Source organism: Notamacropus eugenii, chromosome 4, assembly GCF_028372415.1.
Source record: "Notamacropus eugenii isolate mMacEug1 chromosome 4, mMacEug1.pri_v2, whole genome shotgun sequence".
NCBI lineage: Eukaryota > Metazoa > Chordata > Mammalia > Diprotodontia > Macropodidae > Notamacropus > Notamacropus eugenii.
In genome coordinates, this window is record NC_092875.1 from 90,530,262 (window position 1) to 90,602,350 (window position 72,089).

Consider the following 72,089-nt stretch of genomic DNA (forward strand, 5'->3'; position numbering starts at 1 on the left):
ATAAGAAAACACAAGGAATAGTACAGGACAGTGAGTCACCAAGGATTGGACTTTGTGGGACATATTGTGAGGGTTGTGTAAGTATGTGGAGCCTCTCTTACTCTCATTTCAGTTATTTGTGGGGAATAGGGCAAAGGGCTCCAGCACTACAAGTCCCACCTGAACCTTGTTCAGTCCAGCTTACACACTGATCTGTGTGGAAATCAGGGGTATTATGGGAACTAAAAAGAATTTCACCTGAGTTTTACCCAGATCATTTGTAGCTTTGAGAAGTGTTCCTGGTATGATTCGAAGGGTACCCAAGTTCCTAATACTCAGATATTACAGGAATTAAAAGGAATTTTGAATAGAAAGTCAGTAAAGATTTAAGCTAAGGAATCTTGCCCCTCCCCTCCAAAAATGGAATGGACTTCTTTAAGAGTAGATGATTGGTTTGCCCTCTTTGAAAGTCAAGCTTTGTACTTGTTTTACTTTATTATTCTTGGGGTTTTTTGGTCTGTATTTTCTTCTGCAACATGGCCAATAGAGAAATACTTTGCATGACTACACATGTATAATCTATACCAAATTGCTTTCCTTCTCAAGGAGGGGGGAGGAAAAGGAGGAAGAGAGGGAGAAAATATGGAACTCAAAGTTTTTAAAAGGAATGTTAAATTTTTTTGTTTACACATAATTGAGAAAAAATAAAATGGAAATTAAATGTAAAACAAGTCAAGCAGCAGTTGGATGACTGACCGCTTATCAGGTAGGTAAGAATTCTTTCCTAATTGGAATTGGACTAGATAGCTCTTGAGGTCTCTTCTAAATGTCAAAGTCCATGATTCTGTGACCTTGATTCCTGGTAGGCTAAAAGGAGTGCAAGAAAAGATTTTAAAATAACCAGGGACACCTATAGTTAGCTGGCTGGACACAGCAGACCATAGTCAATAGCACACCAAAAAGCTGTCAGACTTCTAAAAGGAAGAAGCCAAATAGCACCTGTAATCCAGCACTTGTCAACAGAGAGTGAAGACCCCAAAACGGTAGCTAAGACATTCAGCTGAGAGCAGCTCAGCAGAGAAGACAGCAGTGGAGGATCCTAGAGAAATGGAAAAGGCAACTCATGGGGCACACCGGGTTCCCTATGTCTGTACCTCTCCATGGGTAATCTTTAGTCACATATCTTCTGTGCATGGACCCCTCCCTCAATGATGGCTTGGTAGCCTTTAAGAACATGCATTCCCTGGGTATTTGAGAGAGACATTTTTGGTCACTTTGCTATTTTTTGAATTTTTTTATTTGAATATTTTCATTATTGCTAGTAATAGTAATAGTAGTAGTAGTAGTAGTAGTAGTAGTAGTAATAGTAGTAGTAGTAGTAGTAGTAGCAGTAGTAGCAGTAGTAGCAGTAGTATCTTTTAACTAATATATCCTCAGTTTGGCCTTGTAAAAATAAATTCAATATGTCAGTAGAAGTTTATAATCTATAATGCACTGCTACCGAGGCCATCTCCAGTCGTCCTGATCTATGTCTCGCCATTGGACAAAGATTGCTCCAGAGGAGAGAATGAGGCTGGTGGCTTGGCACAGCTCTCCCTCATTTAAATCCAACGCACTTGCAAGTCATGGCATCACCTCCTTCATGTCATGGTCCTCTTTGAGAATGAAGAGCAAACAGCAGCATCAGTAACTATCATCTATAGTATTAAGATGAGGCTAACCCATAAATTTTCCCAAACCAAAAGTAACTGTGGGGATTCAAACATGAAAGAAGTTCTGGAGAATGGGGTACATTAATGCCTAAGGGGATTCAAAGTTTATAAAAGATAGGTGAACATGTTTTTTCAAGCCTTCTTAATTCTAGTACCTTCTCTCTCTTAATTATTTCCTACGTATCCTGTATATATTCATTTGCTTGTCTCCTTTGTTAGATTGTAAGATCTTTGAAGGCAGGTATTATCTTTTCCCTCTTTTTGTATCCTCAGATCTTAGCACAGTGCCCAGCACAAAGTAGGCACTCTATGGTTTTTCCAGTCGTAATGTATGGCTGTGAGAGTTGGGCTATAAGGAAAGCTGAGCGCTGCAGAATCAACACTTTTGAATTGTTCTGCTGGAGAAGACTTTTAAGAGTCCTTTGGGTAGTCAAGGACAAAGTGAGTGCAGCCACACACCAGTGTAGCTGACACCTACTATGTGATGAGCAGCAACCTTCCCTTGATGCATGGCCACCTTCCAAGTTACATGAGTGTCTGGCGCTCTCTCCAAGGTCAGACACTCAATTCAGTACTTCTTTGTAGGTGAGCAGTTGCTGTGGAGATTTTGTGGTTCTAACATTAAAGTTTTGGGGGTGACTTCGTACAAGTTGGTGATAAAAATAAATGGGAGATAAAATCAGAACATAGAGTGTTTAATCCGGAGTGAACAAATAGATACTTGTTTACTTTCGTGAGAGACAAACTGTAGTGCTTCATTTGCCAAGAAGTAATACCTGTTCTGAAGCAATACAACCTTTATTGTTATTTCAAATCAAAACATCCTGACTTAAACAAATTGGGCTCAAATGAAAAATAAATTAAAGTGTCCAAATTATTGAAAAATCTGAGTGGGGAACAATGGTTTTTCAAGAAAGTAAACGCAGAAAGTGAGGTGGTTACTAAGGTTAGTTTTCGGATTTCCCAAGAAATTGATTTCAAACATGATTCCCAAGTATAATAAACTGATGACTGATGAGAAGTGTAATACGTCCCATTAATTAAATAGTAAGAAAGCCTGAAAAATGTATTAAGACTTGTACTACTTAGTAAAGTCATTTCTTAACATTAATGTGATTTCATGATAAACAAAAATCTTAAGCAATAAGTGTCACTAGTTGATATTAATTGAAATTTCCTTTTTAAAAATATTTCTTTGCAAAATAGTTTATTTATAGTTTAATTATACCCTTACTTAGAAAGTGAGCTGCTAAAAACCTGTCTGTGGCCCAAAAAAGTTTAGCTTATTTTAACATTGACCCCTATCTTCTGCCAGGTTGTGCAGGTCTGCTCCAAGACCATAACTAAGAGAGAAGGGGCTGACCTGCACTGGTAGAAAGCATTTCTTCAACTAGTGTTCCCAAATTCCCTATTCACTTCCTCTCCCTTAATAAATTTTGCTGATCATATTTTTTGTCTGAAATTTTGGTCTACAAAATTTTGAATCCAAAAACAAATGAACTAAGTATAATAGAGTTTCTGATAAACTCAAAGTCCCAGCATCCACAGTGAGGAATCATAATTCAATCAATCATTAAAGAGTTGTTGTTCAGTTGTGTACAACTCTGTAACCCCATGGACCACAGCACTCAGGCCCTTTTGTTGTCCATTATCTCCCAAAGTCCAAGTTCATGAAGCTCATTGTTTTCATGATACTATTCATCTCATCCTCTGCCATCCTTCTTTCTTTTTGCCTTCCATCTTTTCCAACATCGAGATCTTTTCCAATAAGTCCCATTTTCTCATTATGTGGCCAAATTATTTAAACTTCATCTTCAATATGTGAGCTTCCAGTGAGTAGCTTGAATTAATTCCTTTAAGTCCTGTTCAACTCCAGTAATGACCAAAAATACAGAGAAAAGATATGGCATTCGCTTTTCTCAGAATAGAAATAGACTGATGATGGTTGGTTACTACAGGTCATGTGACAAACAGGAGAGAGTGGGCAGTGTCAACCCACCTGCCAAGTTACACGATGGGCACAAGAGTGACTAGTGGAATGCGGGTTAAGGAGAGCATGGACAAAGCACTTGTTACATCTATACTTTCTTTTACATCCTCTTCATGTTTCCCAGGCTGCCCAAAATCTTTTGATGGACTGCAAGTGGCCCGCGGGCTGTATGTTGTACAAGCCTGTCTTAGCGAGTGGCCCAAAGCTCTGAGAGATTAAGTGATTTAGCCACAGAGCCAACATGTGTCAGAGGCAAGACTTGAACTCATGTCTTCTTGGGTCTAAGGCCAGCTTTCTCTCCACTATTCTTTGCTTCTTATGACAAAATTTAACAGGGATGGATATAAAGCTCTGCATTTGAGTCAGATGTTAATGACTAATAATGGCTTACTGTAGCCTCCTTTCCAAAGAATAGGCCCTTTGAAAGACAAAATCTTGTGACAAAATAAATGTGACCAAAATAAATAAATTAAATTTCAACAAAAGTTTCTGAAATTTCTATTCACTGCTCCTCATTCTTCATTCAGGGCCAGAACAAATCTATATTCTCACTTCCACATAGATTTTCAAATACTTGGCAGAAACATGACTAATATGGAAATATTTGGCATGACTGCACATGCATAATTGATATCAAATTGTTTTCATTCTCAAGGACAGAGAAGGAAGAGAAGGGGAAAATTTGGAAGTCAAAATTAAAAAATCAAATGTTAAAAAATTTTCCTGATATGTAATTGAGAAAAAAAAAAATTAAATGTAAAAAAAACCCAGCAAAAGCTGTCATCTCCTCCCAGTTCATAGAATCATTAAAGTCATAGAAGAACCTTATCAGACATCTAGTTCACCCCTTCCCTCCTTCATCATGCACATGATAGAAACCTGAAACCTAGTAGCAATGTCACACAATCTCACAGGACATCAGTAGCAGAGCTGAGATTTGAAGCCAGAATCTTTGACCCCAGATTTGGTACTTTTTACAGTTTCCTGTGGTTGTTTCTCCTCACTAAGCTAAACATCCCCATTTCCTTCAACTGAGGAAATCATCCACCTTACCCTCCTGGGGACATTTTGTCCAGTCAGAACTGGAAACAATACTCCAGATGCAGATTTTGCACAGAACCTGAAGCAGGTAACCCCTGAACTGGAGTGCACTGATTAAACGTTAAAGACTGGCTCTATAAAAGGACCTGTCTACCCTGGACACACTTTTGAGTTTAATTTGCATTATTAACACTTCTCTTAAATTCAGATCATCAACAAAGCAGTAAATCGAGCCCTGATCTATAGGGTTTGGTCGTTTCCTAGGTGTCAATGCTCACCTTGAAAATTTACCAATTTGTTCAGATTTGAGCTGGTTGGCTCTAGCCTGCCCTGAGCATCTAGAACCATATACGGGTCCTTGCTGATTACTGATTGTCTTCCGCTCTGTCTATGGTCAGGGAGTCAATGCCTAATAGTTGCTACCCTTTGAACCTTGTCCCCATAGCTCACTCAGGAGCACTGAATGTCTCTTGAAGGGCTCAGACCCAGCTGGCTTCTGCCCTGTCCCCATCCCTTTCTTCTTATATAACTTTTAGAAATTACCTGGAATGCTCTCTCTGTACAAAGCTGTAATCCCTTTAAGCTGACTTAAACCCATTAATTCTCTGGCAGAGTCCAGCATCTCTGATTTCTGCCCCCACCTTCCCCTGGAGTAGGACCCACACCCAGAGCAGGGAGGGTATTTGGGAGTAGGAGAGGTGTGGAAGGTATGATGAAACACTTGGCTCCCTAATTCATTTTTAGGCTCATATAATAACCAAAGAATTGGAGCCAGAAAGGACCCTGAAGATCACCTAGAGCAGCTCCTTCATTTTACATTTCGGGAAAACTAAGGTTTAGTGAGGTCCTGATTTAGTGTGCCCTGACTTTGTCCAGGTCACACAGGTAATACCAGAGTTGAGATCTAAGAGTTAAGATGTCTGGCTCACTTTAGTGGAAAGAGCCCTGGGTTGGGAATTAGTGGACTGGATTTCAAATCTAGGCTCTGCCATTTAGTCCCTGTGAAATTCTAAGTCTTTTCATCTCTCTATGCCCTTCCATGCTGAACATTCCTCTAAGGAATCAAAGAACTTTCCTAAGCTTCTGGGATATTCCCCTTCCACCCCCATGCTCTACAGTCCTGGGGTGAGGAGAAGTTAGTAGTAATAGTCATATACCCTTAGGATGGCCTCTGGGAGTCCTAGGAACCTTTTTCTTTTGACCTTAGATGAAATCAAACTAGTTCCTCCTCTCCAAGGGCTGTCCCATAACCAAGAAAGACAGCCTAGTTAGGGCCAGTTTTGAATCCCTCTCTTGCCCAAGAACTTCTGACCACCTCTCTAGCCCATCCTTTGCCTACTTCAGGTCATTGTCCCTCACAGTCCCTGAGAATCTTCCTTCTTTCTCCTTCCATCTCTCTCTCTCCCAACCTTCCTCCCCTGTCCCCTTTTCTCTCTCTTCCAAGCCATGTTCAAGCTGTCATCCTCCTATGGCCCATCTCTGACCAGGAACTTGAGCTCCCTCCTTGGAATCCTGGTCTTCTGATCTGTGAGAATTCATCCTATCTTGCTAGGACCCCAGGACTGCCATGCTGCTTCCTAGCCACATTCAGATCATGTTGGGGATAACATGACAAATTCTCTTCTCCACCTTCTTCAACTTGCTTTCCAACTCTAGCTCTGAGAACACTACCATTCCCATAGATGATGAATTTGCCCTAAGACTTCAGTGACCATCTCTGACTTCCCTGGTCAAAACATTCCTCCCTGGCCATCATTGCCCCATATTTATGTTTTCTTTCTGTATTAGAACATAAGTTTCTGAAGGTAAGGACTCTTCTGCTTTCTTATATCCCCAACAATTAGCACAGTGCCTGGCACATAATAAACGCAAAATACTTTTTTATTTATTCATTCATTCTATTCCATTCTTTCTCCAGGGAGTTAGACTAACACAATTTAATTTCTCCTTCTCTTTCTCTGTTTTGTCTCTGTCTCTTTCTGTCTCTCTGTCTTTATCTCTATGTGTCTGTCTTTATCTCTGTCTCTATACCTCTCTGTCTCTCTCTCTGTCTCTGTCTCTGTCTCTCTCTCTCTGTGTCTCTCTGTCTCTCTCTGTCTCTCTCTGTCTCTCTCTCTCTCTCTCTCTCCCCAGTCCCATTCTTCCTTCTCCTATCTTCCTCCATGGACTGTCAGTTTCCTTCTTTGGGGTTTTACCATATATTATTCTGTAGATTTTGCCTTTGGAGTGATACTGCTGACCTCTGACCTTATAAGATCTCTTCCAGAATATTTTATTGAATTCTGCAGAAAGACATATTTTAAAAAGAACATTAGCAGACTTGACACGTTCCCAAAGAAGGACAGATAGGATAGTAACTCACATTTCTATTGAACATTAAGGTTTATAAAGTGGTTTCTTTACAATAATCCTATGAGGTCGGTAGTATGATTATTTTTATCCCCATTTTAGAGATTTAGAAATAATACCAAATTCAGCAAATACATTTTTTTGCACAATTGAAAACAACACAAACATATGTAAGACTGGGGCAGGATAGGGCTCACTTGCTGATCCTTTTAGCAGACTTGGCTTGTTTCTTTCTGGGCTTCTGGGAGAGAGAGCACCAGAGATAAAACATTTACAATCACATGTTCTCCCTATCTTCTTCATCCAAATGGCAGTTATCTCATAGTTTCACGGAAGGGAACCTGTGGCTGTAGCAGTCACCAGATACTGCTCTGGTCTCTTGCAGACCAAAATAGCAGCAGTTATGGGACAAATAACACTTCTCACTTTTTTTTTTATGGCTGGCCAGCCTTTGGCCAGGGGTTGTTACAGAGGAACACACACATACACACACACACGTGCTTACACATGCAAACACATAAGTTGCGGGTAATGTGGTGCAATAGGAAGATCCCAGATAGGTGCATATCCTGATTCTGCCAGTAAATCTGGGTAATTTCAATATCACTTCCTTTCTCTGGGTTTTCATTTCCTCCTCTATGAAATTTGAGGAGACTAGAATTAAATCAAGGAGTCAATCTTTTTTTGTGTCCTGGATCCTTCAGGTGAAGCCTATAGAATCCCTTTTCTAAATAATGCTTTTAAGTGCATAAAAGAAGATACATAGTATTACCAATAAAACCCCCATGAGCCTAATACATTGAAATACAGTTATCAAAATATATTTTTAAAAGTCAGGTTCATGGATTCCAGGTTAAGAATCTTGTGGGTGATTTTGAAGATCTTAAGCAATTCTCAAGAGTCTCTGAATCTGGAATGGAGAGATTTCTATTCCCTGGGGATAATCTGATAAAACCCCCAGGAAGAGGTAAGACTTGAAATGGTCTTTGAGGATGTGCTCACCCTTCGTTGCCGAAGAAGACCACACCATCAGAGAAATAATGACATGACTTGCACTTGACTTTATTTTGAGTGAGAGAGAGCTGCGCAGGTCACTAGCCTCACTTCTCCTCCAGAGCCATCTGAATCCAGTGACCAGATATTCATCAGAATGACTGGAGATGACCTAGGATGAGGCAATTGGGGTTAAGTGACTTTCCCAAGGTCACACAGCTAGTGAGTGTCAAGTGTCTGAGGTGAGATTTGAACTGAGGTCCTCCTGACTCCTGCAGCGGTGCTCTATCCACTGCACCACCTAGCTTATGAATAGTTGAAAGCATGGGAACGGAGAGTGGGGGTAGAAATTCTTTCAGATAGGACAATTGGATGACAATAATGAACCTAGAAGTATCCAAGAAATATAGAGAAGACTATTATCAAGGGAGTAAGGAAATGTGGGAGAAAAAAATGGAGAGATGATAGACCTCTCATTGGTCAGAAAATCATTAAATTCTCTCACTAGCTCAAAAAGATGACCTAAGTCTCTCCAATGTTGAAGAATCACTAAAAAGTTAATTCATTTGTTCAAGAAATATTTATTAAGCACCAACTGTGTCTAATGCACTGTACTGGGTAGGACCCAGGAGAGACCCACAGTTTACATAATGAAATCTTTGTCTTCCTGAATCTGAATCTTGTAAATGGTAAGGAACTCAGATAACTCCAATCCACAAAAGTAAATAATTTGGTACGTACCTTTAACAAATAAGCATTTATTCAGGGCTTATTACGAGCCAGGCATTAAGCTAAGCTCTGGGAACACAAATTGAAGTAGAAAGAAAGATGGCCTCTGCCCTCAAGGAACTCATTCTAATGAGAGAAAAGAGGAACTGAAAAAAGAGGATGAGGAAAAAAGACAAAAGTAACTTGGCATGAGGGCATGGTAGGGAAAGTCCAGAGAGTCAGGAGCACGGCTTGCAGGGGAATGAGACATGGCCGGCCAAACCTTCCGGGAGGAACCCTAGGGAGAGGCTGCAGGGACATCAGAGGGTATGCCAGTGTGGGAGTAGGGAGTTTCTGGGATGAAGAGTTTCTGTGGCATCATGGAGAAAGTCCAGGAAGTCTGGTGAGCAGCCAGGAGAAGAATGAAGATAATAAATTAAGTATATTAGAAAGAGGGCACAGTGTTGTGTGAGTTTCTTTCAATGACTCCCCTAGAACTATAATATCAGAGTTGGAAAGTACGCTAGAGTCCATCTCAGTGTATCCCCTCATTTAACAGCTAGGAAAACTGAAGTCCAAGAGGAGAAGTGATATGCTCAATGTCACACAGCCAGCACATTAGCGGCCAAGTCAGATCCTGGTGTGGTCTAAGAAGTATGTTCAAACTCAGAGCTCAGCCCCAGCAAAGGTATCTGGTCAAACCATCAGAACTATTCTGTCTTGTCTTCAGACCAAAGGCACCAGGCAAGGTCATATAAACTCAAACACCTGACTTGGCTAGTCACTGGGGGATGGGAAAGGGCTTCTTAGAACAACCATAATTCCGGCAGATCTCACTCTCAAACTATGCCTCAGGCCTCCATTTATATGGTACTCTCCTTCTAAAGCCTCTTCATATTTATTTCATTCAACAGCCATTTATGAAGCACCTACTATGTGCTCAGCATTAGATGGAAAAAATGACACAGATAAACTCCTCAGGGAGTTCACTGTCTTCTCCAGGGATATAATAAGCATACACATGGTCAGGATAGGTTGTTCATGTTGTTCAGTCATCGGATGCTTTATGACCTCTTTTGTTTGTTTAGTTTTTTGGCAATGATATGAAGTAGTTTGCCATTTTCTTTTCCAGCTCATTTTACAGATGAAATTGGGTTAAATGACTTGCCCAGGTTTACCCAGCTAATTAGTGTCTGAAGTTGGATTTGAACTCAGGTCTTCCTGACTCAGGCCCAGCACTCTGTCCACTGAGCCATCCAGCTGATAGGTTGAAACACTTATTAAGTGCTCACTAAATGGCAGGACTGTGATAAGTACTGGTCATAGAAATACAAGCAAACAAGTTCTCTTTCCTCAAGAACTTACATTCTAATGGACAGATAAGACATGTAAGGGAACTGGAAAGGGGGGAAGGGAAGTACTTGCCTAGGGAGTGGTCTGGGACAGGGAAGAGGATGATTGGGCAAAAGAGAGATACAGACAGGATTTTCTAAGAATGTATGAGAAGGAAGGGAGAGCTACTGTTCAGTCTGACTCATAAAGGAAGAGATGACAGCCAGACAGGGCCTTGAAGGATGGGAAAGATTTCTAAAGAGAGAGACAAGTGTGGAGTTCATTTCAAGGCACATGAAATGTCTTGCAGGAGGAGCAGGAGGAGAAGGACAACAATTCCAATTGATTTGGAAGGGGAGTAAAGGGAAATAAGACTGGAAAGAAGTAGGTTGGAGCCAGATTGTGCTGGGTTTTACACACAGTACCTAGGGGTTTATATTTTATCTTTAAGGCAAATTTTCTTTGATGATCCCCAAAGAACCAAGGAAATAGCACATATATATCAGCTTTATCTTACAAAAGGGCAGCTAGGTCAAGGATTCAGGAAAATCTGAATTTAAATTCAGCCTCAGATACTAGCTGTGTGACCCTGAACAATTCACTTAACCCTGCTTGACTTAGTTTCCTCATCTGTCAAATGGGCTAAAATGAAGGAAATGGAAAACCACTCCAGTATTTTTGTCAAGAAAACACCAAATGGGGTCACAAAGAGTCAGACATGACTGAAAAAAATGACTGAACGATTATCTTACAAAAGTAGAAAGTGAAAAGATTAAACAGAGTGAGATAGGGAAGTAGTTGGCTGTGTATATAGTCACCAAGCTAGATACATATGTAGAAATGTAGAAATAGCAGTTGATACATGTAGAAAGACACAGTAAGGCAATAGTTAATCTCATATTCTTGCATCAGTCCAAAATGTAGACAGCACGCAAGGAGGACTAGGGTTCTTAATCCAAGGAAGCATATTTGACCTGTTAGTTATTCCGGAGATTTGGTGAGATAAGAACAGTAATTGAAATATGGCTCTGAATGAGAATGCCATATTCAAAAGAAATAAGTGTGAAGGGGGTTAGGGTCTTAGAGTAACATTATATGTTTGTGAAGAAATTCATGAACCAAAGCATGGGGTAGAAATCAATGAAGAAAAGGAGAATTTTGTTTTCAAAGTAAATTACAAACCACCTGGACAGAAGAGGAAATAGATGAGGAGTTTGCAAGATAGATAGAAACCCAGACACAGAGACAATATAATAGTGATGGAGAGGTGTTTGTAGGGGCCCCTATGTGATCCCTGGTTTCTAGGAGGAAGCGAGGGCTTGGAGAGTCTGCTTGTGTTGTGGAGGTGGTAGTCTTAATACGCTAAGGCTAAAGTTTTGGGCAGTGGAGTCAAGAAGAACTGAGTTCAAATTTGGCCTCAGATACTTACTAGCTGTGTGACCCTGGGCCAATCATTTAATTCTGTTTGCCTAGACAAAAGCTCAGCATTCTTCCCCAATTGATAAATTGGTCAAAGGATATGAACAGGCAATTTTCAGAGGGAGAAACTAAAGATATCTATAGTCATATGAAAAAATGCTCTAAATCACTTTTGATTAGAGAGATGCAAATCAAAACAACTTTGAAGTACCACATCATACCTATCAGGTCAGCAAACATGACAGAACACGAAGATGATAAATGTTGAGGAGGATGTGGGAGAGTTGGAACACTAATACGCTGTGGGTGGAGCTGTGAGCTGATCCAACCATTCTGGAAAGCAATTTGGAACTGTGACCAAAGGGCTACAAAAATATGCATACCCTTTGATCCAGCAATACCGCTTCTAGGACTGTATCCCTAAGAGATCATAAAAATGGGAAAACAACTCATGTACAAAAACATTTATAGCAGCTCTCTTTGTGGTGGCCAAAAACTGGAAATCCAGGGGATGCCCATCAACTGGGGAATGGCTGAATAAATTATGGTATATGAATGTAATGGAATACTATTGTGCTTTAAGAAATGATGAACAGGAAGACTTCATAGAGGCCTGGAAAGTCTTATATGATCTGATGCTGAGAGAAAGGAGCAGAACCAGGAGAACTTTGTGCACAACAAAGACCACAATGTGCAAGAGTTTTTTCTGGTAGGCTTTAAACTTCACTGCAATGCAAGGACTTAAAAAAAAAAATTCCCAATGGTCTTCTAAAGCAAAATACCTTCCACATCCAGAGAAAGAACTATGGAAATCAGTCACAGAATGTAGCAGATCACGTGTGTGTGTGTGTGTGTGTGTGTGTATTGTGTTTTGTTTTGTTAGATGATTTCTCCCACTCATTTTAATTCTTCTACATAGCATGACTATAGTGAAAATGTATTTCATAGGAATGTATGTGTAGAACCTATGCAAGATTGTGTATTGTCTTGGGGACGGAGGGAAGAGGGAGGGAAAAATAATAATCTAAGTTATGTGGTAGTGATTGTAGAACACTGAAAATAAATAAAATTAACTAAAAAGAAAAAAGAAAAGCTCAGCATTTGGAGGCAGTGAGGTTTGTGGTGAATCACACAGTACTCATCCATGATGCTTCCTTTGACTTGCATGAGTGATCCATAGTGACTTACTCCAGTGACCATTGTCACAATCTGGGACAAAAGTGAAAGTGGAGCTTGTCTTTGAACTACTAGCTGGAAGACACATAGTAGGTCTATGTGATATGTGACATGAACAGATTCTGAATTTGGACAGGTTTTGCCTTCTGGTAGTTCTGATAGAACTGATATTATGGGGGAAGAAATGGTGTGAGGGTCCAGTAATAACTAAGCTTCCAGGGCAGAGTCATGGACTTACAAGCGCCACTTTGGTGACTATCAGAACATCAGGTACTGATGTGAAGTTTGCACCTAAGCCTATGGATCTCATGTTAGTAGCCTGTTCAGCAGATGGTGTAGCAAAAAGGGGAGGTTAGAGATGCAATGAAATTCAGTCAGATTTTGGGAGGAAAGATCTCAAAAGACTCAGGGGAAGAATAGCTAGGATACCATGGACCTAAAAGGCAGCTCAGAAGTTGCTCAGGAATGAAATTTTAAGGGCACAGAGGGAAACTATTCCTATGAGGAGGAAAGAGAAATACTGACTGTATGAATATAATGTGAATATAAAAAGGACTCTCAGCATCTAATCTTAGATTTTTAAAGGATATGTATAGATGATCAATAACTGATGGTTGGATCTCATTGTTTATCCTTCTTGACCTCTCTGATGCATTTGACACTTTTGACTAACCTCTGCTGAGTACCATCTCTCCCTGAGTTTTTCATGATATGACTCTCTGCTGAATCTCCCCCTACTTTCCTATTTGTTCCTTCTTAGTCTCCTTTGATGGTTCATCATCCATATCATTCTTCCTGACTGTGAGGGTTCCCCAGAATTCTCTCCTGGGCCCTCCTTTCTCCCTACCTTCTTTCTTTGTGATCTCATTAGCTCCTGCAGTTTTAATTATCTCAAGGCAATTACTCACAGATCTCTCTCTCTCTCTCTCTCTCTCTCTCTCTCTCTCTCTCTCTCTCTCTCTCTCTCTCTCTCTCTCTCTCTCTCTCTCTCTCTCTCCCCCCCCCCCCCTCTCTCTCTCTCTCGTTTTTCACCTGAGCCTTAGTCCTGCATCACCAACTGACTACTGGATATTTCACACTGGATGTTCCAGAGACATCTCAAACTCAGTATGATCAAAACAGAGTTCATTATCTTCCTCTCCAATTACATGCCTTTTCTAAGTTTCCCAATTTCTGTTGAAGATAGTATCATTCTCTGACGTTCATGATTAAACATGGCACAGTGGATAGAGTGCAAAGCTTGAAGTCATGAAGATGTATCTTCCCAAGTCCAAACCTGGTCTCAGACACTTACAGCTTAGCTGGGTGACCCTGGGCAAGTCACCTAATCCTCTTTACTTCAGTTTCCTCCCCTACAAAATGAGTTGGAGAAGGAAATGGCAAACCATTCCAGTATCTTTACCAAGAAAACCCCAAAGGGGGTCATGAATAATTGGGCACAGCTGAAACAAAACAATGAATTGATGACTCTTCATTGTCTCACATTTCCAAATCAGATGCCAAATCATGTTGGTTCTACCTCTACAATATCTCCAACATTCCAATTTTTTCTCTTTACTCACACAACCTCTTCCTTAGTTCCAAGTTCTCAATGTCTCTCACAAAGACTGTTGTAATGAACTACTAATTAGTCTCTCTTCTCAAATCTCTCCCTACTCCAATCTATCCTTCTTAAACTGTCAAAACAGTTTTGCTCAAGTGCAGATCTGACTATGTTATTCTCCATATTTAATTCCATTTGGCTCCCTATGACCTCTAAGGTAAAATATAAATTCCTTTGTTTGACTTTTTAAGCCTTTTACAACCTGGCTCCAATCTATCTATCCAGCCTCATTATGGAACACCTCCCTTCCTGAACTGTGCAGTTGGGTCAAACTGATCTTTCTGACCCTCATATGGGTCTCCATCTCTTACCTTCATGCCTTTGCATTGACTGTCCCCTATGCCTGAAATACATTCCTTCTTCATCTCTGCTTCATAGTGTCCCTTTCTTCTTTCAAGATTCAGATCAAGTACCTTCTACTAAAAGTTTTTCATAATCCCTAACTGTTGGTGTCCTTCCATAGCAACACTGAATTTAACTACCTTGTATTTATTTTATATGTGTGTATATATATATATATATATATATTTTTCTGTATATATGAATGGAGTTGTTTCATTATCTGTATTTATATCCCCAGCATCTAGCCCATTGGCACATAATAGGTACTTAAATGCTTCTAGTTGGTGGTAGGGTGGGTAGAGTACTAGGCATGGAATCAGGAAGACCTGTGTTCAAATCTGGCCTCAGAATCTTACTAGATTTGTGATTCTAAACAAATCCCTCTCTCTGCCTCAGTTTCCTCATTTGTAAAATGGGGATGATAATAGTCCCTAGTTCACAGGATTGTTGTGAGGATCAAATGAGGTATTCATAAAGCACTTAGCAAAATATCTGGCACCTAGTAGGCACTATATAGAAGAGGATGATATTTATCATCATCATCACCACCCCCACCATCATCATCACCACCATCATCATCATCATCACTATTGTCATCATCATCTTCATCATTATTAACACAGACTTGATGGTAGGACATGATGGGGACCTGGGGTGGAGAACACCAATAAGGTACGGGTTGAAGGGTCCTTAGCACAGCATGGTGGTTCTATTTAGGGCAGAGAAGGCCAATCTTAAAATGTGAGTGAGACCAGCTAGGAAACTAAATTCTCTGGGAAACAGAAATGGAAGAAAACAACCTTGAACTGTGGTTTAGTGAGTCAGAATGACAATCACTGAGCAAACTGAGGGTAGGAGAAAGGAAGATGAGATTGTGCAAGAGATATAGGAGCTGAAGGAAGGGAAAAGAGAGGCATTCAGAGACAGTCATTCTTTTACTATGTAATCTTGTGTCAGAGGATCTTTTCTGACACAAAGGTCCCATGTACATTTTAGGGACCTCATTTCTCTAGCTTATTTGTTCCTATCCATATGATCTGGAAACTTTAATATCTCACAATGAGGAATGTACTGGAGTCAGTTGGAACTGATTATTCTATTTTCAGTATGAGCATTTACACCTTGGAAATCAACAAATGCTACAAATCAGGGTTTCCTTGATTGTCTAGACTTTTAAAAGTGATAGAGAAAATTTTAATAATGAATTTTAAACATAAGTGTGTCCTCTGTACATTTTTTTCTAGAAAGCCAGTTGTTAAAACTTTACCAGCATTCTCCTGTTGACAACCTTCTTTGCACCTTCTCCCTCCAAAGAGTAATCATCAATTCCTCTTTCAAGTACATAGACTCACAAGGTTCAAATCTTATGAACAGTTTTATTTTAAAAACTAATGAAATCCAGTAAGCTTCACTGCTAATCCTATAAAAGCAATAGCTACAGGTAAGCAGTGTTCTCTGCACCCTCAGTGACCTGTACAGAGCTGCAACAGAACTCAGTAAGGCTTTGCTCCCCCACATCAGTATTCTCTTCTGTAACCTCTATATACAGAGAGCATACCTCTTATCCACCTACTCTCAGAGCCTGCCACCGATCATTGTCCCCTATTGCTGTCTCTTGCTGTTGATCTCCACTGATTTGCCGCAGCTCTTCTCATTTCAAAGGTCATGCTACCAAAGGCCTCATTTATTGTTCTCCAAAGTTCCATACTTTCTTTAGCCACCATTAAATAATGCTTGTTCCCATTCCCAGGAAACCAACTTTCTAACAACTGATTTGTACAGGAGAAATACCTTGGGTGTGATTGGCAGCTGAAAAAAGATATTTCCATTTTTCTCAAGTTTTTTTTTTCTATTAGCCTTCACAGTTACAGTTTAATATGACAGAGACATCGAAGTGGTACAGTAGTTAGATTGTTAGAGTCAGGATGCCCTGAATTTAAGCACTGCCTCACACATGAACAAGCTGAACGATCTTGAGTGAGTCACTTAACTTCTCTGGGCCTGTTTCCCCCCATAAAATGGGAATAATAATAGCATCTATCTCTCCAGGTGGGTGTGTGGCTCTAATCAAAGAGATAATGCTTCTCAAACTTTAAGTGACACATAATCAATGAATAAAGTATTTATTAAATACCTACTATGTGCAAAGCATTGTATTAAGGCATGGGGACAGATACAAATAGAAAAGACAATCACATCTTTTAAGAAGCTTTCATTCTAATGAGGGAGAGGACACAAGGGAAGGTTTTAGCTGCAGGTCAAATGGAACAGTCCCAAGGTCTTTAAATTGTCCTTAGGATTCAGGCAACCAAGTAGACTTCATACCTTTTCTTTAATATCACTTCCACTGATAAAATCACATCTGCTCCTAATGTTGAATCATTACAAATTGGATTAGAAACAGTGCTATTCTTAAGACTCTTGAGTTCGGGGTCCTCGTGCAGTCTCCATTAGGGTCTTGAGGGAAATGGCCGTTGAGGTGGTGGTTTAACTCACCTGTTACATGCTACCTCCTGTCTCTTCTTCAGGGTGCCTTGCTGCTTCAACTAGTTTGGCTTGCTTTCCTGGTCTGACTCAGTTTTCTCAACTATAAAATGGGGAACATAATAGCTCCACTTCTAGATATCATAGTTCTTACCTCCCAGGGTTGTTGTGAGGATCAAATGAGATCATATTTGTAAAGAGCTTAGCAGAGTGCCTGGCACATAGTAGGTACTTTAATAAATGCTTCTCCCCTCCCCACCATGGCAATTAACTGGCAGTTGATGGCATCCGTCCCCTGACAATGGCTGTTGGGGATAGGCTGGAAGCAGAACTGTTCCAATGCTGCCACTCTTGTACGTAACCACTTGTTGGTGGAAGTTGGCCAACAGTTGTTGCTGTTGGTGATGATTTCTCAACATTTCTCAATTCACCATGCTTTCTCAATATAAAGGCTAACTTACACATTAATTTGTAATGGCTTCTTTTCACTTCACAACAGGCCTTTCTCTCTAAGGCCACATGCCTTATTTGCAGGATACTATTTGCTCCCTCTCTCAGCACTCCTGCCCATGGTAGCCTTTCTCATTGACTCAAGGAAGAGAAGAATCACTCTTCTCTCTCTCTCTCACCTCTCTCTCTCTCTCTTTTCTCCTCCCTTTCTTTCTCTGTCCTTCCCTCTCTCTCTTCCTCTTTGTCTCTCTCCTATCTCTCCATCTCTGTCTCTCTCCTTTCCTCTCTCTTCCTCTTTGTCTCCTTCCTTTCTGTGTCTCTCTTTCCCTCCCTCTCTCACTTTCTCTCCCTTTTGCTCTCTGTCTCTCCTTCCCTCTCTCTCTCTCTTTCTCTTTCTCCTTCCCTCTCTCTTCCTCTCCTTTCTCTCTCTCCCTCTCTGACTGATCTTCCATTTTCTACCTTCCCACATGGTAGTTGAGTGGGTTATGATAATTGCTCAAAGATAGGTCCTGAAATAAATAGAAAAGTAAAAGGAACTGAAACCAGGTCTTCAAAGAGCCACCAGCATACCAGGGAGAGAGATGTGCTCTTCCTGCTTCCATTCAACAAATATTTGTTCAGTGCCATTAGGTTGGGAGGTCCTTGAGGGCAGGGCCTATCTTTTGCCTCTTTTTGCATCCTCCAATGCTTACTTAGCACAGTGCCTGGCACACTGTAGGTACTTCATAAATGTTTATTGATTAACTGCCATTTGCAAAGAGTATTGGATGTAGATTCTGGTGCCTGGATGAAAATCTTAGCTCTTCCACTTGATCTGTTTGATCCAGAACAAACCACTTAGCAGAAGCGAACTGGAGGCCTCTCAAAGTGACCTGGCAAGAGCCCAGTTGTCAAATTTCTAATGTGAGCATTTAAATCTTAGAAGCTGGCAACACTGCAACTCAGGGCTTGATTTATTGTTTAATTAAATGTCTAGGCTTAAGTGTTAATAATGCAGATTAAGCTTAAAAGTGCATCCTGAGTATATTTAACCCCCCCACAACCATTCTACCCCCAAGAAATGATTGTTAAACATTTACCACCACACTCTTGCACCTAATCTCTGTGGGCCTGACCTCCCTCATCTATGTTATAAGGAGGTCGGACTGGATTAAAGACCCTTCCAGCTTGATATCTATGAACAAGCAGTGTACAGAACCCATTGCTTCTTGCTGAGGGAGATTCAAAGTTTAGATAAGTCAAAGGGGAAGATCCATGTGTGGCACAGGAGGGAGCAGGGAAGTTTCATTGGACCTTACAGCCAATCTGACTTCATGTGAATACATAGCCTTCTCATTGAAGCAGAGACTGTCAAGAGCCAGGAGGAATTTTATGACATCTAGTCCGAGAATGAGGGAATTAAAGCCTAAAGAGGACAGGTGTCTTACCTAGGGTAATGAGATTGTTAGGTGACAAAGCTAGGACTCCACCTGAGGTTTCTTGATCTGAAGGCTAACACCATGTCCATTAGCACTGAGGCATATGCTGCAGTGGAAGGAAGTCTTTTGAAGAAAATCCAGGTTTTCATAGCCTATTATTCCCCCAAAGGAGCATAGATTTAGAGCTACATAGATTTAGATGCTAGAAGCCATTGAATCCAAACCCCTCTTTTGAAGAGACGAGACTATTGGGAAACAGACCTTAATTGACATGCCCAGGATCATACTTGTGCTAGAAAGCATCTGAAGGAACCCAAGGCTTCCCACCCTCATTCCCTTTACATACTCCTTCAATTTTCCCTCTGCGTTAGAACTTTGAAAAAGCTATAGAAAGAGAGATGTTACTTCCTTTCCGTGCGAAGGAGGGCCAGAAGGAGAAGGGTGTGGAAAGGGTTGGGGGAAATTAGAAACCAGGAAGTCTGGCCTTTCACTGGACTCCCATCCCCCAAGGGCTACGGATCGCTTATCTTTTGTCTGAACTTGTTCTTAGAGCTCTTTGTGAACTGGTCAGGTGGGGTCAGGTAGAGAAAAGGGCTCAGAGACATTATGATATGGTATGACATGATATGATACAACATATAATATAATGTAATGTAATGTAACATACATAATATAATGTAATAAATATGGTATTGTATTGTATTGCATTATACTATGTTGTGTTGTATTTTTTGTGCTATATTGTATTAATTGTATTATGTCATATCATGCTATATTATACATAACATAACATGATATGACAGGCTATATGATATGATGTGATGTGATAGGATACGATATGATACAATATGATACAATACGATACAATATAATAATAATAACGTACTTCTTGGAGACAAGGATGGGAGACAACTCCTTCCTATTCATGCATAGAATTTTAGAAATTCCAGCCAAATAAGAGGCAGTCCAAAAACCTAAGATCATAGAATTTTTGAGCTGAAAGAGGCTTCAGGAAGGACTCAGTTCAACTCCTCATTAAATAAGAAAATTAAGGCCCAAAAAGAGAAAGAGATTTGCCCAAGGTCACACTAGTAATATGTAGCAGCACTGGAATTTGAACCCAAATTCTCTGACTTCAAGTCCATCTTTTTTTTTCATTAAATGCCATCACATTGCTCTCTCCTCTGGGCAAAGACTCCAAGGCAAGACCTTTCCTCATATCCTTCTCTTCCCTACTGACATTTAAGAGTATTACAGGTAGAATAAGAAAACTCAAGACTGTAGGTACAACACTGTCTGTAGGACTGGATCGTTTCATATCTATTATCTTATCTCTGTTACCTCATTTCTAAAAGTGTCTGATAATGCATATACTCTGATTCATAGGGCTGTTGTCATGAGAAAAACCTTTTGAAATATCAAAATATGGCAGACATTTGTAAAATTATGTTTAATTAGCATTATGCTCTGCTACAGTCCTTCTCCAGTTCCTTTGTGGGGTGTGGAAGTGAGTGTGGTTTTCTGGAGGTCTATACCAGAAATTGGACAAGTACTACAAATCAAGGCTTGATTTCTTTTGTTAATTCTCTAGACTTAAGAATGTGCTAATAATGCAGGTTATTAATAATTATTAACAAACTATTAGATTAATAGAAATTAATAATGCAGATTAAACTTTTTCTTTTTTTAAAAATTTATTTATTTATTTTTAGTTTTCAACATTCACTTCCACAAGATTTTGAGTTCTAAATTTTCTCCCCATCTCTCCCTTCCCCCCACCGAAGACACTGTACATTCTGATTACCCCTTCCCCCAATCTACCCTCCCTTCTATCACATCCCTCCCTTCCCTTATCCCCATCTTCTCTCTTTTCTTGTAGGGTAAGATAGATTTCTATACCCCATTACCTGTATTTCTTATTTCCCAGTTGTATCTAAAAACAATTCTCAACATTCATTCCTAAAACTTTGAGTTCCTACTTCTCTCCCTTCCTCCCTCCCCACCCATCCCCACTGAGAAGGCAAGGAATTCAATATAGGCTATACATGTGTAGTTATGCAAAAGACTTCCATAGTAGTCATGTTGTAAAAGACTAACTATGTTTCCTTCCATCCTATCCTGCCCCCCATTTATTCTGTTCCCTTTTTTGACCTTGTCCCTCCTCAAAAGTGTTTACTTCTAATTACTCCCTCCTCCCATTTACCCTCCCTTCTATCATCACCCCTGCACTCCACTTATCCCTTTCTCCCCTACTTTCTTGTTGTATGAGATAGATTTTCATACCAAATTGAGTGTGCATGTTGTTCCCTCCTTAAGCCAAATTTGATGAAAGTAAGCTTCACTCTTTCCCTCTTACCTCCCCCCTTTTCCCCTCTACTGAAAAAGCTTTTTCTTGCCTCTTTTATGAGAGATAATTTGCCACATTTCATTTCTTCCTTTCTCCTCCCAATACATTCCTCTTTCACTCCTTAATTTTAATTTTTTAATATATCATCCCTTTCTGTTCAACTCACCCTGTACCCTCTGTCTATATATATGCAAAATCCCTCCAAGTACTCAAATACTGAGAAAAGTTTCAAGACTTACAAATATGATCTTTCCATCTAGGAATGTAAACAGTTCAACTTTAGTAAGTCCTTTATGATTTCTCTTTCCTGTTTGCCTTTTCATGCTTCTCCTGATTCTTGTGTTTGAAAGTCAAATTTTCTATTCAGCTCTGGTCTTTTCATCAAGAGTGCTTGAAAGTCCTCTATTTCATTGAATGACCATTTTTCCCCTGAAATATTACTCAATTTTGCTGAGCAGGTGATTCTTGGCTTTAATCCTAGTTCCTTTGACTTCTGGAATATCATATTTCAAGCCCTTTGATCCCTTAATTTAGAAACTGCTAGATCTTGTGTTATCTTGATTATATTTCCACAATATTCAAATTGTTTCTTTCTGGCTGCTTGCAATATTTTCTCCTTGACCTGGGAACTCTGGAATTTGGCTACAATATTCCTAGGAGTTTTTTTTTTTGAATCTCTTTCAGGAGGTGATTGGTGGATTCTTTCAATATTTATTTCACCCTCTGGTTCTAGAATATCAGGGCAGTTTTCCTTGATAATTTCATGCCTGATGTCTAGGCTCTTTTTTCAATCATAACTTTCAGGTAGTCCCATTATTTTTAAATTGTCTCTCCTGGATCTATTTTCTAGGTCATTTGTTTTCCCAATGAGATATTTCACATTGTCTTCTATTTTTTCATTCTTTTGGTTTTGTTCTGTAATTTCTTGGTTTCTCATAAAGTCATTAGCTTCCAACTGCTTCATTCGAATTTTTAAAGAATTATTTTCTTCAATGAGCTTTTGAACCTCCTTTTCCATTTGGCTAATTCTGCTTTTTAAAGCATTCTTCTCCTTGTTGGCTTTTTGGACCTCTTTTGCCATTTTGGTTAGTCTATTTTTAAAGGTGTTATTTTCTTCAGCATTTTTTGGGTGTCCTTTAGTAAGCTGTTGACTCACTGTTAATTACTTTCTTATATCACTCTAATTTCTCTTCCCAATTTTTATTTCATCTCTCTCACTTGATTTTCAAAATCCTTTTTGAGCTCTTCCATAGCCTGGGACCATTGCATAATATTTTTGAAGGTTTTGGATGCAGAAGCCTTGCCTTTTATGTCTTCCTTTGAATGCCTTGTATGCCTTGTTCTTCCTTATCTGAAAGGATGGAAGAAAATACCCGTTCACCAAGAAAATAACCTTTTATAGTCTTATTTTTTCCCCTTTTTTGGGCATTTTCCCAGCCTGTTACTTGACTTTTGAGTCCTTTGTCAAGTGGAGGGTATATTCTAGGGACCTGTAAGTTCTCAGTTCCTCCAAGGTGGCACAATCAACGGAGAGGAGTTTACTCCTCTCCTGGCCTACACTGTGGTCTGAAAGCAACCACAAGCTTTTCTATTCAGGATCTGTGAGTAGAATTTCCTCTCCAGAGGCTCCATCAGCTCCACCAGGCCAGTGCTCTTCCTCACTCCAGGGCTGCCACTCAGGACTGAGACCCAGATCAGCTGCTTGATTCCCCCTGGGTTTTTAGGTTGAGGATGCTAAAATAGACACTGTGACACAGTGACTTCTGCCACCCTGGGACTGGGGCTAGGGCCAAATCTTGCTCCCTTCTGACCCAGGTGAAAGAGCTTTCTCACTGACCTTTGAAACTGTCTTTGGCATTTGTGGGTTGAGAAATCTGGGAACTGCAGCTGCTGCCCATAATTCTTCACCCTGAAGCCTGCTTCAGTCTCGTCCCTTCCATGTGGCACAGCCAAGGCTGTACTGCCAAGGCTGGGCTGTTCTCTGCTCCAAGTCTGGTGCAATAGACCTTTCCTGTCACCATTTCTGGCTATCTTGGGCTGGAAATCTGTTTCACTCCTTCATTTTGTGGCTTTTGCTGTTCTAGAATTTGTTCAGGGTCATTTTTCTACAGGTATTTTATGGACTATGAGGGGAGAGCTACAGCAGGTCCATCCTTCTATTTCACCATCGACTCCACCCCAATGCCGATTAAGCTTAAAAGAGCATCAGACATGCTTACATTTTTTCCAGTAAGCTGATTGTTAAATATTTAGTAGTGCAGCCTTGCTCAAAGGTCTAGTAGGTCAAACGAAATTGGAAAAGCTTTATATATGGGCCTGGAATGCCTTAACTTCTCAGTTTCCTCACCTACAAAATGGGGAAAGTAATACTGGTATTACCTATCTCATCATCACATTGATGTGGGGAATGAACATGTCATTAGACCAGATGATAGACTACATTCTGTCATCCTAGGATTAGCTTTGGCAAGTTCATTTCCTTATGGGATTGGCTATTGGTTGATAAGCTTTTCAGTCACAATAATACTAAATCATAGAAGAGCTGGTATGAGTAAAATTGCAGTTTAAAAAAATATTGAACTATTATATTAGGTGACCAAATGGCAGTACAAACATCTAAGATTACTCCATTGTGGACCACAACTTGATTTTTATTCCTCTCCCCTCCTTTCTGATTCAGTTTGCCCCATTTCTTCTGCATGGAATTGAATTCTCTTTTGCTTTTCTGACTTTTCAAGTTCAACCTACTCTTAGGGCTCCATTAGCAATGACTTCCCAAAGCACCCTAACTTTTGCTCATCATCATCTCTTGACCGCCAGAATCTCTTAAGGTGTGATACACATTCTAGCTCCAGATGATAGTGTTATGTGTTAGAAAGGGCTTTGATAACTGAGGCATGCTTACAGAATGGAAACTGGGATGGAGGTCAGGATGCACACAAGAGGAGCTGAGGAAATGGGAATGCTTGACCCAGGAAAGAGAAGATTTAAGAGACACCTGATACTTGTCTTTAAGTTGCTGAGAAACTGCCACATTAAAAATAGATTCAACTTGCTCTACATGGCCCCAGAAGGATGAGCTTAGAGAACTAGGGAGAAGATTCAAAGAGGTAAACTGAGGCATGATGCCAGGAAAACTTCCTAATAACTAGAGTTGTAGAAAAGTAGAATGGGCTTACTCCAGACATCAGTTTTCCTCCTCCTCCTCATCACTAGCATGTGTGTAGTGCTTTAAGGTTTGCAGAGTACTTTATGTGAATTACCGCATTCAATTTGACTTGTGAGGTAGATGTTATTATTATTCTAGTTTCATAAAGAAGGAAACTGAGGCTGAGAGAGATTAAGTGTCTTGCCCAGGGTTACACAGCTAGTTAGTGTCTGTGGCAGGAATTAGCCAGACCTTTCTTTCTCCAAGCCAAGTGATGTCACTGAATATCCTATCAACCCTACCAGGAGAAGTGGGGACCAGGACTGATCCTATACTAGGAAGATCCAGGTGTTTCCCAGGGAATGGACCCTTGGTTTGCTGCCCCACCTTCCTTTCCCAGACCTGAGGCTTCCTACTCACCTGTACTGCTTCAGAGTATTCAGTGAATAATTAATTAGCCAACTTTCCCCTGGAGCCTGGACACTCCTTACTCTGAGGGAGTTTTTGCAATAACATTTGTTGAAAGAATACCCAGAGGTCTACTAGTCCAACCCATCCTGAAACAAGAATCTCTTCTACAACACCCTTAACAGGTAGACATTCCTCACTTCACTTAAAGACTTTTGTAATAGTTCCATTTGTTAGGAAATCCTTCCAGACGTCAAACTTGAGCTCCTCCTCACAGCCTGCACTCTTCACTCCCAGTTCTGCCCTCTGGGGACAAACAGAAAATCTTTCTCCACAAGACAGCTCTTAGAAATCCTTAAGCATAGCTATCTTCTTAATTTCTCTCCTTTATCTTTTTTCTTTCTTTTTCTTTCTTCCTTTCTGTTTCTTTTCATCTTTCGTTCTTTTTCTTTTTCTTTCTTTTTCCTTTTTTTCTTTCTCCTTCCTTCCCTCCCTCCCTTCTCTCCTTCCTTCCTTCCAATATTGCTTCCCATCTAAACCTACAATCATGGTCCCACTCTTGGACTTCTATTACTTGGAATTATTTTGTGATTATCATATTTGTAGGAGGAAATACTGGCTCCTCAAGGAGACTGGAAGCTCTGGAGGTAAGGACTGGATAGGTTTCTCCTCCTCATTTCTCCCTTGAAGTACATGGAGCCCAGATTGAGTGTACAGGAGGTTAGCAAAGTTTCAGTGGTGGATTGAAGGAGATGGCCAAGGGTACTATCATAAGATTTTATAGTTTTAAAGAAAATTAGAGGTGATTTGGAGCAGCTAGGTAATGCAGTAGATAGAGTGCCAGGCCTGAAGTCAGGAAGACATGAGTTCAAATGTGACCTCAGACACTTACTAGCTGTGTGACCCTGGTCAAGGGACTTAATCCTGTTTGCCTCAGTTTCCTCAAATACAAAATGATCTGGAGAAGGAAATGGCAAACAACTCCAGTATCTTTGCAAAGAAAACCCCAAAGGGGGTGATGAAGAGTTGGACGTGACTGAGATGACTGAACAACAGAAGTTAGTTCAAGCAACTGTCATGTCAAGCAGTTTGGAAGGGAGAGGTGATTTGTCTAAAATCGTGCATATCATAAGGAGAATCATTCAGAATTTAAGTTCCAGTTTTCTCCCTCCAAATCCAGTGCACTCTTCGATACTCTTGAGAAGAACAAATTTTCTCTCTTTCATGGGATCTGTACCCAACTCTTGGAGGCTGTCAATGGGCAGGGAGATGAGAAATTCCCAAAACCAAGGGGTTGGGTCTGGCAGGGGACCTGAGCAAGTTGAGGCACATTCCTGGGGTGATTCAGTGATGCTAGATTCTACTGCTGATTAGCTGAGCCTGTGCCTGGGGCCCAACTTCCCATTTCTCCTCACCCTTCCTGTACCATATCCTGTCCCCAGATGGGGCTATAAGATCTCCGTGGGGAGAGGAGGGGCCCTCACTCCGCTTTGGGTGTGATCTTAGCAACATGAAGTCTCTCCTGATACTCTTGACAGTGGCAGCCATCACCATAGGGCAAGGTGAGGAGGGAAAGTCTGGGGAGGTGGGAGGACTACCCTATGGAGCTTGGGGCTTCTCTGGGAGGGGGGGGGGGAAGATGGTGATTTTGCCCTGGCCCCTGAACCTACTTTCTCATTAGGTCACAGAATCATACTTTAGTATTCCTCTAAATTCATGATTTTATTGGTATGAACATTTTTTAATAATGCAAATCCTAATTCTTCTGTACTTTAGCAAAAATTTTATAAATGAGTGTAGTAGATGAAAAATTCACCATCTGGTGGCCAACTTATGGTGGTAGGGCCATCTTCACTTAGCTAGGTTGGTCTGAGGATGACAGACACAGAATTCATCACTAGGTTCATATTTTCTGGTTTGGCAGAACCTGCTGGAGATTGGGGTTAATTGAACAACTTCTCAAAGCCCAGGGTCATCCTCACAGCAAAAGGAGGGGTTGAATCATAAAATTAAAAGATCACAGAATCTGAGAATGTTGCAGCTGCCTGGACCATAGCATGTCAGAATCAAGAGGAGATTTAGAACATAAAACATATTATTGGGTAATGAGTATTGTCATTGGGTGAGTTCTTAAAACACAGATTGCCAGAGCTAGGAAACTGAGACGACCATGCTCAACCCCTTCTTCTTAAGAATGGCAGAAACTAAGGATCAGAAACAGAAGCTGACTGGCTTGTGTAGAAACAACTATAACTTCCTTTTCATATTGTATCTTTACTTTAGTACTGTGGACACTATACTATAGTATCTATGATATAGATACTATAGTATCTATACTCTCTTTATTATAGTATCTATACAATAGTATCTTTTCAGGAATTAATACTAATATTAATTTCCATTTCTATGAAACTTCACAGTTTACAGGTCTCATGAGACAATTCTAAAAAATAGATAGTATGAAGTCAATTATCTCAATATATGTATTCTTACATATAAAGAAATTGAGGGTCAAAGAGGATATAACTTGCCCAGGGTTATACAGCTAAAAAAGAACTTAATTCAATTTAATTCGGCTCAGTACAACTGACCTCCCTATATCCAATTCAATTCAATACAATTCAACGTATTACAATTTGGTTGAATCAGAGGAGGGTTAAAATTCAATTTCAATTCAATGTAATTGAAACAATATCAGAGGAGGATCTAGAATTCCGAATTTCTGACTACAGGTTTAATGTTCTTTTTATTATTTAACATGATTTGTCTCAGTTGAGTAGCTTTTTTGGGGTCCCATTTTAGCAAGACTGTGACATTCTGGATACACAGAATGATTTCTAGTCTTTTCTCTTCTACTCATCATGTGGCCTTAGGCAAGAAAGTCTCACTTTCCAAATGTCAGTTTCTCTATTTGTAGACCCTAGTAAAGATCAACTTTCAAAGGTATATTATGGAATTAAGGTGAGGGATGTGTGCAAGGGGAAGAGGGAATAATTATTCCCTGATTATTTGATCCTCAGGCCCAGCTTAGACCCTTGCTCCAATGGCCACTAACATTCTCTCCACTTTACCTCAAGCCAGGAAGGTATCTGAGTAGACCTTCACACACCCTAATCCAGACAGTGTTCCCTGCTCTCCCCTTGGGACAAAGAACAGAGATTTCTCTCTCTGGTTCCTCCCTCTTCTCTCCCCCTCCTACATCTACATCTATACCCAGCTGGCATTGATTTCAGCTATGATTTCAGGAATGAGAGTGAGTTTGTATTTGATTATATAAGTATATATGTGGCTATGGGTAACTCTGGGTGATCTTGTCTGAACTCAAAGTTGTCTACGTATATGTGGTTATGATGGTGCAAGAACGTTTATGGTTGTGGGTGTAACTGCAGTGGTGGTGGTGTGTATGTATGACTGTATGTGCATGCGTATGGGATTGGATCTTAGTAAATCTACTTGATTATGCATGATAGTATTTGTGGTTGTGTAAGAATGTGGAAGAAGGCAAGAGATCACTGGCCAAACATGCAGGAAAGGTCTTTTCTCCTGCCTTGCCTCTCCAACGTCCCTCTTCTATTAACCCATACCTGGGGGCACAGAGGCTGTCAGGAGATCCCTTCACTTTTATAAGACTTCACCCATCTACTTTCTATCAGTTCATTTCTGGGACTCCTTCTATTCCTTATATTTACCATATTCCAGCTGCTCTTGCCCAACTCAATCCTGGAGCCCTCCTCTTATTATTGAGATCATCCCATCTAATAAAAGGGGGAAGGCTGGATAAAGGAAAGTGAAACCCAGGCTCCTCAGGCTCTAGACAGTGCCTTTTCTATAGTGTAAGATAGAGGTGAAAAATGAGAGGGGGAAAGGGTGACCTGGAGTCAAGTTTTAATTCAACTCAATTCAATTATAATATACATTCATTTCAATCCTGTTCAAACAAATCAATTCAACCCAATGAAATTAAAGTCAGTGGCATAAAATTCAAATGAATTCTATTCCATTCAGTTCAATTGACCTTTCTCCCATTTATTCCAGTCAACCCAACACAATTCAATGCTTCTGTTTAATGGAATGAAAGTCAGTTCAGTTCAATTCATTTCAACTTAACTCACTTCAGTTGTACTCAATTTATCTCAGGACATTGACTGATCACCTACTCTATGTTCTGTGATCAGGATTATGAGAGAGGAAGAAGACCTAGTCTCACTTTTAGAGATGAAGTAGTATTAATAATACTTTTACTACTGACCTCACAGAGCAATTGTGAGAATCAAAAGAGAGGGGAACAAACACTTATTGAACAACTATTATGTGCCAGGCATTATGCTGGGCTAATTTACAAGTATTATCTCATTTGATCAGAGTTGATTGAATAGAAAATATATTAACAACTTTAACACTATCTAATATCTACTATTATCATTATAAACCACTCATTTTCCAGATGAGGAAACTTAAACACAGATATGGGAAGACCATATAGAAAACTGTTTTTCAGGACTGGAACATAAATCTATTATCTTCCTTTGATCAACACTGCTTGGCAAAGCAGCTGTTTGTAATTAAAATCTGGAGTGCATATGAGTACGATGCCTTTTTGATAAAGTTTTGAGATATACTCTTGCCTAGAAGTATTTGTGAAAATATCTTTTAGACATTCAGGCAACAAGCTTTTATTAAGCCTTTACTATGTACCAAATACTGAAAGGCAAAAATGGTCCCTGTCCATAAGGAGGTCAAATTCTAACAAGAGAGACAACATGTACACCAATATGTACAAACAAGATAGATACCAGACAAATTGGAGATGATTTCAGAGGAAAGGCATTAGTTTTAAAGGATATTAAAAGTCTCTTGAAAAAAAAGCAGGGATTTCAGCTGAGATTTAAAGGAAACCAAGAAAAAGAACTGGTCCAAGACCCTAGCAAGTTGGAGGACAATCCTGAATGTTGTGTGTTGAGGTATGGGGTGCTAAAATAGTAGATAGTAAAGAAATTACTTATTTTAAAAGCTCAAATGTTTACTTTGCCAAAGGCACCACCAGGTCTAGAGGACTTCTGGTTGTGGAAGGGAGGATAGAATCCTTTAACAATGAGAGGCACAATTGCCTGTGAACTGAAACCTATAGTTAGTTTGTAACTAGGTAAGTAACTAGGTGGGACCATGGATTAACCCTGGGACACAGTGAGTCTGTGTGAATTTCTGTGAAGCTTTGCTTTTGGATTACGAGGCTATAGCATAGAAGCCACTTGGTGGCAGAATACCTAAATTTCAAGCCAACTAAGGATGGGGAGGGGAGGGGAAAGGAGAGAAAGGGGAGGGGAGGGGAGTAAGGAGGGGAAGATAAAGTCAAAGGGAGCTGGTCTCAGAGTCAGAAAGACTTGAGTTCAAGTTCTTTGACATATATTAGCTGTTTGACCTTGGGCAAGTCACATAACCTTTTGGTAGATCTAGCCAGAACAGAGAGTGTGTTTACTGAAATTCCCTACATCAATGAAATCATAGGTCCCTGGGAGAAGAGAAGAAAGGAAAGAGAGATGGAGAGACAAAGAGAGAGAGACACACACACACACACACAGACAGAGAGAAGGAGACACAGACAGATACAGACACAGACCAATAGTGACAGAGAAAGGGACAAACATAGAAACAGACACAGAGACAGAGAGAGAGAGAAGTAAACTAGACTGGACAAGGGCCTCAGGATACCTGAGTCTATACCATGCTGTAGTAGAGAGACAATATGAATTAGAGTCATAAGACCTGGATTCAAACCTCAGTTTAATACTTCCTGTGATCTTGACTCAATAAAACTTTCTAGTCATTAGTTTCCTTATCTGTAAAAGGAAGAGATCTCTAAGAATTCTTTCAGTATATCTCTTACTCTTGGCTATGCCACTGACTTGCCATGTCTCTTTCCTTCTCAGGGTCTCAGCTTCCCATCTGTAAAATAAGGGATTGGTACTTGATGATTTCTAAGATCTCTTCTAGTTCTCCCATTCGATGCTCTAAGGGCTTTGACAGCTCTAATAATAGCCAGCATTTATGTAGGGCAGCTAGTGGTACAGTGGATAGAAAGCTGGGTCCAGAATCAGGAAGACTCACCTTCATGAGTTCGAATCTGGTCTCAACCTAGGCAAGTCACTTCACCCGGTTCACCTCTCAATTTTCTCATCTGTAAAATGAGCTGGAGAAGAAAAACTCCAGTATCTTTGCCAAGAAGACAGGACTCAAGGATAACATCAGCAACATAGACTTTAGAGATTACAAAAGATTTTTTCTCATTCCCCATTACAACTCCATTTTAAAGCTGAAGATAGAGAGGGCTTAAGTGACTTGCCCATAGTCATAAAGCTGCCAAATACTGGAGGTAAGATTAGATTCTACTCACTCTGATCTAGTTCCCATACTTTCCACCATACCACACTACCTCTAACACTCAATGGGAATAGTCAAGGGCTGTTCTGGAGCCAGTCTGATCAGTTCCAGAGACTGGCTTGTTGAATTTTCATTGTGAGCATTTACACCCCAGGAATTAGAGAACACTATAAATCAGGCTAGATTTACTCTTTTGTTTATTGTTTAGACTTAAGAAAGTGATGGAGAATATGTTTAAAATGAAGATTAAACTTAAAAGTATGTATGTGTTATTTTCTTTTCTGGCCATCAATTGTTAAACATTTACCAGCATAGCATTGGAATAGTCTCATAAATTCAAAAGTTCAACACTATCCAGTGCAAGCCTAGTCAATACAAAAAGGCAAAACTATAGGCATTCAGAGGAAAATGGTAGAGCTTGAGTGGGGACAGCAGAGACAAAGAAAAGAGGACTGAGGGAAGAGAAAATATCAAGTCCCTTCTTTTGGTTATAAAGGCAATCTAAAATCACTGAAACACAAAATCTGAGTTGAGACGGACCTCAGTGGCCACCTAGTTTAACCCATACCACCTCCTTCCTATTATACTTCCTATTGCACTTCCTTACCTGAATGCCTGAAAACCTTCAGTGGAAGAGAACTCCAAAAGTTGTAACTAGGAATTCTAGGGGAAAATCTAGGGGAAAATTCAACCATCACCCACTTAACTCCACCAAGTTTATTTGTTTGTTTTTTCTCTCTAGACTGAACATCCCCAGTACTTCATCTAATTGCCTTTCACAAAGCTTGACTTAAAGGACCTTCACTATCCCAGCCACCTTCCTCTAGAGAACTGTCCTCTCCCAATTACCCTTCCTAAAATGTAGCAGTCGCAACTGAAAACAATGCTTCATCTATGCTCTTACCAGGGTGACACGCTAACCATCGCTTCCCTGGCCTCAGATACTGCACCTCTCTGGGAGTAGGCTAATATTACTTTTTTTTTTTGGCTACCATATCATATTATTAGTTCAGATGGAGCTTGCAGACCACTAAGACCTCAGTTTGTTTTTTCCAGATGAATTGCTGTCTATACTTCACAAGCCCTGTACTTGTAAAGCTGATTTTTCAAACCCTTTTCAAGATTATTATTTAAATTCCATCTTACTAGATTTAACTGAACATCTTAGCTTGATGAGATTGTTTTTGCCTTTAAATCTGTCATCTAACATGTTATCTGTCCTCCCAGTCTTTGAATCTTAGGTCTTAGGGGGCCCAAGTGACTAGCCTAGGGTCACATGTAGGTAGTAAGTATCTGAAATGGGATTTGAACTTATATCTTCCAGAAATTCTAAATCCAACACTCTTACCTACTGTACCACCTAGCTAGATACACACACAGGTATATACATACATATATGCATGTATGTATAGACACACATATATATGTATATAAAATATATACATATATATGTGTGTAGATATTTATGTACATACATATTGTCTCCCCTGACAAAATATAAGCTCTTTGGGGGCAGAGAGCATTTCACTATTGTCTTTGTACTCCTAGCACATAGTAGATGTTTAATAACTGCTTGATTTGATTGGTAAATCAGAAAAAGAAGGCTGATTCTTGAGAATCATTTAAGCAAAGTTTGGAGAACCACTTGCTAGGGATGCTATAGGGGGATTCTTGCTCAGGTATGGGTTGGACTAGATGACCTCTGGGGTCCCTTGCATCTTTGATATTCTGTGATTCTAGGACTCTAGGAAAAAGCCATAGAGGGGCCATGGATGAGCAGTTGGTGAGAGGAAAAGGGGGAGAGAGGCCTCTAGCTCAAAATGTGTTTTTGGAGTCACACAGTTGTGCTCTGTGTCTGCCTCTGTCTCCAGGATAGAGCTCATGTCTAGTCCCTCTTTAGGGTGGGAGAGATGAGGTTGTTGGGGTCAAGCAAAGAAGCTGTGGTTTCTCCAATCCTACCCCGCACCCACACTCCAAACAAAGGAGACAGGAGAGAAGGAGTGGGTCATGATGCTGAGGACTGAGCCCAGAAAGGATCCCTGAGCTAAGCCCTCACAACTGAAGACCCTTGTATGAACCAACTGAGCCCTGGACCATCTGACATATCCCTTTTGTATCTGCAGCCCAGGCTCTCCAGTGTCATGTCTGTGAAAGTGCTGACAATTGCAAGAAAGCATCCTCCTGCCCCAGTTCTTCTCAGTACTGCAAAACAACCATCAGTAGTAAGTATCTGAGAAAAAGCGGAGAGATGATTCCTTCCATGCTCCCCATCCCCTTTATCCCCCAGCCTGGGGCAGAGATAAGAACTCCATGAAAATCCTTGGAGGCAACAGACCTAGGACAGAAGATTCCTCACTCACTCTGTAGATCATCTAGGGCTGGTGGGGTAGAAATCCTAGTCAGGGTGGGATATACTCTCAGTCTTCACTAAATGGGAATGTTTGGCTATTAGTGACAGGGGTAGTGATGGTAGCAATTGTGGATGCTGATGCTCACGGTGATGATATGAAGATGGTGATAGCAATGATAGTGATGGTGATGGTCATGACTGTAATGGTACTGGTGGGACAGCAATGGTGAGGATGGTTGTGATTGGAAGGGGCTGATGGGAAGGTGGTAGCTGATAGTGGTAGTGATGATGATGATGATGATGATGATGATGATGATGACTTCTAAAATATGGGCTCATTTGAAATCGCTGCTCATAGCAGCCAGAGGTCGTAGAAAAGTGTCAGAGATAGGCTGAGGTCTGGGACTGAAGGAGGACTAAGTTTCGGAGAATGAAGGATTAGATTTGAGGAATTAAAGAGTTGATGGGAAGATTCCAAAAGGTGTATGTAGATGATGTTTGTGTGACAATCTTTTTTCTTCCTGTCTCCTCCAGTCCAGCGATTGTCAGGGAACCTTGTGAAGAAGGAGTGTGCTGAGCACTGTACTGCACAGAATGCTATTCCGGGTCAGAGCCAACCCCAGGTCCAGTGCTGTACATCAGACCTGTGCAATTCTCGAATGGAGAACTCAGCTCCTGCCCACACATTCCTCAGTCATGCTGTCCTGGCCTTCAGCCTTACCCTGGCACTGGTCTCTGTTCTCTACTGGCCCAGCCTGTAACCTATGGGTTACAACCTTAGCTGGGTCACAATCCACCTCCCACCCCAAGCCTGTCCTGGAAGGTTCTGAGCCTTCTCTCCATACAACTCCAACCCAGATCCATGTCCCTCCCTAATCCATTAACTTCCTCTCCAAACTCCTCTTAGTTTCCCAGGATAAGGGGCACATAAGGAAGGGGGTGCTCATTCTGCTCCCAGAGGTTCAGGAGGTCAGTTCTACTCCTCGCTTCCCTCACAATGTAAACTTCTCAATTGGTCACTCAGAGAGTCACCCTCACTAGGCACTCCTGCCAGATCCATCCAGGGACTCAGAGATCCTGGTCCCATTAACCAGGATCACTCCTCAGCAGACCCTTGCTTTTCATCTGGGGGTGGGAAGAAGAATGGGAAGGAGGGAAGATCACCATATGATACATGGAAAGACAAATGGGTTTAGAACCTGGAGAACTGGGTTTGCATCCTGATTCTGCTATTTACTGGTTGTAGGACCCTTGGTAAGTTGCTTCAATGGGCCTCAATTTCCTCATCTATATAATGAAAGGAGTGTACTCAAATAATCTCTATAGTCCACCCTAGCTCTAAGATCCTGTGTTCTCTAGGAGGTATTAGGATGAGCAGGAGAACAGATGGGGAAATCATTTCAATCCCACCAGCTTTTGTATTGTTTCTGTTAGCTTTGATTTTTATTTTCTACTCAATAATAAGAAATGACTCAAAAGAAGACAACAAAGTTAGTCTTTATTTATTGGGTGTGGGAGGGAGAAGGGAGGAGGCAGTCCTGGGATGGGCTGGGTAGTGGCTCAGCAGGGTTAGACACAGAGTTATCCTGCCTTAGATCCCTTACCTTGGGGAAACCAATCCACATTTAGCCCCATCGGAGTCTATGGGCAAATACTCTGAACCCTGGAAGAGCAAGGAGGAAGGTGTGTGCATATATACACACAAACACAACTCCCCAAAAGAACCCTCAATTATATTCACACCCAGGAAAAAAACACATATAAACACATGCTGTATACACCATAGCATAACATTATGGTAGAGGGTTTGACTTGGAAATCTGGGAATACTGGGTTCCGATCCTGATTCAGATATGTATTACCTGCGTAACTTTGGTTACATCGTTGGACCACTTTGGGCAACACTTTCCTCATCAACAAAATGAAGAGGTCAAATTGGAAGATCTTTAAGGTCCCATCCATCACATTCTTACGACAGTATGATAAACACCGAGTCCCTGCACAAACAAAATTTAAATCAGATGTAATCCCTATCCTTCAGGAGCTTGGGTGTCTAAACTGAGTTACATCTGCTGGTATGTGCATAGAGATGCACATAAAAATAAACCAGGTGCACCAAAGTAAAACAAATAAAACATAAGTACATATACAAAACTCATATAGACAAGCTAACACACTTGCATCCCTTTCCTGTAATTCTCATTTTACATCATTAGCTATGCTTGCGATTGTGTTTGAGACTTGTTTAATTGGCAGGTATATGCCCAGTGGCCCATTCCCTCTCACATCCCTCAGACTCCTTTGTCCTAAAACTACCTTTCCATGAGGGGTGTAGTATATGTTCAAGGAAGACTAGTACTTTGGGTGTGAGGGCTGCTTTTCACCTTTGTGTCCACCTGATTTACCCTAACTCTTTTCCTTCCTTTTCTTCCTTCCCTCCTTCATTCTTTCCTTCCTTCTCTCCCTTCCTCCTTTCTTTCTTTCTTTCTTTTTCTTTCTTTCTTTCTCTATTTCTCTTTCTTTCTTCCTTTCTTTCTGTCCTTTCCTTCTTTTTTCTTTCTTCCTTTCTTTATTTCTTTTTTCTTTGTTCCTTCTTTCCTTCCTTTCTTCCTTTCTTTCTTTCTCTCTCTCTTCTTTCTTTTCATTCTCTCTCTTCTTTCCTTCTTTTCTTTCTTTCTCTCCCTTCTTTCCTTTTCTTTTCTTTCTCTTCTTTCATTCCTTCTTTTTCTTTTTCTTTGTTCCTCTCTTCTTTCCTTTTTTCCTTCCTTGCTTCCTTTCTTATTCACCTAACTCTCATGTATGACTCCAAAAAGCTTTCATATGCACAGTGGCTACACCTCAGTAAATTGTTTCAGCATCACAGTAAACTAGGTTTAGGGTAACAAAGGAATCTCAAACCTTTTGGTGAATTAGGGGGCTGTCTAATTCAGGCATATGAAGACTTCCCTAGGTAGACTGGGCAGATGAGAATAATTTGTTCTGATGGCCATGAAGGCAGATGAAACAGGCACTATGGAGCACTTCAAGCTTGGTCAGACATTCAAGATGCCAAGGACATCCACTGCATCTCCAGTCATCACCAGTCATCTTCACTTTGTTTTGCCACGGTTTTGATGACTCTAGAATTAGAGTGAAGCCAACTCTTCCTCTATTAAATGCAATTTATGCACAAATCTAAAGACATTACCCATACCATTTTACCATTTTTTTCTATTTCAAAGTCCTGTGGTGACAGGCAAGTGATGAAGCAGTAGGTGCAGATACATTGAAAACTGTAGACATAATCCTGCACATAGGTGATTCAGGACATACGGGCATCTTCTCATTGGGCAGAAGCAGCAGTGGAAATCAGCAGCCTCTTGTGTGTCTGAATAGCCTTTTTTTAAGAACCATATTGCTCACCTCTTGGTATAAGGAAGCAACTAGGAAAGGTACCCTAAAAATTTTCTGCTTCACCCAATCTCAGCCTGCTTACCATAGCATGCAAGGATCCTCCCTGAGGTCAAAACAACAACAAAATGTACAAAAACCTTTGCAAAGATGATTCCACTTACCATCAGTACATGGAATGTATGCATATTTATTTACAACACAAAATCCAATAAACCTGAAAGACAAACAGCTCTTGTTATGAGAGAACTCAGCAGGTATCACATCCAAATAGCAGCCCTGGGTGAAACAATGTTGGCAAATGAAGGCCAGCTTACCAAAGTCAAAGCTAGATACCCAATTTTCTGGAACGGCTGCAGTGAAAGGGATTGCCATGAAATTGACTCAGGTTTTGCAATCAAAACTAATCAAGCCAACAACGTCCCCAAAGTGGCAATTGCCACTTGCACAATAATGTCCTACCACCATCCTCAATGCATAGGCTCCCACCATGATGAACCTTGATGAGGTCAAAGAAAAATTTTATGAAGACCTGAAGACCCTCATCATTAATGTGCTAACAGAGGACAAGCTTATAATTCTGGATGACTTTAATGTAAGAGTAGATGCAGAGTATCAGACATGGCAGGAAGTCCTTAGGAGGAATGGAGTTGGAAATAGCAATAGCAATGGTCACTTACTACTGAAGATTTGTGCATCTTGTGACCTTCTCATCACAACACTGTCTTTCATTTGCCTAAATACAACAAAAGTTTGCGAATGTAACCTCATAGCAAAAACACTGGCATTTAATAGACTATGTCATTGTAAGGAGAAGAGGCAGACAGGATGTGAGATTGATAAATGTGTTGTATGTTGTAGAGTGCTGAACTGATCATAGACTTATCCTCACTAAGCTAAATATTCATATTCAACAAAAACTGTGGCCCCAAGACAAGATGACTACTAGAAAATTTAATGTTAACAAATTAGAGCACTTCTCTAAGTAGAAATAATTGATTGCAAACTTGGAGGAAAAGCTGAGCCCGTGGAGCAGAAGAGGAGTGGGCAGCTTTCAGAGATTTGGTGTATGGCACTGCATTTACTCATCTGGGCCAGAACACTTGCAAATATCAAGATTGGTTTGATGAAAATGATGGGGAAATTCAGAAGCTGCTAAAAGAAAAGTGAGAACTCCACAGGGTTTACTAGCAAGATTGTTCATCTGTCTCTAAGAAGCCAACATTTAACTCCATTGAAAGTAAAGCTCAAGTGAAGTTTAAAGAGATGCAGAATTCTTGGCTCAGTAAGAAGGTAGATGAAATTCAGTTTTATGCAGATAATAGCAATTCAAAGCACCTGAAGGCTGTTTATGGGCCAAAGACCTATGACACATCTCAACAAATCAGTGCTGATGGAGCCACATTGATAAGTGATAAGGACATGATTCTGGAGGATGGGCTGAACACTTCCATAGCGTTCTCAATAGATCATCATCAATCAATACTGAAGTCATTGACTGTATACCACAGTTTGAAGTCAATGGATCTCTAGTTGAATTTCCAAATGAGGAAGAGGCTTTGAATGCCATTAGACTCCTCTCATGTGGCAAACCGCCTGATGCTAATTCCATTCCAGGTGAGATTTACAAGAAAGTAGCTACAGTGCTCATACAATGGGTGGAAGAGTTTCAGGTTATATGGCAAGAGGAGGTTATCCCCCAGGACCTCAAGGACACCTTCACTGTCCATCTCTATACAGGTAAAGGGAATAGATTGTACTGTAGTAATCACAAGGGAGTCTCTTTCTTAGTCATTGCTGAGAAAGTTCTTGCCAGAGAACTTATGGTCAAACTATATCAATTAGAAATGCTAAGAATTTTAGAAAGAGCTAAAATGTTATAAATTAAGTGAGTTATGAAAGAAAGAATTGGGAAAGTAAATGAAAGCTATGGAAAGATTTAGAGAATTAACAGCTTAGCAGAAAAAGGTATGCTACTTTGCCCAAGTAATAGACTCTTTGAAAATCAGAATGGCCCAAATAGAAATTAGTGACTCCATGAGATAATAATTAATATTAAAACATAGGCATATGATTGAAAAATTTAAAGAAAAATTAAGGTATCTCTCATGAAAAACAATTGGAGCTAGAAAACAGATCAAAGAGAGATTTAAGAATCATTTAAGAATCATTTGGAATACCTAAAAGTTAGAACCAAAAAATAAGAGCCTGGATATCATATTCCTAGAAATCAAGAAACTGTCTAGATATATTAGAAAAGAGTGGGAGCCAAGATGGCGAAGTAGAAAGACGCACATACACATAGCTCCGAACACACAAACCACAGAACGGCTAGAGGGGACCAAGCCAGGGCGAATTCTGCACCCAGAGACCACGGAGTATTGGAGCGAGGGAGATTCCTGCTCCGGAGAGACCTGCGGACCTCTCGCGGGGGTCCTTCGCACCGCGGACTGGGCGCCGGGACAGGGAGCGGAGTGCGGCCCTGCCGCGGCCGCGACACTGAGGGGAGGAGATCCGAGAGGGCTACGGGGATGGGATCTCCAGCGGCCACACGGGTCCCCCCACCCACAGAGGGACCTGCAAACCTCTCGCAAAAGGTCCGTCGCGCTGCAGACGCGGAGCCCAGCCTGGACCTGCGGCGGCGGCGGCGGTGGCCACGGCTCCGAGAGGCACAGATCTGAGAGGGCTCCGGAGGCGGGATCTTCAGTGGCGGCACGGGCCCCCCTACCAACAGGTGACTGACGGGGGTGGGTGAGAGAGTCTCTTTGGCGGGTTGAGAGGGGAGTGGGGTGCCCCCAAGGCTCGGGCCCCCCCGGGATGTGGGGGCTGAGAGGCGGCTGCGGATGGGGGCTCCCCAAACGGGCAGGAGCCTGGATCCATTGTGGAAGGTCTGTGCATAAACCCCCAGAGGGAACTATGCCTGAGAGGCGGCCCTGCCCCTGACCACCTGAACTTAATTCTCACACTGAATAGCAGCCCTGCCCCCACCAAAAATCCTAAGGCGGGAAGCAGCATTTGAATCTCAGTCCCCAAATGCTGGCTGGGAGGACCAGGAGGCAAGGTGGGTGTGAGGAGAACATTCAGAGGTCAGGCCACTGGTTGGAGAAAATGCCAAGAAAAGGGAAAAGAAATAAAACTATTGAAGGGTACTTTACTGGAGAAAAGACACTTCCTCCCTTCCTTTCTGATGGGGAGGAACAATGCTTGCCATCAGGCAAAGGCACAGAAATCAAGGATTCTGTGTCCCAGCCCACCAAATGGGCTCGGGCCATGGAAGAGCTCAAGAGGAATTTTGAAAATCAAGTTAGAGAGGTGGAGGAAAGACTGGGAAGGGAAATGAGAGGGATGAGGGAGAAGCATGAAAAGCAGATCAGCTCCCTGCTAAAGGAGAACCAAAAAAATCTTGAAGAAATTGGCACCTTGAGAACTAGCCTAACTAAGCTGGCAAGGGAGGTGCAAGGGGCTAATGAGGAGAAGAATGCTTTCAAAAGCAGAATTAACCAAATGGAAAAGGAGATTCAAAAGCTTACTGAAGAAAATAGATCTTTCAAAACTGGAATGGTACGGATGGACGCTAAGGACTTTTCGAGACAGACAGATATCTCAGAACATACCGCGCAGATTCGAAAAATGGAAGATAATGTGAAATATCTTATTGGAAAAACAACTGACCTGGAAAATAGAATCAGGAGAGACAATGTAAAAATTCTGGGACTACCTGAAAACCATGATCAAAAGAAGAGCCTAGACATCATCTTCCATGAAATTATCAAGGAAAACTGCCCTGAGATTCTAGAACCAGAAGGCAAAATAAATATTCAAGGAATCCGCAGAACACCGCATGAAAGAGATCCAAAAAGAGAAACTCCTAGGAGCATTGTGGCCAAATTCCAGAATTCCCAGGTGAAAGAGAAAATATTGCAAGCAGCTAGAAAGAAACATTTCAAGTATTGTGGAAATACAATCAGGATAGCACAAGATCTGGCACCCTCTACATTGAGGGATAGAAGGGAATGGAATAGGATATTCCAGAAGTCAAAGGAACTAGGACTGAAGCCAAGAATCACCTACCCAGCAAAACTGAGTATAATACTTCAGGAGAAAAAATGGTCTTTCAATGAAATAGAAGACTTTCAAATTTTCCTGATGAAAAGACCAGAGCTGGAAAGAAAATTTGACTTTCTAACACAAGAATGAAGAGAACCATGAAAAGGCGAACAGCAAAGAGAAAACATAAGGGACTTACTAAAGTTGAACTGTTTACATTCCTACATGGAAAGACAATATTTATAACTCTTGAAACATTTCAGTATCTGGGCACTGGGTGGGAGTACACACACTCACACATGCACACACGCACACATACATAGAGACAGAGTGCACAGAGTGAATTGAAGAGGATGGGATCATATATTAAAAAAAAAAATGAAATCAAGCAGTGAGAGAGAAATATTGGGAGGAGAAAGGGAGAAGTTATATGGGGCAAATTATCTCTCATAAAAGAGGCAAGCAAAAGACTTATTAGTGGTGGGATAAAGAGGGGAGGCAAGAGAAAAACATGAGGTCTACTCTCATCACATTCCACTAAAGGAAAGAATATAATGCACACTCATTTTGATAGGAAAACCTATCTCATAATACAGGAGAGTGGGGGACAAGGGCACAAGCAGGGTGGGGGGGATGATAGAGGGGAGGGCATGGGGAGGAGAATGCAATACGAGGTCGACACTCATGGGGAGGGAAAGGACCATAAGAAAATAGAAGTAAAGGGGGACAGGATAGGATGGAGGGAAATATAATTAGTCCTATACAACACAACTAGTATGGAAATCATTTGCAAAACTAAACAGATATGGCCTATATTGAATTGCCTGTCTTTCAAGGGGAAGGGGTGGAGAGGGAGGGAGCTAAGGAGGTTAGAACTCAAAGTGTTAGGACCAAATGTAATGTTCTTACCACTGGGTAACAAGAAATACAGGTTAAAGGGTCAAGAAAGCTATCTGGTCCTATAGGACAAAAGAGAAGACGGAGACAAGGGCAGGGAGGGAGGATAGAGGAGAGAGCAGATAAGTCACAGGGGCAATTAGAAAGCTCGGGTTTGGGGGGGGGAGGGGATAAAAGGGGAGAAAATTTGTAACCCAAAATTGTGTGAAAATAAATGTTAAAAATTAATAAAAAAAAAAAGAAAAGAAAAAGAAAAGAGTGAAAAATGAAAATAGAAATCACCATTCACCTGCTGAAAGAAACTACAAAATAAAAACTCTCAGGAGCCTCAAAGCCAAAATTCAATTACCAGGTCAAAAAATAATTTTTTTTTCTTTTAAACACATACTATGAGCAACCAGAAAAAAAAGAGTTCAAATTCTAAGGAACCAAAGTCAGGATCACACAAGATTTACTACCTATGATTATAAAGAAGTGGAAAATATGGAAAGAAATGTTGCAAAAGGGAAGGAATGTATGCCTATAATGAAGGATAACTTAATCGTTAATGTAAACATAATCCTACAGAAGAAAATAGGCCTTCAATGAAACAAAGGAGTTTCAAGCATTCCTGGTTGAAAAAAAAAAGACCAGAGCTACATAGAAACTTTGAAATGCAAGCACAAGAGTCAAAAGAAACCAAAAGATAAATACAAATGAGCAATCAGAAGGAGCTTTACAAGGATAATTGTTTACGTTCTCACGGAGAGGAGGACAATATAACATTCCCTTCAGAGTCCTATAGTCATCAGGGGCATAGAAGGGATCAAATAAGATAGAGATCCTGGGATATCTTTTGATAATCTTGAAAGAAAAAAAGGTGAAAGGATACACTAGAAGAAGAAGGGAAAGGAAAACTAACAGAACTTATCTTATGTAATCAGGATGCACAAATGAAATTCTACACATATTTGGAAGTGGTGGGTGAAGTAAGCAACTCTTGAACCTCACTTTCATTTGAACTGGTTAAAGGAAAGAAGAACGCACACCCATACACAGGCACACATACACACACAAAGAATTTGATGTAGAAATACATTCAACTCACCGGAGAAACGGGAGGGAACAAGAGGAGAGGAAAGGAGGCATTGTAAAGGACAGTAGACGTAGGAAAGAATTAGTCATAAGGAAAACAAATATTAATTTTGAAAGGAAGATTGTGAAGAGGAGTTTAGAGAGCGAAAAAAGAAAGAAGAAAGAGAGGGAGGGAGGGCAACAATCTGTGATAAAGGGGAGTTGGGGAGCAAAGATAGGAAAAAAGCTTCATCAACTTGGAAATTCCCTCCAATAAACAATCAATCAACAAGAATGATTAAGAGCCTTCTATAGGAGATGAGTTATGCTTGGTGCTAAGGATAAAAAAGAAAAAAAAAATTAATGGTTCCTCCCCTTAAGGGACTTACATTCTATTGTGGGAGGCAATATGCCAAAATAATACATATAGAATACATTATTGTAGCACCTACTGTAAGGATACTTCCCTAACTTCCACTTGTCCCCAGAAGGTTGACTCTTCCCTCAGGGCTTAAGAGGAAAACATTTTGGAATTTCTAATATTGTTTATCATGAGCCCCAGCTGGTGGGTTCCCCATTGATTATCATCCACAGTTGATTACTTTTTTAAAAAGGTATTTACTAATCATAAATATCAAGAATAGTTGTTATGGAAACATGTTTCCCCCCACCTCACCCCCAAAAGAACTGAGAGTAAAGTTTTCCTCTCTATATATCTCCCCTTGCACACAAAAAGAGAATTATCTCAAACTTAGGGAACAAGTGTGACCAAAAGATAAATTCATAGATTCTGCTTCCTAGAAGTTGGTTTCTTTTCCCCTTGTGAAGATTCCCTTAGGTAGAGTCCTCTGCTGGGCACTAAGGGTTGGTGCCATTGTAGCATCCTGAAACTACCACTCCTCAATGGGTCTATTTTATCCTCAATTTGCCTGTACTTTTCAACTTCTAATGCAAATCCTAACATCAGCTATTGCTACTCTCAGAACATTTACAGTTGTTGACCTAGTTCTCCAGGATATTTCAAGACCAGTATTTACATTATGGGAATTTGTCAGTAGTCAGTAAATTAAGTGCCAATTATGTTCATTACACTAAATTTTGGGGATATGAAAAGAGGTAAAAGATAGTCCCTGCCCTCAAGGACCTCATAACGTAATCAGGGAGACAATAAGCAAACAAATATGTACAAATAAGCTACATATGAGATAAAGAGGAAATAATTAATTGGGAGAGGAAAAGCCTCTTAATTTAGGGATTAGAAAAGCCTTCATGCAGAAGATGAGATTTGAGTTGGGTCTTCAAAAAAGTCAGGGAAGCCAGTTGGTGGAGATGAGGAGGAAGAGTATTCAAGACATGAAAGAGAGAAAATCCTTGTGGCTGAAAGATGGAAGGTCTAATTTATAGAATAGTCAGGGGACTAGTGTTACTGGATCAAAGAGTATGTGAAGGGAAGGAGGTGCAAGAAAACTGAAAAAGGAAGGGGGCTATCAAAGGCTTTGAAGACCAAACAGTGCATTTTGTATTTGATTCTAAAGGTGCTAGGGAACCACAGGAGTTTACTGAGCAGGGGTGAGGCTGAGGATGACGCGGTCAGACCTGTTCTTTAAGAAAATCCCTTTACTGGTTGAATGGAGGATGTATTGGGATGGGGAGAGACCTGAGGCAGAAAAAACCCACCAACAGGCTATTACAATAATCCAGACATGAGATGATGAGAGTCAGTACCAGAGGAGTGACAGCATCAGAGGAGAAAAAGGGGTGTATAACAGCTTGGATATGGAATGTAAGAGATAGTGTGGAGTCCAGGATGACTTCCAGGCTGTGAGCCTGAGTGACTGGGGGGATGGTCCTACCCTCAACAGTAATAGCGAAGTTGAGTGAGTGGGGAAAGTTCAAAGGAAAAGATAATGAATTCTATTTGGGACATGTTGAGTTGATAGATATTGTCATTTGTTAGTCCACGAAACACAGAGAGCTTCTGATGTGTAATTCTAAGCATCAGGTCATGTCCCACAAGACATTTGGTGGATGCCAGCTTTTACAGTGGTATGTTGCATACTTTCCTTACATAATCTACCCTGATTACTAAATCTGGCCTCTTAAAGATAAGATAACCCTTCTTCGGTTTCTGGTCCTAAATTGCTGTCATAAACCCTGCTGTTTCCAGGAACAAATCTGCATGACTCAGCTGTTTATCCTTTGTTTATATTAGAGGCAGCTGGTGGTGCAGTGACTAGGGAGCCAATAATAGCACCTACCTACCAGGGTTATGGTGAGGACTGAATGAGTGAATATTTGCAAAAGGGTTTGGCAAAGACCCTGATGAATAGCAGGTGCTCTATAAATTCTTACACCCTTCCCTTTGCATGTCATAGGGTGAGTTCATGTGGACGTTACACATGGAAGGTCTTTTTCCTTTTCTGATCTTAATTCTTCATGAGACTCCTCTGTGACAGAAACTATCTGAAGATTTGTTGATTAGGTGCTGCTGCCAATGATGCAATCAAAGACGCAGACATAGGGAAGAAAAAATCTGAGTCTTTTTTATGTGCAGAACACAAAACAAGTAAACATTTTGCTCTTAATTTAAGCAACTCTCTGTAAGCAGGATGAGTAAAAGGAAATTTCAAAGAGCAAATAAGGGAAGACAATGATTTACACATCAAAGAAGAAGTAGTAGAAGGGGAAGACCTGTATCAGGTAAAATAGAAAATAACCTGTAAAATTCTGGTCATTCGTTATTTCAAGACTGATTTTGCTGACTCTAGATAACTACATGATATCTTCATTTTAAGCAAATGGTGGGTGGTAAGAAAGTTAAGCCAGAAATTTTCTTTTTTTTTAAAAATTTTTGGCGGGGGGAGGTGAGGCAACTAGGGTTGGGTGACTTGCCCAAGGTCACACAGCTAGTAAGTGTCAAGTGTCTAAAGTCTGCTCTATTCACTGTGCCACCTAACTGCCCCTAGAAATTTTCCTATCAGAACACATACTGACTGTCTCCCATGATTGGAATTCTCTCCTTCCTCATCTCTGCCTTCTGGCCTCTGTGGCTTTTGTCAAATCTCAGCTAATCTTCTGCCTTTCTTGACAACTTTGCAACTTTTGACACTATCAATGACCCTCTTCTCCTTGATTCTTCCTAAATTTTCCTAATGGTGCTCTTCGCAGGTTCTCCTCCTAGGTGTCTGACTGTTCATTTTCACTGTTCTTTGATGATTCTTCATCCAGCTCAAACCCACTAACTGCTGGTGGTGTTAGTAGTTGTGTTTTTCAGTTGTGTCTGACTCTTTGTAACCTCATTTGAGGTTTTCTTGGCAAAGATACTGGAGTCATTTGCCATTTCCAGCTCATTTTACAGATAAGGAAACTGAGACAAAGGAGAGTAAATGACTTGCCCAGGGTCACCCAGCTAGTAAGTGTCTGAGGCCAGATTTGAACTCATGAAGATGAGTCTTCCCCACTTTAGGCCCAGCACTCTATCAACTTCACCATCTAACTGTGGATCTTCCCAAAGGCATTATCTTGTTCCCTCTACTCCTCTTCTTCTATACTATTTCTCTTGGTGATCCTATGGATTAATCTATCCTATGGATAGATTATCCTATGGATAGGATCCTATGATGATAATTTTCAGATCTATTTACCCAGTCCTAACCTCTCTTCTAACCTCCAGTCTTGCATCTACAACTCCCTTTCTCATATATCAACATGAATGCTCATGACTTGCACTCAACATATCAAAACCGAACTAATTATCTTTTCCCCCAAATCCTGCCCTCTTTAGAACTTCCGGGTTGTGTGTTCGTCCTTCATTGCCAAAGAAGACCATGCCATCAGAGAAATGATGACATGACTTGCACTTGACTTTGTTTTGAGTGAGGGAGGGCTATGCAGGTCACTAGCCTCACTTCTCCTTCAGAGCCATCTGAATCCAGTGACCTGACATTCCTTGGGATGACTGGAGATGACCCAGGATAAGGCAGTTGGGGTTAAGTGACTTGCCCAAGGTCACACAAGCTAGTGAGTGTCAAATGTCTGAAGTGAGAAATTGATCCTCCTGACTCCTGCACTGGTACTCTATCCACTGCACCACTTAGCTGCCCCCTAAAAACTTCGCTGTTACTGTTGAGGACACTACAGTTTATTTTTATTTTTTAAGTTTTCAACAACAAGTTTAATTTGAGTAGTAATTCCATAGGTTGTAGCATTAGTACTTCAAGTGTTAATTATCTTTTCATTTTAAATAAATGTATTTGTTTCCTACTGACTTTTTCCCCCCTTTTTATTGAAGAGCTAAGGAAAACATGTTATTGCGTTCCAAGCCAGGCCTTCTGTTATGATTAAACACAGTCATGTGGCCCAATTCTGCCACAAGGAAAGCCCTTTTAAAGATGTTGATGATGCCTCTCTGACCTCATTGGGTCACATCGGGAAATAAGGTTCCATAATCAATCAGCCAATTGCAGATCTCCTGATACTTAGAATCAAAGTCCAAAAGTCCATTACTTTCCACCGTGGAAACTTTTGACATATCAGCAAATGCTCCTGTTACTTGGTACTGTTGGCTTACTGACCACTGTACGACTTTCAGAATATCTGTTCCACAGCATCAGTTTGTGCTTCTAGGAGTTATACACAGCTGAATCTCAACCCTGAGACTTCCAGTCCCTTCCTCATCCTCTACAGGTACACAGGTAGCCAGTATCTCTGCTTTGATGAGGTCGAGAGCCTTGAGAATCCAGCTATGCTGCCGGTTGATTTGCCTCCATGGTCCCTTCCATTGACTCTCAATCATCTACACCATGTCCTTCAGTCCTTCTGATTTATGAGATACAATAAGCTCCAGAAATTATTGACGTTCTTTCACTACAGCTTTCTTTAGAGCACAATGACTATCTATATTCAACTTAGAATTCAAGAGTATCTCCAGGTAGAATTTAAGGCCATTGGTCTCTGCTTTAAAGGGAGTTCAGTTTTTTGTGGTTTTCCATGGCAGCTAGGTGGTACAGTGCATAGAGTGCTGGACCTAGAGTTAGGAAGATCCAAATTCATATCCAGGCTCAGACATTTACTAGTGGGGTTAGAACTGGATAAATGCATCTGAGGATTATTGGCACAAATAACTCTAAACTATGGGATCATCAAGAGAAATAGTACAGAGAGACTTGGATAGAGATTTGAGGGATATTCACAGTTAGTGAGTATGACCTGGATTATGGACCAGGACTAGTGAGAACTAGTGTCTAATAATAGGTAGGAAGAGAACCAGGGGAGGGCACTGTCATGGAAAGTTAAAAGAGAAGAGACTGTCAAGGAGAAGAGAGTGATCTACAAAGTCAAAGGTTATAACAAGGTTAAGAAGAATGAGGATTTTGAAAAGGACAGTGGATTTGGTAAACAAGAAACACTGGTAATATCAGAGAGGGTAGTTTTGGTTGAAAGATTAGGTCAGCAGCCAGACTGTAGAGAATTAAGAGTGAGAGGGAAGGGAGAAAAGGTATTGATTGGAGAGCACCTTCTCCAGGAGTGTAGTCACAAAAGGGAAGAGATGGGGAAGAAAGCGGTAGAAAGGTTGCTGGAAGTTAGAATGTTGATAGAAGGGAGAAAGACAGAAAAGATAGAAAAAGACAGAGACAGAAATACAGAGATAGAGGCAGACAGAGACACAGAGAAATAGAGAGACAGGGAGAGACAAAAAGACAGAGATGAAGAGAGATTGACAGAGAACAGAAGCAGAAAGAAAGAGTAAGTATAAAGACCTGATCCAATTGATGTCCACTTGGTGTTAGTATGATATCTTGTTATGGAGGTGATTCTTACTTCTAGAAGACTAAACAGCTGAGAATAATCCAATCTCTGGCAGGTACTACAAAGACGAAAGATTTCTAGGAAGGTGAGTGGATATGTCTGCTCTCTGAAGACCAACCAAATTGAGGAGAGGGTCATCGCCAGGTGGTTTGCCACTAATGATGAACACACACACACACAAGTGTGAATATATGTGTAATTATAGATATACATACACATGGGTATCAATATATGTTTACATATGCGTATTTATACATATACATGTAGATGTGTATATATTCAAATGGATCCATGATCTGATAATTCTGGAAGTTTCCTCTAGTTACTATGCAGAATGCAACTCATTCACACCTGACAATCTTGTATGACTTTAATTCACGCCCTCCCAAAAGTTCACCATTGGGGTCCCACTTCACATGCTGGAAGCCTTCACGACTTTCTCCTGACATCACAAGGGTACTAATAAAGCACTCTAGCTATTTCACCCTTTTCCCCACATGACTGCTCCGTCTTCCCTTTCTGCCATACAAATAGATCCTTGATGACATCCTTACTCCTGTTCCTTCTCAGAGTTCCTCATTGGTCATATATTACAACCTGCTCACACCCACTATGTGGCACCACACCTTTGATAACATACACACATAAACATGTGTGTTTTTAATATATGCAGGTATGTATGTGGGAGAAGGAGGAGAAGCAGCTGTAGATCTCTGGTGTAGTAGAAAGAGGACTGGTCCCAGACTCCGAAGGATTTGCAGTAAGTCTCTTCTTTCACACATACTGACTGTGGGAACACCAACAAGTCACCACCTCTCATTGCTCAGAGGGCTGGTCTGCATTGTTAGAAGTTTCCTCTCTGAGAGGTCTTTTATCAAATGACATAAGAGATTTAGTTAAAAAAAGACCCCAGATATATAGGTAGATGAAAGAAAAGAGAAGAGAGAAAGAGAGGAGAGATGGAGGAGAGGGAGGGAGGGAAAAAAGATACAGAGAGGGAAGAGACAGAGAGGAGAGAGAGGGAGGGAGAGATGGAGGGAGGGAAGGAGAGAGGGAAAGAAAACCAGAGAGACAGAGACAGAGAGAGAGGGAAGGAAAAAGAGAGGGGGGGAAGGGAGGAAGGAAGGACAAAAGGAAAAGAGAGGGACATAGGGAGGGAAGGAAAAAGTAAGGAAAGGAAGGAGGAAACAAGGAAGGAATAAAGATATATGCATATATATGTATATATACATATTTGGTTTACATATATAGCAGACTACAACTACTTATGCAATTATATACTAAGGCAATGGTCTCTTAAGTGTAAAATCCCCCAAGGAGAGCTAGGATGGCCATCCTCCTAACAACAATCCAATAGGAGGGGGGAAAGATAGGTCTCATTCCACCCTCCCTGTTCTAGTCAGTTATTGACTTGTCTCCAACACAATTCCTTCATCTATTACCTTGCTATGCGACCTCCCAAATGCTCATTCTCTTTCCCAGGTGCCAGTACCTTGGGTTGTTAAAGACTTAACCCATGACCTAGGTGATCTCAACAGCTGTGCAGTTGCTACAAGGAAAACTCCTCTCCTTTTTCAGCCTACCTATAACCTATCCCCTCCCTTACCTCATGCTGTGACAAGCACCCCTGGGCTGGCTCTGAGATCCAGGGCAATAATCAGTGAGAAGAAAGGGCAAGGCCTTCACCCTTTGTCATTTTCAGTGGGATGAAGTGACTCATACAGGATGAACAGGAATGGATGGGTTGTTATATACACCATGGATCTCATCATCTTTCTCTCTAAACTCATCTTTCTTCTGAACTTACTTTTGTTCTGTAGTAGAACACAACTATTCCTCCAGTCACCCAAGTTTACAACTCTGATGTCATCCTCAACTCCTCCCTCTCACTCATCCTCCCCCATCATATCTAATCTGTTGCCAAATTTTGTTTTATCACCTCCATGACATCTCTTACATCTGTCCCCTCCTCACTGTTCATATCCCTTGACACCTCTCAGAGGCAAGAGTCTCCTAATTGATCATTTCCCTCCCTAAAGTGTCTTCCTTCTCCAAACAATCCTTCCTACAGCCTCTTATGGGATTTTCCTAAAACACAGATGCTCATTACAGCACTTACCTACTCAAGTAAACTCTGCCGAGTCTCTAAGATCTAATCGGTTTGGTATTTAAAACCGGTTTCACTCTACTTTAGAGAGTCTTAGACTAAATTACTATCCTTCAGCCAAACTGGACCTCATAAACAGTACTCTATCATCTATTCTTGCCTTTGGACTTGCTAGTTTCTTGCTTAGCTGGCCCCCATGCCTGAAAGGCACTCCTTTCCCACCCCTGCCTTTTAGCCTTGCTTGTTTCCTTCAAAGGTCAGCTCAAGCACCACCTTCTGCATGAGGTCTCTCCATGCCCCAAAACTAAAACCACTGGTGTCTTCCCTCCCCAAATTACCTTCTATTTTATATGTATGTGTGTATATATATATGTATCTATATTCATATAGATATATTTATAATATATTATGCTAGTATACTTACAATATAAACATATTATATACATATATTTATAATATAAATTTACACATGTGCTTATAATATAAATATATCCATATATTTATAATATAAACATACACACATATTTATAATGTATGCCTATATTTATAATAAAAATGTATATTTGTATTTGTATACAAGTATATGCATATATTTATATATACCTATTTTATATATACATGCATTTATATACACATATATTTATAATATACATCTGTGCATATAGTTATGATATACATAGATGCATATAGTTATAATATAAATAGATATATATGGTTATAATGTACATAGTTATACTACATCGATATACATAGTTATACCATAGACATACATATATAGCTATAATATACATAGATACATATATTTTTATGCTGTCCCCCCATAAGAATGTTAGCTCCATGTGGGCAGGGTCTATTTCATTTTTTCCTGTATATGCCCAGCACCTGGTACATGCTTTATTGGGCACATATTAGGAGTGTAACAAATGAATATGGATTGATTCGTCATTGGAGGGAACTTCCAAATAGATGAGGCTGCGGATCCCTTTGTCTCTGAGATTTACCTACTTGGTTTCAACGCCTACAAGCTTAACTGAGTCCTTGAATTCATAAACCAAAAAAGAATAATATATTATTTAATTTGAAGATGTGAGAAGAGAGTAGACAATACACTGTAAAATAAATTGCAGAGTTGTACGATCAAGTATTGGAACAGACCACGAGGTATTTTTTATTGGGCATTGGCTGCCCCACCACAGCCCCGCGACTGCATGCTCTCCCCCAAACCACTGAGTTTTAGAATCTCCAGCTTCATATAAGCTTAGCTGAAGCACTAATAACACCAGTTAGCATTTGCATAGTGCTTTAAGGTTTGCAAAGTGCTTTGCATGCATTATCTCATTTTATAGATAAGAATTCCAAAATTGGGAGAGGTTCAGTGACTGGGCCAGGAGCACGCAGCAGCAAGTAAATATCTGAGACAAAATTCAAACTCTGATGTTCTTGATTCTAAATCCAGCACTGGGGACTTGAAGAAAAGGTATGAGTTATCTTTAGGAGAAAGATAGTGGGATAATAATAGCATCTGCTTCCCATGTTTGTTGGGAGACTCAGATGAGGAACAATGGCACGGAACAGACAGGATACAAGTTTGTTCCCTTCCCTTCGCCCTGGGCTCCAAGGTCTCCCCAGCTCTGACACCCATCTTGTGCTCCTCCACCCCCTCCTCCCAGCTCTGATACACTTTCTGAGGCTTTATTACTGAGCAGTGAAGATCCAGATAACTCTGGGGAGCACAGGCTTGGAGCCATGAAATCTACTTCTACCATGCACCGGCTCCCTTCTCTGCCCTCCCCCAGCTGTCATTTGGATCCCCGTGGCCCCGCCCAGAGCTGTAGGAGTGTGAGAATGGGCTGGGGCAAGTTCCAGGGGCCAGCGTGGGGTGCCTTAAAGTCTCCAAACCCTGATCGCTGTCCAGAGGAGTCAGATCTCTGGAAGAGAATCACTGCGTTGATAGGGACTGCAGTAACTCCTGCAGCAACACAGCGGGACGTGAGTGGGGGAGGCTGGGGAGGGGAAATCGAGCTCAGGTTGAGGAAGGTTTCTGGGCCCACTGGCAGCTGGGGGAACCAAGGGGGACAGTGGGTTGATCTGCATGGGGCCGGGATGGGGGAGAGGGGAAGAAGCAGGAGGGAAAGGGTGTCCAGACCAGGCAAGGGAAGGGGGAAGGCTGCCAAGGGAATCATGTAATCTGAGCTACCTGCTCTCCTCTGCTGCCCAGATTAGGCTTTTCCCGGGCCCCCAATCTCATGCCCCTTCCTCCTTCCCTTTCCCCCTGGTGGCACCTTTTCCCCTCCAGTCCCTCACTCTTTTCTATTTCATCTCCACCTCCAGCATGCTCCTCTCCCAGCATCCTTCTCTTCCCACCAAACATCTCCCTTCCACAGGGCTTTCTCTCCTCCTTCAGTGTCCACCTATCTTCCTCTAGCCCCCTCAAGGATTCTTCCCAACCAATATTCCCACAGTCTTCCCAGGAGCTCTCCATTTTAGTCCCCCATTCCCAACTCAGTACTCCTCTCCTCATTGTTTCTTCAGTATCTGGAGGCTGGGCTAGGTTTTTGGGTGACTCATCCTTATGAAATGATCCCCATGAATTCTTAATGTTTCCAGAATGGAAAAACATCCACCCCACCACACCCAGCTGAAGCCCTCCATGATCTGTCCCTATAGTCCAGTGGCCCTTTTGAAATTCCCATGAAAATAGCTCAGCCAGGACTCCAAGTGAGGTTACCAATATACAGATCTGGACAAACAGTGAGTGCCCTAGAACAGGTTTTTCCCCACTACATGCTTAAGATATTATTCCTTGTTTTTAACTTAATCTCTCTTGATGCTTTGGAGTTCTCTTTCCTGAGAGGAGACAGAAGTATTTTCTTAGTTTTCTTTAATGATAGTGCTGTCTTTATACAGTTTGAGGGAAACTACTAGTCTGGATCTGATTCTCACCCCAAAAGAAAAACTGAGAGTTGGAATAATGGAAATCATGGGAAATGGGAGGTTGAATGTATGTGTATGTGTGTGTGTGTGTGTGTGTGTGTGTGTGTGTGTGTGTGTGTGTGTGTGTGTTGGGGGGAGGGTGTCAAGTAACCCCCAGCTCAGAGTTTCTGAAAGAGAAAGAAGGGAAAACTAGAAATAGAATGCCATGTGCCCTGGATAATGGGAGAGCAGATTTCCAAAGGTTTGGAGAAAGGTTGAGTAGGAACCCACAGCGGAAGTCAGCCCAGGAAGAGTTGTTAAGATATGAAGAAAGACAAACTATTCTGAAGAAGAAGAAAATGGGGAAATATCTAAAGGGGATTTCTAAACTTGGATAGATTTCAGAAGGTCTATGACTCTATTTTTTAAAAAGATTTTTATAACTATCTGAATGTGTTTCCTTTGTCATCTTAAGTATTTTATTTTGTACATTCAAAAGTGTGATTCTGACTATAGGGTCTATAGGCTTTACCAGACTGCCACAGAGGTCTGTGACACCAAAAAGGTTAAGCATCCACGATCTACAGATACTGTTGTGGGTGCACAAGGAACTAATGAGCCAACTCAGATGTTGAAAAGACACATGAGAGGGAGGCAAGGGTGGATAATAAAGCCATGGTCCTGATATCAGTAATGATGGCTGGCAAAGAGAGGGCTAAGGACAACAAAAGTTGTATTTTGGAGGCTTTTTAAAAACATATGTCAGGGAAAAGGCAGAAGGGAGGATGGAGCAATGAAAGCCAACAGTAGGGAGAAGAAAGTACAGTTCAACTTTGATTTTGTCTCTGATATCTCTACCAAGGTGAATGACCTCTGGAATGGAAAGAGGACAAAAATGGCCAGTTGGGAGTTGATGCCCCAGATAAGTAGGGAAATAGGAAGAAAACTCTTTTTATGAGTTTCTAGGCCCACATAGATGACATCCCAGAAGACTGAACTGGTGAATGAATTTAAGGAGCTACTGCCAGTGGCCATCCAAGGATCCCTGTTGACAGGAGATGTATGGCAGGTGTAGGAAAGTGCCAATATCCCAAATTTCAAAAAGAGTAGAGATTGTAGTCTGTAAACTCTAAGCAAGTGAGCATGAATTTGATCTGATAAGTTCCAAAACATGTCATTAAAGGTATGACTTGAAAAAGAAGAAGTAATTACAAAGAGCCAACCTGACTTCATCAAACACACAGGTCATGTCAGACGAACTTAATTTTCATTTTCTGCCAGGGTAGACTGGTAGATTAGGGGAGTTTTTTTAGATATAGTTTGTCTGGGTTTCCAACAAGAATTTGGCCAAGTCTATCAAGTTAGTACTGTGGACAAGATGGAAAGATATGGGATGACAGACAGTATAATTAAGTGAATTCAAAACCAGTTGAAAAGTTAGATGCAAAGAATGATGATTCCATGTGAACTTGGGAAGGAACTTCTGGAACACTTCTGGCATCAATTCTTAGCCCTTGCTGTTTGATTTTATCTTCAGTTACTTTGATGAAGGCACACATAGATAGCACAAAATTGAAAGGGATTGCTAGCTTGACATGACAGGGCATAAAGCATTCTATAAAGGCTAGAAGACTAGACCAAATCTAAAGTGATTAAAACTAAGGGGGAGAGATATAAGCCCTTAGATAGGCAGTTTGAAGTAGAAATAACATGATGGGCTTAGAGTCAGGAAGGCAGGGGTTCAAATTCCACTTCTGACATTTGCTAGCTTTGGGAACATGGGCAAGTCACTTAACCTCTATGAGGTTCAGGCTAAAACACGTTTACACAATTATGAACAAATTTTGTTCTGTGTGCGTAGCCCCCAAAGAGTATACCTTGTTGTTTTAGTCATTTTTCCAGTCATGACCAACTCCTTTGGGGTTTTCTTGGCCAATACATGGTTTGCCATTTCCTTCTCCAGTTCATTTTATAAATAAAGAAGCTGAGGCACACTTGGTTAAGTGACTTGCCCAGTCACACAACTAGTAACTGTTTGAGGCCAGATTTGAACTCAGGTCTTCCTGACCCCGGGTCTGGCACTCTATCCACCGTGTTACTTAGCTGCTCCAAAGGGATTACAAGTTAGTCTGATAATACTGAAAGAGACTACAAATTGGTATTATCACATACTGACATGACATAAACATAAATTATTACAGATGAGTTCCAAATTGGAGGAGGCATGGTAGAGAATCATTTGTCTAGTGGATTGCAATTCCAATATGAGTCAATAATATGATGTATTTCTTACCCCACCAAAAGAAATTCAATTTTAAGCAACACTGAGAGGAACAGAATCCAGGACTATGGAGGTAATAACTATATACTGTGCCTGAGTCAGACCACATTAAAAGTTGTTGTGTTTGGTTCTAGGAGTCATATATTACAGAGACCATCTATAATTTGGAGAATACTCAGAAGAAGGTGACCAGAGGGATAAGGGGTCTCAAGATTATACTTTATAAAGATTGGTTGAGGGAAGTAGAAGAGTCAGTGGGTATGGAGCATGGGAGCATGAGAGTAATTTTCAAGTATCTGAAGGGTTATCACATGGAAGAGGGAAAAGACTTGCTCAGCCTGGCCCCAAAGGACATAACTAAGAGAGAAGATGGATAGAACTCTAAGAAACAGACTTAGGCTTAATGTTAAGAAATACGCCTAATGATCAGAGCTGTCCAAAAGTGATATGATCTTCCCTGGATGATAGGGGCTTTCCACCATTCCATGTCTTCAAGTGAAGGTTGATTGGCCATTGAACAAGGATCATGATCAAAGGCCAGTCAACCTTCACTTGAAGACATGGAATGGTGGAAAACCCACTATCAGTTCAGTTATGGATTACACTGGGCAACTAGTTGGTGCAAATGGATAGAATGCCAGGTCTGGAATCAGGAAGACTCACCTTCATGAGTTCAAATCTAGCCTCAGATACTCACTAACTGTGTAAGCCTGGGCAAATCTTATTTGCCTCAGTTTCCTCATTTGTAAAATGAGCTGGAGAAGGAAATGGCAAACCACTCCAGTTTCTTTGCCAAGAAAACCCCAAATGGGGTCATGAAGAATCAGACATGACTGAAAGGACTAAACAGAAACAATGAAGATTTTAATCCTTGCTTCAAAGTCTGACTTGTTACTTATTGCCTATGTGACCTAACTTCTCTGGACGTCAATTTCCTTAGCCATAAAATGAGAGGATCCTTTCCCTAAATGTCATAATTCCTGCCTGGAATATTCAAAAAAAGCCTACCTGAAGGCCTTGGGCCTTGGAGGAGGATTTTGACAAACATGGGGGAAATGGGGAAAGGAATGAACAGAAGTGGGAATGCTTTAGGGTTGGTGATGAAGACAACTACAGAACAGTCATTAAGCTTCCTATAAACTCCTCCTTCTTGCTCCTTAGGCTGAAGAATCTTGCCTGTGGCTACCACCTCCTGCCCAGCTCAACACCCCCCTCCATACTCACCCTCACTTTCAACCATGAGGTCCTTTTCAGTCATGTTCCTGGTAGCCATCATCATGACCAAGCAACTTGGTAAGGGGGATGGAGAGATCAACTTCCAGGGGTCAAGGTGGGATGGATGAGAGTTTAGAAGTGGATAAGAAGGTTATTTGCTAGTATTCTGGCCTCACCCCCCACCCCTCATCTTACCTCATTTGGAGACTCCTTCCCAAAAAAGGATGCCAAAAATCTAGGGTGTTTTCCTTTGGATCAGCATTAGGGAAAACTTCCCAGTAATTAGAGAAGTCTCAGAAAGGGATGGGCTACCTCAAGAAATAGTGAGTTCCTCATCCTTAAAGTTCACATTTGGTGGAAGTGGAGAACCATTTGTCAATGATGTTATGGAGAGGATTGGGCCAGATCCCTCTGAAGTCTCAACTTTGAAGTTAGGTATTTTGTTTTTTAATTATGGGAGAAGTACCAGTTCTGAGTCCTTGATGGGGTGGGGAGCAGAGGAGAGTGGAGAAGAACACAAGATGGATGCTGCCATTTGGCTGAGGATATTGGAGATTGTAATGGAAAAAGAAATCTGGCCAAGGGCTCTCTCTTTGATGGGAACAGCTGTGGTCAGAGCCCTAAAAGTACCCTTGAAGGCTCATAAGACAGGAAAATCCCATTCTCAGGTCTGGCTGGATCCAGGCAGAAGCGAGGTGAGGTGGGGGATACTGGGGAGAATGGCTGCCAGTAATTGATCATCTGTGGTTTTTATCTAACCTCTTTCAGCCCACGCCCTGGATTGCCACGTCTGTACAGCTAATGATAATGACTGCTCGAACCCAGTGCATTGCCCAGGGCTAGCCATCTACTGCAAGACCGTTCGAGCCTGTAAGTTACCCTTGATTCCCCTTAGGGAAGCTGTAGGTAGGGATAATGAGAATAAGTATTTCTATAGTACCTACTATGTGCCAGGAGCTGTGCTAAGCACTTTTACAAATAGAATCTCATTTGATCTTCATGACAACCCTGAGAGGTAGGTGTTATGATGAAGCCCATTTTACAGTTGAAGAAACTGAGACAAACAGGTTAAGTGACTTGCCCAAGGTCACACAACTCCCAAGTATCTGAAGCACGATTAGAAACTAGGCTGAATGAGCTAATGAACAAGGAGAGAGTAAAACAGAAGGATACTTGGTGAGGTGGGGAGGGGATCACAGCAGTGGAAAGAAGGATGGGAAAAGAATAAGAGATAGTGAGAAGAGAGTGAGTTTGATCTTTGAAAAAACTTTCTGTCTAAGATATTAGGAATATTACTAATTATAGTACTAAAGATATTATCTAAAGCAGAGGCGATGAGGTCACTGAGACTCTGAGGCCACATGTAGACTTCTAGATCCTTTAGTGTGGCCACCCTCAGACCTTGAGGCCATGTTTGGCCTTCTAAATCCTTAAATCTTCATCACCAACTCTAAATCCAAAGCCTCAGGTTTCCTACCCTTAAATTCTAAAGTGAGTTGAGGCTTACAGGGCACAATGGAGTGAGCCCTGAATTTAAAATCCTAGAATCTAGGCTTGTTACTTACTGGCTCTGTGACCTTGTACAAGTCACTAGGTGTCTGGGCCCCAGTTTCTTAATCTAAAATGTGGGATTTGGACCAGACTAGAATCTTTGAGACCCTAATTCCTTCCCTCAGTTGCCTAGGTTCACATCCAAGTTTCTTGACTTGAAAGATTCATGGTTTGTGTAGTGTTGGATTAGGGGATTTCTAAGGGTCTCTCTAATGAGATTCTAATTACTTGCAATAGATTGGAAGACCCTGAACAGCGAGCAGAAGGTTTGGAAATTTATTCCATTGACAGACAAGGGAACCAGGGAGAGGAGGCCCAGGAAGGGGTTAAGCCTGAAAAAGAAGACATGAGCTCTACTCTGAGGGTTACGTATCCCAAGGACCCTGAGATTAGTCAGTGGGTAGAATACCAGGGAGGACCAAAGTGGCTGTATCATGGTGAGGAAAGGAAAGTCAGTTGCTTAAAGCAAAAGCTAATGGCTCACCTCAATGTAACGAGCATTTATTAAACACCTACCATGTTCTGGACCATGAGTTCTGCCCTAATAGCTCAGAGATGAAAAATTATACAACCTCTTCCTTCAAGGAGTCCATAATCTAAAAGGCAGAGAGGGAATGTATGCACAAATAAATGATATAAAGTATGTGATGTTGAGGTTACCTAACAAGGGACCTGCTAGCGTATTGACTCACCTCCCACTCTGTTTGTGTTCAGACTCTCCAGTTGTGGTCTACAAATCCTGTGCGGCCAGCTGCACCAAGGATGGTGTGGAGGAAATCCAGATCAAACAAAATGCCAAAGTGTCCTGCTGCCAAGCAGACCTGTGTAATGGGGCTGCCTCCTGGACCCCGGGTTCCTCAGGCCTTGTCCTCACTGGGCTCCTCACCATCTTCTGGAGTCTGTTTGCTCTTGGCCTCTGAGATATAACCAGCAGACAGACTGGTGGATAAATGAAATTCCTTCCTCTCCTTTGGACTTGCAACTCCGCCTGGCTCTGAGGTGAGAGAGGGAGACTGTGCTCCCATCCTCCCTTCATCACTAGACTGCTTCCAGCCCTTCCTCCATCACTCATCACCCCCTTACTGCTATATCTCTGTTTGGGCTCTGATTTTCCTATCAGTAGAATAGACCCGGTAATCTTCTTGATACCTGGGGGTGAAGGTAGAGGATTACTCTTAAGATAAGATTTTTATTTGGAAGGGAATCACAAAATCCCAGACTTAGAAGGGACCCCAGAGAGCATCCCATGCAACCTTCATTTGAGCAGCAGTCCCCTCTATGATATCTGTGACAAGTCTTAATCCAGAGTCACCTTGAAGGATATCAGTGACGGGAAACTCACTACCTGCCTGGGCTTCCCATTCCACTTTCAGAGAGCTCTGCTTGGTAGGAAGCATTTCTTTACACTGAGCCCTAATCTCCCTCTCTGCAAGTTCTAGGCCTGATTACTAATTTTGCTCTCTAGGACCGAGCGCACCAGCTCAAATCTGCCTTCACATATTTGCAGACAGCTACCATTTTCCTTCCTCCTCTACCCTGTAAATCTTCTTTTTCAAGCTACCCACCCCCACACAGCACCCTGTCCCTTTAACTAGTCCTTGTATGGCAGGGGACCTCATACATCATCCTATTTTATACTGTCCTCTATAGAAAGTCCTTATGCATCGAACCCAAGTAGGAAGTGACAAAGGTAAAATTTGAACCCAAGTTCTTTGACTTCAAATCTAGGAGTCTTTCCACTGCATCACAGTTTGCTCTCTTTACTGTGGAAGAAATTCCAGTCTCAGCCCCCTTCCAGGGTGGCTTTCCAATTACTCTGGGGTTTCAGGAATAGCTTACAAATGCCTAAGGGAGAGGAGAAGAAAAATCTCTTGGATCTTTCTTGCCCATTGGGGGCAGGGGGCCACAAAGACAGAACTCTACCAGCTTCTCTTAGACTGGTTCTACCCCTGCCCCAGTCTCAAATGCTTACTGCTCTGGCAAATGTTACCCAGGCTCTTTCTACAAAAGGGAAAGCAGCCAGACTGGCATTGACTCTGGAGAGAGGGGAAGGGCACAGAACACTTTGATCTTTTTTTAGCTGCCCAATAAAGTTGTAGGCTGGGAAAACACAGCCCCTGCCCTCAGGGCATTCCTCCCCACTCCTCCTTTCAGTGTGAGAGGGCAGACATGACTCTTTACTCCAGTTACCTCTTCCCAGGAAGAGGAGGCTGGCTAAAACAGCCCAATCATACTTCAGGCAGACCTACCGCCCTCTGGCTTCAGATTTGAGGGTCTAAGGGATCAGCCTCTCCTCTTGCTATAGGTAGCATCTTTCATCATCCTTCTTCTGGAGTCAAAGATCCCCTCATCTTTTTTTCTTTTTTTACAACTGAGGAAACTGAGGTCCAAGGAAAGGAAGAAACTTGCCCAAGATTACATACAGCTAGAAAGTAAATAACAAATAGCAGATCATGGACCTGAACCTAGGTAGAGCTGTGGATAGAGTGCTAAGCCTGGGATCAGGAAGACCTGAGTTTGAATCCTGTCTCAGATACTAACTGTATGAACCTGGGCAAGTCACTTCACCTCTGTCTGCCTCAGTTTTTTTCATGTGTAGAACGGGGATAATAATAACATTTACCTCCCAGGGTTCTTGTGAACGGATCAAATGATATCACATTTGTCAAGCACTTAACACAGTGCCTGGTATATAGTAGGCAATATATAAATGCTTGTTTCTTTCCTTCTGACTCCAAAATTCAAGATTCTCTGCGATTCGTCTTTTATTTCTGCAAAGGAACTTGGTGGTCATATATAAGACTCCCTTCACCACCACCCCACACACATGCCCCATCTATTGAGGTCAATGATGCATCCTCCACAGGTTTGGCTGGGATGAATTAGGGAGGGGAGGTCCTAATAATTAGATCCATCCAAATGTAGAGTGGGCTGCCTTTAAAGGCAATTTCGTCAGAAGAACTGACAAACCCTTGTCAGAGAGGGGTGCTTGCTCAGGTACAGGTTGAACTAGGTACACTCTGTTCACAGGATCATCATAGAGCCGAAAAGGACCTGAAAATCTTCTTTTATAACCCTTTCCTTTTACACATGAGGAAACTGATTCCCTTAAAGGTTAATGCCTTTCAGGTAGTAAGCACCAAAGAGAGGTTTTGAACCCAGGGCTCTCCAATTCTAGAAACACTATTGTTTCCCCTATATGATGCTACAACTTTTGAGATTCTGCAGCCAAGGCTTGTAAGGGGAACCATTCCTCTTTACCAATGGCATAGCTCTGAGAAGTCTGTCCCTTCCCTCTCAATCCTATCCCTGATATCTAAGTTATATTCATGCCAGCTAAACCATCCTTCCCTTAATCCTCTCTCATCCCACCCTCTTCTGTTTCTATAAACTCAGCATTCACGCAGGGCATTCATTCTTCATGCTTGGAATTCATGCACTTTCCATGTCCTCTAGGGGAAATTCTTGTCACTCAAGGCCTAGATGGAGGTGCATCCTCCTGATTCTACTGCTTGAGATCTGTGTGAGCTTGGGTACCTGGAAAAACTTGTACAATTGATACAAAGTGAAATAAGCAGAACCAGGAAAACATTGTACATAGTAACAGCAACACTGTGTAAATCACTTCAATTTTCTGGGCCTCGATTGCCTTCCCTGTAAAAATAAAGAGAATGGACTATGTCTACTTTATCTGCAACATCCTTCATAGGTCCCCTACCCCATCCTCAGATTTCTCCTGGAGCATTTTGCCTCTCCTTTCACTCTGTCTCATTCTGTTCCTCTGCATACCTCTTATGTCCTCCTCAGTAAACTGAGAGTTACCTTCAGAGCAAGCATCTGTCACTTCATCTCTGTGTATTTGTCCAGTCCATCCTCCCACATCCCATCTCCCTCTGTTGAAGATCTTTTCCTTTCACCTTCTATGGTCCGCTTCAGATGCCACCTCTTCCCTGACTTTGCCCCCTCTTCCAGCTAGGTCACATGTTGTCCCTGACAATTCTCTTTCTTTTCCTCTCTCTTCACTCTCTCATGCTTGAAATGGCACCCAATTGGAAGAGAATGGCAGACCAGCTCCAGTAATCTCTCTCCCAAGGTAGAAATCTATTAATCCCATTAAGGGAGGAAGGACCAGGCTGGTTGCCTGCAGTTACAATCTCAGACTATTTCCTAGACTTTTATCTGGCCCATCCCTGTCCCAAACTGGAGTTCAAGTGAACTTTGTAGATACTACAACCAAAAATAAAATAAAGCTAGACAGTTTTGAGAGATTTTGAATGTGAATAAACTCAAGAGTTATATATGTATGGGGGATTTCTTGGGGAGACCAATACTTCCTAATCATAATCTAAAGCCAAGTTTAACTGCCACTTCCTCGCAGAAGGTTTCTTATTTCTTCAGTTGGTTTTGATCTACCCCCGGGAGCCTACCAAACATTTTTGTGTGCCTTCTTATAGATCTACCATGAATTATTGATGTAGGTGTATGAGTACATCCTAGCAGAGTATTGTCACTGACCCCTTCTCAGGAGAAAAAGAAGAGCCATTAGGAAGGCTTCCCCAGGGTATACTGGTACACCTAGCTCATCCATGAGCTAAGTGTGCCAATGATTATTGAGGTTACCAGTCATCTGCTACTCTAGCACATTCTATACTAGCCTGTAAGCTCCATGAGGACAGGCACTCTATCTTGCAGTGCTGGGCATCAGACAGAGCTCTCGTGTTTGGAGTCAGAAGACCTGGATGCCATTCTAACTGCTTTATTTGTCTGACTCCTTATTGCCATATTGTCTTTCTTAGCCTAAGTATCCTGATCTGGAAAATGAGGATAATAACCCTTGCACTTCCTACCTCACACAGCCACTATAAGGATCAATTGAAACATCTAACAAGCATTTTGTAAACCTTAAGCTTATATAAATGTAAAATATTATCTAAAGTTTGTATTACTCTGAATACCTATTATAGTGTTCTTAACACATGAAGTGATGAATAAATATTTACTGAATTCAAAGAAACATCGTTCTATGTCTGATTCATCATCTATACTTATTTGGGCAGAGTATAATGGGAAGAGTATTGGATTTCAAGTCAGAAGGCCTGAGTTCACATCTGGTCTCTGATACTAACTACTCCGTGACCTGTAGGTAGGTGGCATAGCAGAGAGAGTTCTGGACCTGGAGTCTGCAACGTCTGATTTTAGCTCCAATCTCACTTACCAGCTGTATGATCCTGGGCAAGTCACTACACTTCCATTTGCCTCAGTTTCTTCAATTGTGAAATGGGGAAGGTAGCAATAGCACCTACTTCCCAGGATTATTGTGAGGATCAAATGAGATCATATTTTTAAAGTACAGTGCAAACCTTAAAATGCTATTTAAATACTGGCTATTATTAAGTCACTTCTTTTCTATAATAATGAGAAGATGGAATCACTTGGGATCTGTCTCTAAGGTCCTTGGCATTACAGTTTACTCACCTGAAAATATATTTCCAGTCTGGGGAAGACACTGTTCACCCCCATCCCCAGATGTAAGAGCACTTGGGTAGGGTGTGGAGGAATGGCCCATGGTATTGGATTACTGAGCTCAACTCCTGCATAAAGAAAATAAATATATCCATTTTTTCCCCATGAGAACAAGATTCAAATTCAAGGCAACAAAATCAAGACTAACACAGGAAATTATCTCCAACTGACAGTGGTACAGCCAGTGCTTAATAAGGTTGTTGGGACTGTCCTTCGTTCTCGAAGAGGACCATGATATCAAGATGATCACATGACTTGCAGTTGACTTTGATTTGAGGGAGGGCTGTGCAAGATCACCAGCCTCACTTAACCCTTCAGAGCCATCTGGGTCCAGTGGCCTGATATTCATCAGGACTACAGGAGATGGCCCAAGATGCAATGGGAGGGAAGGGGAGGAGAGGAGAGGAGAAGGAGAAAAGGAGAAGGAGAAGGAGAAGGAGAAGGAGAAGGAGAAGGAGAAGGAGAAGGAGAAGGAGAATGAGGAGAGGAGATAGTGAGTGTTTAATAAGACATACTCAACAAGGTCAAATTGGAGCAGAAGCCTATTTCATTTCCAGGCAACCTTGACCCATCGTAGCTAATTGGCGTAGGCTCTTGTGAGATGGATGAGTTGTGTTGTTGTACTGTTCTGCAATTGAATGTGAAGGATGTGAACTCAAAAGTTCCACAATCTCCGTTTCACCTGAATGGCAACCCCCATTCACTTCTCCTCACAGCATTTCTGAAAAATCAAGTCATGAAAAAATTTCTTGTATTTCTCGGTGTCATTTATTTTGATGATCATCATAAAATAAGCTAGTTTCTTTAAAATACATATATATATACACCGAGAAACCTTGCAACTTTTAAAAAATAAAAGTGACAAACAAGAGTTATATCATTAAACTGTTTCAAAAATTATATTTAAATCATTTTTAGAGTGAAATAAAATTCTTTTTGTAACTTGTTACCAATATGAATATTTTAAGGGATTTTATCAGCTAAGTGATAACTCTTACATTACTTTCATTCTATTTTAAAAATGTGTTGCTAGAAAATTGTGATGAATTTTGCCTTTTATTTGAATAAAATATAAACTAAGAATATTGCTTTTGTAGATCGCTTTATGAAAAATATCATAATTTTTAAAGTGGTCTGTTATTACATAAAGTTGAGGAACTACTATCTTAAAATAAGAGGGTTAAACAAAATAATTCCCAAATCCTATGCTTCATAGTTTAGTTCCAACACTCCCCAAATTGTATAACAATTGAAAAGGCACTTAAGATTCTAGTAAGCCTCAGTTTCCTATTTTGTAAAATGAGGGTAACAGCATTTGTACTATCTGTCTCAGGGGTGTACAAAGAAAGCTTTTTAGAAACTTGAGACCAATAGAGAAATATGAATTATTATCTTTGTTGTTAGGATTATGCTAGGAAATCTCAATCAGAAGTGATCTGCCATTTTAGCTGATTTTGCACAACTCTGCCTCACTTAAATCCAGTTCATGCACAGGTTAAGACATGACCCCATGATGTCACTGATTCTCTCTGAAAACAACAGACGAAGGAGAAAAAGAACAACCGCAACAGACCTTCTAAAACACTTGTAATTCAATTCAAAGGAAAGCAGTTGATTCTGAGAATCATAACTCTAGAAGAAGAAGGCATCTAAGAAGCCATTCTCATTTTTTAAAATGAGGCCTTAGACCCATATAGTTTGTGACTTGTTCAACACATCCTAGGCACTAAATATCCGATCTGAAATTTGACCTCAGGTTCTCTAAATTCAGCAGTTTTCCCCACTTTTTAATCCAGCTTTTCTTGAACATCAATATGTGCCATATATTATGATAGGGCCAGTGATATGAAGGCAAAACCAAAAAATACTCTACCCTCAAGGAGCTTATATTCTGCTATATAAAGGTTTCTTTTATGCCTTTCATATTAATCATAGAAACTTGTACTAGGAAGGAGCTCAGAAAGCTTCTGGTTCAAATATTTATACAAGTTTCCCCAGCAATTTCACCAAGTGCTCATCCACCTTCTAACTAAATGTTTATTGACAACCAGCTTATTCCTTGTGAAGGAGATCTATTCCACTGTGGAAGGTGCTGAGAGGAGAAAGAAGCCTCCCAGGGCTTCCATCCAGTCCAGATCTCATCTGAATGATGACTTCCTCTGTAGCATTTCTGAGAAGTCAAGATTGAATCAGTCACTCATTCAACAAACATTCATTCTGAGCACAGACCATTTTGGGGGTTGGGGAGAGGTGGAGAATTTAGAGATGGTCTCATCATCGCACCCTCCAGATCCAAAGATCTTGCAGTCTGCCCTACCATACCCTCTCCATCATAGGCTTTCCAGACACCTTGCCCTCTGCGATTAAATCTTAGCTCAGAAACTCCCATCACAGGGTGTCTAGTGACCTAGGGATGGTGCTTCACCCACTAATCAAGCTATCTTTATTTGTCATGCTTTATGTTCTACCGTGGTCCTCTTTTGCCTTTTGCCTTATGACATGTGTGCCCTCCACCTCACCCTCTAGTTTTTCAGCTCTTGACAAGTAATCAAATCAATATTGCCTTTGTGGTGGAAAGGGAGTATTATTAACAAGTCCTTTATGGCTGTTTTCATCATTCCTGTGACTTCTCAAATAAAATATGCCTTTCTGGCTGCTGCTATTTCCCTATGTCTTTATCTCATCAGAATGTAAGCTCCTTGGGATCAATCAATCAATAATCATTTACTAAATGCCATTTCCTATTGCCAGGAACTTGCTAAGTTCTTTTGTATTTGTGTCCGCAGCACTTAGGACAGTTCTTTGGTGCATAATAAGCACTTAATAATTGCTTTTTTATTTATTAATTCACAATGTTTACAAAGGTGACAGTTATTGAAGGATGATAGACATGCACAGATCAACATATAATACATGATATTACATGATGAGTGCATTAGAGAGCAGCAAAACAATGGGTAGATGGATGGATGGATAGATGGATGAGGAATGGCAAATTGGAAAGAAAGAATGCATGAATGGATGGGGGGATAGATAGACAAAGGGATAGGTGGGTAATAGATGGATAATGGAAGGAAGGAGGGGTGGGTGGGTGGATAGATGAAGGAATAGTGGGAGGATGAATAGATGGAAAGAAGGAAGGAAGGATGGATAGAGGAATAGCTGACGGACTGGATAGAATCCTGAAATTTATTAATTACTCACATACAAAGGAGTGAAGCAACCTGGTATGTTGGACGGACTTGGTATCAGGAAAATCTAGGTTTGAATCTTGCTTCAGTTAACTGTGTAGCCCTGTAGCCCCAGGTAAGTCACTTAACCTCTCTGTTTCCTTATACGAGAAATAAGAGGGCTAGACTGTTGTTATCATGGGGATCCCTTTGACTATGTGGAGGTCGCATCTAACCCTCAAATTCTGTGATACTATGACCTTCCCACATCTACAAGGTTCCTCCCAGTCCTAAATCAATGATACATTCAATTTAAGTTTTCAGAAAGAGATGCCTACCCAGGTGACTGAAGGGTGCCAATGCAGGCATGAGAGGAGCCATGTGAAGGGAAGCAGCCCTGGCTGACCCCAGGAAAAACACAAGATTCACATTTGTGTCAGCACTTTCTGGACTCCACTGGTGCCTGCTTCTCATTCACTCCCAGGTGAGGTCTGGGGAGAAAGGAGTGAAATAAGGCAAAGTCAGGGGAGGTAGCAGAGGACCATGCAAACAATAACTGTTTTCAGATTAGACATATGGGTTGCAAGAGATTACAACTGTGAGAAAACTCCTTGTGTCAATCTTTGGGTCTGACTGAGTTTCTGGTCAATATAACCTAAGTTATCAGTTAAGGATCTCTAAGGATCAAGTAGAGGTGGTCTAGCTTCCCAGTCACACAAGGCTAGATTCAAACAATGCAATAAAGTTTTCTCATAATTCCCATAATTCGTTTTCTCATAAAAGAGAAATGGAACTAGACCCATAACTGAATAGAAAGGGAACTGAACTAGCTCCAGAATTGGGTCACAAGACCAGTGTGGCTCACTAAATTCCCACAATTAATCCTTTGCTGTCCTAATCCTCTCCAATTCCTTCATGGGGCAGGATTCAAACTCACATCTTCCAGACTCCAACTCCATAACTATACACTGCACCACCTAGCTTCCTAAATATAAAGAGTTACAGACAAAGAAATTGAGTTCCAGTGAGGGGGAAGTGACTCGCCTAGAGTAGCAGAGCCAAGATTGAAACCTAGGCCCTGAGACTCCAAACACTGTTGACTTTCCATTGCTTCATGAAGTCTTTTTCATGAGATGAAATAGATGAGAGAAGATCCAAGATCCTGAATTTTAGTGGGACCCTTGGGAGTGAGAAAGGAATAAGATTCTACAAATATTGCCCCAGAAAAACAGAGTTGATGTAAATACAGTCCTGGACTCAGTCAGGATCTGAGTTCAAATCCCACCTCAAACAATTCCTATCTGTAGCCTTATTTTCCATTCTGTAAAATGTGGTTAATAATAGCACTTCCTTCTCATGGGCCATAATGAGTATCAGCTCATCATAGCTTCCTTCTGGGTGTTGTTTTTACCCATTTGATTATAAGCTCCTTGAGGGCAGGGACTGTCTCTTTTTCTTATTTGGGTCCCTAGAGTTTAGCACAATACTTGGTGCATAGAAGACACTTTAAAATATTTATTGAACTGAAAAAGTGCTTTGCAAACTTTAAACCTCTATTTTAATTCTAACTATTATTAGGTTTTGAGAGTATTTAAAGAAATTTAATTCAATTAAAATTTAAAATTAATTTAAACTATTTAAATAAATTTAATTTAATTTTAGAGTATTTAAATAAAGCATTTAAGCTATTGTTAGATTTTTAAATATTTAAATATTTTTAAGTATTCTAGCTATTAATTCGATTTTAAAAGCATCATTAGATTTGTCACTGTTATTGTTCAGTTGTGTGTTGTGACCCCATTTGGAGTTTTCATGGCAAAGGAGGGACTTGCCATTTCCTTCTCCAGTTCATTTTATGCTGGAGGAAATGGTAAACAGGGTTAAATGACTTGCCCAGGATCACATAGCTAATAGGTGTCTAAGGCTGGATTTGAACTCAGGTCTCATCCTGACTCCATGCAGAGGGCTCTGTCTACTAAACCACCTAAATGCTTCTTGAGTTCCTCCCTCTTCATTTCTTTCCCTATTGGTTTTGTTTAAAGGCATACTTGCATACTCATCTTTAATAGGACCATTAGAGTGATTTTAAAAAGTCACCACAGTGACTCAGCTGGGATATCCTCAGTCCCAGCATCCTTCACTTCCCACTCAGCAGCAGACTGACCCAAGCCTGGTCAAGAGGCATCCTTGTCCACTGTGGTGAAGGAATTCTTCATCTCCTTGCTGTTGGGGTGGGGCCTCACTCCTGGCCAAGTTCAATACTTGCCCTAGTTTCCGATATGTTGATTTTGGATTTGGGGCCCTATTTTTGAAACCGAGGTCTAGAGAAGTTTCTTCACAGGAGCAAACTTGTAAAGTTGCATGAAGTAAGTACTAGTGAGCTCAAATCGTGCGTCAGATCCTGTATTCCAGGGGTAGGAAACCTGTGGTCTCAAGGCCACATGTGACCCTTTAGGTCCTCAAGTGCGGCCCTGTGACTGAATCCAAACTTCACATAACAAATCCCCTTCATAAAAGGATTTGTTCTATAAAACTTGGACTCAGTCTCACCTGAGGACCTGGAAGGTCACATGTTGCCCACTTCTGCTCTAGTCAGTCAGTTAATAAGCATTTATTAAGTGTTGGTTGTATGCCAGTCACCGTTCCAAGTCCTGGGGATAAAAAGAAAGATAGAAGCACAGCTCCTTTCCTCAAGAAGCACATATCCTGGGGAGGACTTGCAAGATGTATGTTGAATAGAGGGGAGGGAACCTCGGGGGAAAGACCTCCTCAAGAGGACAGGATTTGGGCTGAGTCTTTAAGAAGCAAAGGGAACTAAGAGAAGGAGGTAGGAATTCTAGACCAGCACAAAGTCACAGAGAAGGAAGATGGAGCATCATATGTCAGAAACTGCAAGGAGGCTGGTGTATGGATGATGGTGGTGGTGGTGGGGTGTGTTTATGTGTGTGCATGTGCGTATGTGTGTATGTGTGTGCACATGCATGTGCATGCATGTATGTGCATGTGTACATGTGTGTGCATGGTTGTGTGTGTGTGTGTGTGTAGGAATGTAAATGGTAAGACTAGAAAGTAAAGAAGGGGCCAGATCATATTTGGTCATAGCCTCAGTGTTCTCATCTGCAAAATGGAGTAAGGGAATAAGACTGGGCAGCCTCTGTTCCTCTCTTAAGTCTATAACACCATACACTTGGCCTATGTGTAAGAATAAAAAGCACTTGTTCTTGTAAGCAGACCTCCACCCCTTTGTCCTTTCTCTCCATCAGCTTATCCTCCATCCTTTGTCCTTTCTCCTCACCATCTTCTCTCCTCTTTCCTTCACATTCAAAACCAGCCCTTTGTCAATTCCCTGCCCCCACTTTCCCTGTCATCACACAATCACAAGAACTATATAGATTCATGCTCTTATCAAGGATGGGAGCTCACTACGGACAAATTCAGAACTAATACTCCAGGGGAAGGTTGTGAGTACAAAGGAGAATTATTGGTCCAGATGAGATGAAACCTAAGCTTTTCCACCTTATTCTTAATTAAAGTTTCCCTGGAATAACTCAGCCTGTTGTGATCATGTTTAAGAGCCTACTCCCTAGAGAAGAGTTTCTCTACTCCAGAGACTTCTCAGTGAGACTAGCATTAGCCCCATACCCAGGTCATCTACCTCTGGCCTTTTCCCTACAGAGATCACCACACAAGTCATCCAACAGCCCTGCATCTAGGCCACCTGTCTGTGGCTTCCACTCTCCTAAATTTTCTCTGGGAACCCTGAATCAGCCCTGAATGCAGGCCTCGGTCTTTTGGCTTGAATCTTTGCCCCAAGGCTTTCTCCAGTGTTTAGAGGCTGATTAAGATGAGACCAAACTCAAATGAATGGTTTCTGACTCCTGTCTAGATGTCCCCAGACTGAACTTCACCTGTTCCTTCCTGCCATAAGTTAGATATTCTAAGCCTCACAGCATACAACATCACCACCTGCCACAAAGTCATATAACCAGAGCGAACCTTGAATAGTTTAATCGCCTGCCTCCCTCAGAGGACAATTTAATGGGAGAACCAATATGCAAACAACTGTGTATAAGCAAGATAAATACAGAATATTTTGGAGATAATAACAACAGGAAGGCACCAGTTTTGAAAGAAAACAAGAAAGGCTATTTTGCAGAAGGTAAAATTTTAGCTGTGACTTGAAAGAAGCCAAGAGGTTGCGATGAGGAGGGAGAGAATTTCAGGAATGAGGCAGAGCCAATGAAAAGACCTGGAGTGATGGAGGGAGGTGGGGTGTCAATTCCCAGTGAGAGGAACAGCAAAGGAGGCCATTGTTGCTGAATCACTGAGTCCAAGGAGGAAAGCAGCATGTCAAAAATCAATAAAAACTGCAAAGTTATGAAAGACTTTAAAAGTCAAAGCAAAGGATGTTCTGTTTGATCCTTGGAGAGAATGGGGAACCTCTGGAGTGGGATGGGGGTGGGGGGGGTGACATGGTCAGACAAGTACTTTAGGGAGATCAATTTGA

General features: G+C 41.1%; 2 protein-coding genes across 2 annotated transcripts; both read left to right on the forward strand.

Moving 5' to 3' along the window:
• The first annotated feature begins 26,353 nt into the window (after window positions 1–26,353).
• On the forward strand, window positions 26,354–35,117 carry LOC140500367 (lymphocyte antigen 6D-like). The gene is made up of 3 exons (XM_072602893.1): window positions 26,354–26,461; window positions 33,401–33,499; window positions 34,162–35,117. Exons 1-3 carry the CDS (start codon window positions 26,410–26,412, stop codon window positions 34,386–34,388), a joined length of 378 nt encoding a protein of 125 aa, XP_072458994.1. The 5' UTR covers window positions 26,354–26,409; the 3' UTR covers window positions 34,389–35,117.
• A 17,680-nt stretch (window positions 35,118–52,797) lies between these two features.
• On the forward strand, window positions 52,798–63,903 carry LOC140500369 (ly-6/neurotoxin-like protein 1). The gene is made up of 4 exons (XM_072602895.1): window positions 52,798–52,918; window positions 57,285–57,416; window positions 58,107–58,208; window positions 59,604–63,903. Exons 2-4 carry the CDS (start codon window positions 57,362–57,364, stop codon window positions 59,807–59,809), a joined length of 363 nt encoding a protein of 120 aa, XP_072458996.1. The 5' UTR covers window positions 52,798–52,918; window positions 57,285–57,361; the 3' UTR covers window positions 59,810–63,903.
• Window positions 63,904–72,089: the final 8,186 nt, after the last annotated feature.

Excerpts from the sequence above, each read along its gene's own strand:
- LOC140500367 (XM_072602893.1), top strand. The coding sequence starts at position 26,410 with ATGAAGTCTCTCCTGATACTCTTGACAGTGGCAGCCATCACCATAGGG. Across the intron at positions 26,462-33,400 it reads AGCCATCACCATAGGGCAAG|CCCAGGCTCTCCAGTGTCAT; the intron begins GTGAGGAGGGAA and ends TTGTATCTGCAG. Across the intron at positions 33,500-34,161 it reads CTGCAAAACAACCATCAGTA|TCCAGCGATTGTCAGGGAAC; the intron begins GTAAGTATCTGA and ends TGTCTCCTCCAG.
- LOC140500369 (XM_072602895.1), top strand. The coding sequence starts at position 57,362 with ATGAGGTCCTTTTCAGTCATGTTCCTGGTAGCCATCATCATGACCAAG. Across the intron at positions 57,417-58,106 it reads CATCATGACCAAGCAACTTG|CCCACGCCCTGGATTGCCAC; the intron begins GTAAGGGGGATG and ends AACCTCTTTCAG. Across the intron at positions 58,209-59,603 it reads CTGCAAGACCGTTCGAGCCT|ACTCTCCAGTTGTGGTCTAC; the intron begins GTAAGTTACCCT and ends GTTTGTGTTCAG.